Raw genomic sequence first — 72,089 nt, forward strand, 5'->3', positions numbered from 1 at the left:
CCCCCTACAGCTACCGCCACCGCTCCGCCCGGCACTCCCCACCGCCACTGCTTCTCCCGCAGGCTCTGCTCCGCCCAGCGAGCTCCACTTTGTCCAAGATCACCACCTCCGCCCAGCCCGACCACCACCACCGCTGCCCTCCAGCCACCTCCTCCTACCTTCTCCACTCTCTAGTCTCTTTTGAGAGGGGGTTGGTTTTTTGGGTCTATCTTGCACATCTGGAGTCAGATTTTGGAAAACGAATAGGCGTCGAAAAGCTAGTTCCAAGATGAACGTCGTGTAGTTGGATTTTTTTCTCGTATCTACTATTTAACTATATTTTTTCTAGTCAAAGTCAGGCTTCTTTTCTGCACTTCCCGGGCTGTAGAATGGGCAAACATACTCCATTTTTCAAAAATGAATAGGCGTTGGAAAGCTCTCAGCATGCTCTATTCAGATTTGTGATATTTTTTCTCAGAATTTTCATTAAGTGCAGGTGGAGGTGCAGGTTCATATTTTTCTTCTCATGGTCGATCTTTCAATTGAGTTGTTGACTTCACACAACTATCACACCTAGAAGCCCCGCATCATGAGGCTCCTCAGGGCACGAGGGTTGTGGTCTTGTTTGGATGAGGTTCAGCCAGTATTGCAGTGTGCTTATGAGCTTCTTCAGCACAGGAACAAGATGGATGAGGCTATGGGTTTGCTCTCCTTGCATGTCTCCGACAGTCTTCTATTTCACCTTGATGAGTTGCTCACTCCTCGAGCTATGTGGTTGAAGTTTGAGTCTCTCTTCGGGAGGGTCAATGAGATTCATGCAATACATATTGAGGTAGAGTTGGTTTCTTTGTCACCTGATTCCTTTCCCACCATTGAAGATTTCTTGAACAAGTTCAAGACTACCCGATTTGTTCTTCAGGGATGTGGCAAGATCAAGACCGACACAGAGTGCATTCATTTGATTCTTTCGAAGCTTCGGGGTCATTTTCAGTTTTTTGCCTATGCTTTCTACTCCACCATGGATGGCTTGGGTGCTCATTTCACCATGCCTACCTTTGATGTCTTTTGTGAGTGTTTGTCTCATGAGCAGTCTCATCTTTCTCAGCTGGATATGCTTTCAGGATCCAAGAACAAAGCATTGGTTGCTCAATCCTCTAAGGAGAAACAAAAGCAAAAACCGAAGCCGAAGAAGCCTTCTGCAGGTAGTGAGAATCCCTCCAAGTCTGCTCACAAGTCTGAATCTAAACTACCATTTCCTCCCAAGCATGGGAAATCTTCGCAGTCTGGTGAGTCTTCCTCCAAGACTAAGAAGAAATCAGGAGATACTTGTAGTTTTTGTGGCAAGGAAGGACATCCTATTTCTTGGTGTTGGAAACGTTTAGAGGCTTTAAAGGAAGCCATGCAACAGCATCACATCTCCTCACTTTAGGCATCTTCTCCTTCCACAGGGAAAGGTCATGCTCTCACTGCTTAAGCTTCGACCTATGGGTCCACATGGATACTTGATTCTGGTGCTTCTCACCATATGACTCACACTTAGCAGTTGGTTACTTCTCTTGCCTCTTGTGGTACTTCACAGATTGTAGTAGGTGACTCAGTTCAGCTTTCAATCTTGGGTTTAGGTTCTGTCTCATTGGATGGGGGTACTCTGCAAGATGTTCTGGTTGTTCCTGACATCTCGACTAACCTCCTGTCCATTTATCAGATTTGCCACTCTGGCTCTGGTAAGACAATTGAGTTCTCACCACATGATGTGGTTATTCAGGACCTCCATGACTCTGATTTGGTTGTGGCTACTGGGAGTGTGGATACTGCATCTCATCTGTACATATTTGATGGATTTGAGCCCTCTGTGGGTATTGGTTTGTCTCTTATAGCACATGCAGATTTAGTGAGTAAGCTTTGGCATGAGCATTTGGGCCATGTCAATTACAGATATCTACAGCAAATGAGTACACAGGCACTTGTTCTTGGGCTCCCACATATTTCCTGCACTGATGGTGTTTGTCATGGTTGTGTGCTTGGCAAGCATCACACAGATCCCTTTCCGAAGGGAAGAGCCCCTCGTGCTTTGGCACCCTTGGAGTTGATTCACAATGATCTCATGTCATTTCCCACTCCTTTTTCTAGGGCCAAGTATGTGCTCACTTTTATTGATGACTTCTCCAGACGCACATGGGTGTACTTTCTTAAGTACAAGTCTGATGTCTTTGATTCATTTCAAATCTTCAAGACATTTGTTGAGAAGCAGTCAAGATGTTCTATTCAGCAGATACGTACAGATAATGGGGGGGAGTATGTGAATCAGGCTTTCAGAGATTTTTGCATTGAGCATGGTTTGCAACATCAGTTTACTGTTCCCTGCACCCCTCAACAGAATGGTGTCGCTGAGCGCAAGAACAAAACCTTATGGGAGATGGCAAATTGTATGATCCAGTCTAGGTCCATGGATTCGTCTTTTTGGGCTGAAGCCGTCAATTATGCCAACTATATTCAGAATCGGATGCCTCACAAGGCTATTCGACATATGACTCCTGAGGAGGCTTGGTCTCATAACAAGCCTGATGTTTCTTTTTTCTGAGTGTTTGGCAGTGAGGCATGGGCTTTTATTCTTGATGCTCAAAGGAAAGCCATGGAGCAGAAGAGCTAACCACTCATTTTTGTTGGCTACTGTGAGGATGTTAAGGCGTACAGGTTGTTTGATCCTAATTCTAGAGAGGTCTTGTTTTGATGGGATGTTCAGTTTGATGAGCACTTTCCCACAGTGGATACCCTGACTCCAGTGTCTACTCCTCTACCTACTCCTTCCACTGCATCTCTTCAGGATATTTTTGAGGATGATTTTGATGATGGTGTTGATGATCCACCATCCCCACCTCCACCTACTCCACCTTAGATGCCCAAGTGGGCTCGCTTTACTATTGAGGCGGCAGGTCCTCTGACCGGTGATCCTTTAGATACTCGTCGAACTCATTCTCATACTGTGGGTTCTAGTCTTTTGATTCATGCTATTTTAAATGATCCTCAGAAGTTTTCAGAGGCTATCAGTCATGCTGAGTGGGATTGTGCTATGGAGGAGGAGTATTCTTCTTTGATGAGGAATCATACTTGGGATCTATGTCCTCTTCCCAAGGGCAGAAAGATGGTTAGGTGTCGTTGGTTGTATCGCACCAAGTATGTTGCTAATGGTTCCATTGATAAGTACAAAGCACGTCTTGTTGCGAAGGGTTTCTCACGGGTTGAGGGTATTGATTACTCCGAGACCTTTGCCCCTGTCGCCAAGATGAACTCCATTTGCTTTGTACTATCTCTTGCAACTTCTCAGGGTTGGCCTATTTTTTAGATGGATGTGAAGAGTGCCTTCTTGCATGGGGATCTACAGGAGGAAATCTACATGGAGCAGCCTCAGGGATTTGTGCAGGATAGTTCTTTGGTTTGCAAACTTCGGCATTCATTGTATGGTCTCAAACAGGCCCCTCGGGCTTGGTATGAGAAGATGGATTCTTTCTTGCTCTCCACTGGGTTCACCCGTAGTCATTCTAATCACAAAGTGTACATTTAGCTTCTTGAGAGTGAGATCCTGATTCTTGTACTATATGTTGATGATCTCCTCATCACTGGTAGCTCATCCTCTATGATTCAGCATACTCAGCAAGCCTTGATGGATCAGTTTGAGATGACAGATCTTGGTCTTCTGCACTATTTCCTTGGTCTTCAGATGATTCAGTCTTCTGATGGGATCTACATTTACCAGTAGAAGTATGCTCTTGACATGCTTCGGCACTTCGACATGCTTGATTGCAAGCCTGCTCCCACTCCATTTCAGTCAGGGGTTGTTTTGACCACCGCTTGCCCCACTCCTTTAGTAGATTCTACACTTTATAAGCAGTTGGTTGGCAATTTGTTGTACCTGACTCACACTCATCCTGATGTTTCCTTTGCGGTTGGCCTTGCCTCTCGATTCTCCCATGATCCTCATGAGATTCATTGGCAAGCAGCCAAACATATTCTGCGGTACATTCAAGGCTCTAGTTCTCATGGCATTCACTATACATCAGGGGACCCTCATATTGTTGGCTACACTGACTCAGATTGGGCTGGTGATGTCACTGATCGGAAGTCTACTTCTAGCTTTGTTTTCTGTCTTGGCTCTGGTCATATCACATGGTCTTGCAAGAAGCAGACTACTCATGCATCATCATCTATAGAGGCTGAGTACCAAGCTGCTATGCTCGCCAGTCAGGAGATCTTATGGCTTTGACAGTTGATGACTGAGTTAGGTTTTCCTCCTGATAGTCACACTGTTCTTTGGTGTGACAATCAGAGTGCTATTCATATTTCTCGCAACCCGGTAGAGCATCAGCGGATGAAGCACATTGAGCTTCACATGCATTTCATCCGCCAGTTGATTCAGGATGGTTTTCTCATTCTGGAGTACATTCCCACTGCCGAGCAGGTTGCAGACATCTTCACGAAACCTTTTGCATCGCCACGCTATCTTTAGTTGTGCTCTATGCTTGGGGTGAAGGAAGTTGTCCTTAGGGGGTCTTTATGAGGCCTTCCTTCCTTCTTCTTCTTTCAACATGTTCTTTTATCTCTTTTTGGAGAGGAGTTTTTCCCACTAGGTTTTCTCCTTTTCTTTGTTTCATAGAGATTTCATTGTATTTGGGTACCTGATCGGGCCTTGTTGTCGGGACCCATCTTTCCTGCTTTTAGTAGTTGTTCTAGGCTTTAGCTTCTCCCTAATCCTAGTTAAAGGGGGGGTGTTAGAGTAATTGGGTATTTACTTGATTAATTAAACAACATTTGTTTAATTCTTTAAGTTCCCTATTATCTTTTTACACTTAAGCTAACATTAGGTGCACAATAATTAATTCTTTTATTGATTATTACCTAGGTTTTCCCTTTTAGGGTTTCTTGACCTATTAGAGGTTATTTTTCTTTTCTTTGTATCATTATGACACTACACATTTTTGGTGAATATTGAACTCTCCTCTTTTGAGCATATTTTCCTTTGTTTTTTGCTCTGCAGATTGTTCTTGCTTCATTGCTTCTCCTTGTGACAAATTGTTTTAGCTTGTAGAAGATCTTTAGGATCCTGTGGTGTTGTGTTTCTCAACTCCAATATCGCCATCTCCACAAAACCAAACAAGAAGAATTACATATAATGCAAAATTAAAAAACCCAAATCCACATAGTAAACAAAAATCTTTAAAATAGTAAAAAATTAAATATTGCGTCAACTCATTTTTGTGATTGTAATTGTGACCCATAAAATCTAGATTCATAAAATACATTTGCAACCTACAATGGTTGTTAACTTTTGATGGCTAATGGTAGTTAATTTGTTTGTGACTTGGATAATGGTGAACTAATGATAGTTGTTAAGTACCCACTTAATTGAAACACAAAAGGTAACTATGATAAGCCATGTAGTGTAATGGTGGGATAGATAGAGAAGTCTAGTGGATGACAAAGTCAATTTAGTATAATATAATAATTGAGCCCCACCTTCCTATATGTTAGTTAAGAGGGACCAAGAAGGAGATACAATAACCAAACTCTGAATTGCATAAAATCTAGAGGAAATCAATCAAAAAGTGCATAAGAACAACATTCAAAATTAAATTATAAATAAGATTTAAAATGAAATATATAGTCCATGATTTCTTGGTTTGTTGTTAAGTTGAATGATTCTAAATGAGTTTACAAAAGATTAAGTCTTGTTAAAGGTTTGACACCATAAAGATGAGGCCAATTGGATACCTATTAGACTTATCTTGAATACTTTAATGCTAAAAGTTTCTTATGGATTGTTGGTTTTTATATCTTTAAATTGCACTGAATCTTTTTTGTTTTTGTATTCATTAATCTAACAAGACCACTACACAAATATGTGTTGCCATAATAGTTCTTAGACCACATTCTCCTTTTATTAATACATGTTTCCAATCTTCAATTAATTGTAGGACCATTTAAAACTTTTAGAGACACTCCTATTACTTAATTTACATGTATTTTCCTTTCTGATTAAAGTGATTACTTCATTTGACATTAGGACCTACAGTTTGTTAATCACTATAAACTTTACATTGTAAAATAATTTTTTTCTCTAATTCAATTGTCCTAGCTATATAAAAGGCATATAGCCTCTCCCCCATTTTCTTTGTGTCTTTTCTATGTATTTTGCTTTGCAAATTCCCAAATGGATTGTGAATATCTTTAGTCTCTAAATGATATTTTTCCTTAAATAAAGCTTTTGATAGTGACCACATAAATTGATTAAACTCATCTTGCATAATCATAAAATTTATCCATAATACATATCTTTATATCTTTCTTGATTTAGGCAAGCATTCTAGTTAATTTCATTTATTACTTTGCTTCATTTAAATCTTTTTTCTCATGTTCACAATTTTGTTTTGTAACCTTAAGCCATCTATTTCTCTCCATCCACTCATTTTTTAAACATCCTACAAGACGAGACAAACCATAGTAGTTACCTTTTACATATGTTGAATGCCTCTTAAATAATACACATTAATGCATACCTTCGAAATCTTGCATTTATATTCCTTCTCTTATGGGTTCTTTACTTCGGAGTTTCTTCAAAGATTGAAGAATTCTTTTTGGTTATGAGAATGTTTTCTTTTGTAAGAGGTTGTTGATTGGATTGCACTATTATTTTTTCTCTTTTCTAGTCAAGAAAGGCTTTGGGCTATCGCATAATTCTAATTCTGTTGTAGAGTCTTTAAGCACTATATCTATTATCCTTTCTATCAATTTTTTTGAGAAAATACATAATCCACAATATTTGTTCCATTTCGAGTTTTACATATATTTTCTAGAATTTTTTTCACATACTTAACCATTACAAATAATAAAATCATATATACCACATAAAGTCAAAAATTCATCACCAAAATAGTCAATGGCCCTTATATCCTCTAAATACCTATCTCCTAATAGTTTTCCTCTTATCCTAGCCACAAAAAGATTGTTATCTTTCTTACCACTTAACATTTGAGTTTGATCATTTCTTTTTATTGAATTGAAATCCCTTAGAAGAATAGCCTCTAGCCTGAGAGTACAACAATATGTTTTTCTTTAGAGTTGTGTATGGGTCCTTACCATCCATTCTAAAGTTAGACAAAATAACAAATTGCAATGTTAATACATCTTCCATTTTCAATTAGTTAAATTCAAATTTTGCATCTAGTTCATTATCAGTTGTTCAAATAGTGTGCATCTATATTGTACTACCATTAGAATCTAGGTTGCATTTATTGCAAAAGTTATAGATGCATTGCCTTACAATGTACACATGACAATATTAGAAAGCTATAGATCACAATCATGTCAAGTGAACTTTATCAAACAAATGACTCATTTCAAGCATTATATAAACCATAAATTGCAAACAAGATATCAATTTCTCATCCATACAAACTTCAAAAATAACATTTGTATATGACTACATTGCCTATAATCTTTGTAATATCATATTTGAAGTCTTGTAAGCCCTCGGTTTTAGAGGTAAAGATGATAGAGAAGAGAAACAATCATGTTCATTTTTTAATGGTCTTGTTAGTGCCAAACCTAATTATATACAATCTCTAATTGAAAAAATTTGTCAAATGTATGACCCAAAAATAAGTAAGAAGTTATTAATAAAACCATATGGTTACTCTAATCACGCATTGTTTACTATGGCGAAACAACCTAAAATTAAAGGTTTAATAAAATAATGCTTACGCAATTTAATAAAAAACAACACTATTTTTTTGGGGTAAAAATGTGGCAATGTAATCACCATTCATAACTTGATCTATTTGTTAAAAATGTAGGCCCTAATTTCAATTACTTGTTATTTGGCAAAAATCACTATAACAATAATCTATGCTAGAAGTGCTCTACTGAGACCATTAAAATTCCCATCCAAGTAATTGTGATAACTTAAATCTCTTTTCATGGGTTCTTCCCATAGTGTCTTGGTAAAGTGGTGGTGGTGTTGTTGTGGCGGTGTTGTTGTTGTGGAAACCAAGGTTCAAGCCCCCGTTGGGACTTTGTGATCATGGGTTTGTGCCTTCACTGATCCACGGTGCTCATAGGTTTGAGCCTGAGCTATGATAAATGGGAATGAGGTCCCCCATTTGTGACCTCATTGATTTATAGCTCCAATTCAAAAGCGTTTCATGTGGGGTCAGAGGGTGTGTCATGTCAGCATCACCAGCCACATTTAAAATTTAACCAAACACTTCTTTTAAAAAAACTTAAATCTCTTTTCCTTGTACATATACTCCTAATTCTCCCATGTTTTACTCATGCCACAAGTAGGGTCAAGACTACTTCCAAACAAGACTAGCTCCTCTTTCAATAGAAAACCATTTACACTTTCTAAAGACTATGAGGCCTTCCAACATACTAGACTATTTATCATAACTACGAAAAAGGCCATCGATGATATGCTTCAAGAACATGGTTTATGAGATCATATTGAAGAGAGGTCATTGCATATAACTTTTTCATATTGTTGGAATATTAAGGTTTACTTATTATAATAATGTCACCTTAATGACTTCATAATTTTTTTAATTATTGTTGTTGTTAAATAATTAGTTCCCATAGATAGTTTGAGGTAGCTTTAGGAGGTTAAAAAAACATGATGATTTATAAACATTTGCACAATTCATTATAAAATATCTATGAATTTAATAATATTATTATTATTCTACATATATTATTGTTGTCGTTATGAGTTTGATCTCTAGCAATGTTTTCACTACCGTTTTCTAACACATCTACTCTAAATTGATAGATCACCATCTCCACAAAACCAAACAAGCAAAATTACATATGATGCAAAATTAAAATATCCAAATCCACATAGTAAACATAAATATTTGAAATAATAGATAATTAAATATTATTTCTACTAATTTTAATGATTGAATTATAGATTGTCATGTGAAAAACTTTGACAAATGATAGATTGCATTTTTTTTAGATTACCATAAATTCATGATTTAAATGAGCCAAAAAATATAGTTTCAAATGAATTTGGATCCATAAAATATAGTTGTGACCTATAATAGTTGTTAAACTTTTCATGACTAATGGTTTGATTTGTGCATAATGGCTAATGGCATACTGATGATAGTTGTTAAGTTCCCACCTAGTTGACATGCAAAAGGTGACCATGATAAGCCATGCAATGTGATGGTGTGATAAACAAAGAAGTCTAGTGGATGACAATGGCCGTTTAATATAATATAATAATTGAGCCTCACCTTCTTATATGTTGGTTAAGAGGGACCAAGTGGGAGGGACTATAACCAAGCTTTGAATGGCATTAAATCTAGAGGATATTGATTAGAAAGATTATGTGTATAAGAACAACATTCAAAATTAAATTATAAATAATATTTAAAATGAAATATACAATCAATAGATTCTTGACCTATTGGTAAGTTGAATGATTCTAAATGATTGTACCAAAACTTAAACCTTGTTAACATCATAAAGATGAGATTAGGACTGATGGACTGGATACCTATTAGACTTTACTTGATAAATTTATTGCTAAAAAATTATTATGGATTCTTGTTGCTATAGGATTCTTGTTGATTTTTAAATCTTTGAATTGTTGAATCTTTGTTTGTTTGACTCATTGTTACCATAATAGTTCTTACACCGCATTCTCCTTTTATTCTCCTTTTATGAATACTTGTTTCCTATCTTCAATTAATTGTAAGACCAATTCAGATTTTTAGTAATATTCCTATTCCTTAATTTACATGCATTTTCCTTTATAATTAAAGAGATTACTCCTTTTGACATTAGGGCTTGCATAATCTTGAAATCATTAAACTACTTGGGTCATCTTTGTTAGCATACTCTTCGACTTTGTTAATTGCTATAAACTTTATATTGTTAAATAAAGTGTTTCTCTAATTCAATTGTCCTAGTTGTATAAAAGGCATATATCCTCTCCCCCATTTTCTTATTCTCTTTTCTATATATTTTGATTTGTGAATTCACAATTGGATTGTGAAAATTATTACTCTCCAAATGATATTTATCCTTAAATAAGCATTTTGATAGTGATCACATAAATTGTTTAAACTCATTGTATAATCGTAAACTTTATCCATGATAAATGTCTTTATATCTTTCCTTTATTTAGGCATGCATTCTAGTTAATTTCATTTATTACTTTGCTCCATCCAAATCTTTCTTCTCATGTTCCCAATTTTTTGGGGGCAACCTTAATCCATCTATTTCTCTGTATCCACTCATTTTGTTAAACATCCTAGGAGACAAGACAAACCATACAACTACCTTTTGAATGCCTCTTAAATAATACCCATTAATACATACCTTTGGAAACCTTTTGGAAGCAACGAAAATTGCCTTCCAACTCCACTACTCTTTCTTAGTATTCGCCTTTGACAATGTTCTTTGGGCCCTGAAATAAACCATATTCAAACTCGGTTTATATCGTTAATTAGAATTTGAAAAAACAAATTAGATCCGATTAAATGATTTATTAAATCTGCCTAACTGCAAAACATGATTCCTTCTTATTATTGAAATCGAAAAATTAAATAGAAAATACCAAACAAAACAACTATATAACTTGGTTTTTATATTCATCAAATGATACATATTTATGCAAACTATGAGACAACTACCTGCCTATAAATCTACTAAACAGATTGACAACTAGCTGAGAAAAGGAGGACAACAAATTGAAGGTGTTTGAAATCAAATTGAACACCTCAGCTGTTATTAACACCTATTGCAAACACGTCTAGTTTTATTATCCAATTCCATTATATCCCAACACCCCCTCTTAATGCTACAACATCAAACTAACTAACGACATCAGACTAACAAACACATTATGTAGAAGCTATTCTTTGAAAACAATTCGCATATCAGTAAGACATCTTCGACAAGCTACTCCCCACCTGCATCAAGCCACTCCCTAACTACAGGTATGGTCACATAGCTGTCATTCAAGTTCCCAACATCATTGGACACTATTTGCACATGAAATGTCTCATCACCCTCGTAAGGATATAATGTTGAACTTCTAGATTTTGGATCCTCCTCTAAACTATTGGACACCAATCCTCAAATGTATGTTTCATAACCCCAATGAAATATAGTTTCTTCGATCCACAAGCATCTCGAATTTTTTGAGCATCTAACTATTCTCTATGCATCCTTCCTGTCTTCAAAGCATTGGCCTCTTCAAAATAGAACAAGTTCTTCATCTTCAATGATGTCATCATCACTAAGAATATCCGGTGGTTTCTCAACGACAGCAATGTTTAATAATTCTTTAACTTTGCCTTTGAGTATACTGCAAGCTCAAGCTGAGAATCTTCTCCTGAATCTCTTGTAATTGCTCTCTTTTCTTCAACTAAGAGCACTGAAATCACATCTTCTAAAGTCTGTCAAGACATCTGTCTGAGAGTAAATATAACATTACTATATTTTAAAGGCAAACTATTTAACAAGATAGCTTTAGCATTGCCTTTATCAACCACAACACCAACCTCTGCTAGCTGTTTAAAGAGAGATCTCAAATTGCTTATGTTGTTAGACATGGTAATTTCATCAAACATCTTGAATTTAAATAATTGCAACTTCAAAGAAAACTTTGCATTTGTTTCTTTTGCTCCAAACAACTTATTTAGTTCATCCCAAATTTCTTTAGATGATTTTTCGAAATCAACAAGATGTGGTCTGAATCTGAAAGAGAAAGGCCTATAATGGACTTTGCTTTGTCATCTCCGTTTTCCCAATCAATCTTCCTTTTAGCATTTGTAGATACTACTTTGGTGCCATTCATTATACCCCTAAACTTTTGTTCATCAATTGCATTTGTATTTTCACCTTCTAGGTGTGAAAATTATGACCATTATATTTTTCTAGGTACATCCATTCTCAGATACTTCTGATGAAAAACAACAAAATACCTTTGTTAATGTTTCGTAGCAGAAAGATTTGCAGTAGCAGTAGATTTACACCCTCACAAACTGGCAGCAGCTTCTTCTCTAAATTTGTGTCGTTCTTCTTACAGTTCTTCACATGGCAGAAAAGTTCTCACTCGAGTCAGGTATCCTTACATCAATCTGTGCTCTTGCTGCAGCCTTCTCCTTAGTAGAACAAACATGGAGCTTACCACTGTTAAAATTCCATCCACACTAAAACAATATAGAAACAACTTAACAAAACAAGGAGAAGACAGAGTAGACCATAGGCTCTGATACCTAATCAGAAAATTAAACGGAAAATACCAAACAGAACAGCTAGAACAGCTAAAATAACTCGGTTATTGTATTCATCAAATGATACATTTTTATGCAAACCGTGAGACAACTACCTGCCTCTAAATCTGCTAAACGGATTTACAACAAAGTGATGCAGATTGACAGCTAACTGAAAAAAGGAGGACAGCAAACTGAAGGTGTTTGAAATCAAATTGAACACCTCAGTTGTTATTGACACCTATTGCAAACACGTATAGTTTTATTATCTAGTTGGAGCATTATATTCCGACAGTGGCGGCACCTCAATGATCAAAATGTTCTAAAATTCAGGATTTTGATCGGGGTCCCAAGTCCCATTTGGACTCAGCCGAGTGTTGAGGAAATTACAGTAGTACTGTCTCTTTTTCAGTTTTTTCATCAGCCCTGTGAGTTGGCATACTACTAAGGAGATTGTCAAACAGCTTTTAGAGAGTAATAGCTTATACTAGTGTATCAATTATTTGGGGGTCATCAAATCCTTTCATATACTAACAATGATATTTCTGAGATGCATTCACAGGGTTAGCTTTGGGGCAACTTATTTACAAGTTGTTAAAGGAAAAAAGAGCTCAAATTTAAGCATTAGTTCAAAACGATATAGCTGTGTTAAATTTGGGAACACTATTGTTTTAAATCCATGACCAATCTTTCAGGTTTATACTTGTTAAAGGAATAAGATTTAGAAAAAATTTAAAAACACAAATCCATGATCAACTATCCATAAAAAGAGAGAAGGATGGCAGCTATAATTTATTCATGATATATAGTGGTTTTGATGTAAATGAAAAAGTTCAAGCAATCAAGTAGGATTCTTTTTGAACTAAGAAGATGACATATTGTTTTCCAAAAGTTCTCTGCGATTTTTTCCCAAATAGCAGTTAGAGTAAATAGTCCAAAACAAAATGCAAGGACCGCACACACTTTCCTGAACACAAATGATCATTAGTGATATCGATATACTAATATATACACTTTCAATTTGAGGTCGTGTTGTACGCAGTCACATATGGTAGGATAAGAGCTGTCTGTAAATTCTTAGATTATTGTTGAACATTTTGGATTCAACAATAAAAGAGTAGAAGCCACTGCCTAATAAAATGATATGATCCATTACTTTATTATAAAAAAAGGTTGTGTTTTTTGCAGTGAGTTGAATTAAGTTGTGTTTTATCAGGAAATATGCATCAATGAATTTGACTAAAGCTTTCCGTTGAATCCTGATAAAACATTCCATGACATTATTTAATTAGTTAATTAACTGATTGAATAGTTAATTCATGAATCTAAGTTCTAACAACTAACCATGACTAAGTTTGTGGACAATTGCCTCTCAGGTGTGGCTGAGTTTAAAACCATCATACCTATTCAAATTCTTCAGCCTCCTCTAAATCTTTGTCCAACCTCCCCAAGTCTTGCCGTTCCAACAGCCAATCAAAGCTGGAACCTTATTGTCCTTGATGCGGATTATGTGATTAGTTATATGCATCCATTAGAAGCAACTGCTTTACATTACCACATTGTAGGTCACGGACATGCTCTTTAGTTCTTGTTTGAAACATGCGGTATTAGTCATTCAAGAATTTCTGGATAGCTCTTAGCCTACAGTATATACACTACATCAAGTGTTTTTCCCCAAGCAATTGATTGGTAGATCATTTCTCATCATATCAAGATTCAAGAGTAACAATCAATGCACAAAATATTTCTTGAAAATTAGCAGCAAGAAAAAAAATGAATTTGCCACCAATCACTGTAACACATCACTAAGGAAATATTATTTAGATAATCCCAGTTATTCATAATTTCACATAACACAATTTTAGGTTGGATCATCTGGCTCTTGAAAGTTTTTTGAATATCTATGTTATGCAAAAGGAATGCATAGATAGTTCTTCTATCATCTTTGAATATCAACTAGTTTGAAAGTTCACCAGGAATTGGATCCATTTCAAAAAAATACAACATCAAATTTCTTTAAGAACATAAGCTTAAAGCATGAGTTCCAATACTTGTAATTCACTTCAAACACAAATGTCATGTCTTTCAAGTCCTAAAAGAAACCCATTTGTGCTCTAGTAGTGGTTATAACTTATAATATTGAAATACAAACAGGAAGAATAATAAAAGGGGTGAGAGGCCAATTAGAGCAAGGTCTGGTATTGTCAAGTGGGACCCTAGAGGTCTTAGCTTATCTCTTGTTTGTTAAGTTTGGCAGCTTGGCTGCAGTTGCACCTCACTCCTTTTTGTCTTGTTGAGTAGTTTGGTTTGTCTCATTGCTCACAGTACATGTTTCATCTACCTTATTTCTTTGTTGTTGTACAAGGGTTCAGACCCTTAAAATCCCACTTATCAATATCAAAAACAAATAAGGGGTGAGTTTGAGCGCTCTGAATTCACTTTAAAGATTATTGACATAACTAATGCTTTGGGCCATGCACTTTCCATCGGACTGGACTATTTTCCCAATAAGAAAATGCAACTTAAATACATTAAATAAAAATTCCCTGTACTCATTTTTCCATTTTTTGCAATTTTATTTTGCTGATAACATAATTTCACCATTACTTTTCATTATAAGAACACCAGCATGATAATTCCAATCCTCTGAGTACTATGACAATCGTCCAGCCCATGTTGGAGGTAAGCAGCACATCAACTGAACATATGGTAGGTATGTAACCTTTGGATAAAATCTCCTTGACTTGTCTATAGGATATCAAGACTTAAACTAGAAAAAAGCATAATTCTAAGGTCTATTATGCTAGTTTGTTTGTATAATAGTCAACCATGGTATTCTAAAGGTAGCTGAAGCATAACATTTTTTTACATACCACAATTTTTGATGACGAGATTAATACTCTTGTTTCCAAATATTTTTACTGTTCACATTAAACGGGTTCAAGTTCATAAGAAATTGTTTCATCTCTTGCTTTATGAGGGGTGGTTAAAGTTGAAAATCTTAAAAGTTGTGATTTAATGAATACATTGTATAACTCAGCTGAAAGAGGAAAAATTGTATAGAAAATTGATAGCTAGTCAGTACGATGGGCTGATATCTATCTATCCATACTCAGAGATGAGTCCAAAAGGGCATTTCAGACAGCCAATATATCGTTTCAGGAAAACCATTGATTTTGTTTTATATATAATTTCTGCATCCATTCAATAAGCCCTTCATGCCAACATTCTCTTGTAAGAATACCATACAACATTTGATCCTTTGGACCTGTAATTACATTTCTCATAAATAGTGTTAGCTTTGCTAATGCATAAAGAACAATAGATAAATCTGAAAAAATGGCAGCAATATTATGAATCTCATAAGGTTATTACAAGCCCTAGTATCGGTAAACAAATTTGTCACTGCATCTTTGATGTCATTCACCCAATGAGCAGCAACAAATATTCTAACAATTGGAGAAATTGTTATAAATTAACAACTTCCTCTATGTTTGAGAGGGGTGGTTGTTGAACACCCAGCAAAACTGAGAGTGGGGGGTGAATCAATCTGGAACTTGAAAAACAGTTGTTAATTAACTTATTCAATATCAACACTTTAACCATCAACACATCAAACAAAAACACATGAACACTAGATATACGTGGAAAACCCAAACAGGGGAAAACCACATTGAGATTCTAACTCACAATATGAATAACAATGTTTACAACATTTTAGGCTTGTAGCCAAGGAGCACCAACACCTAAAGGACTTGCAGAACTAAGGTGCACTACCTTAGCCAAATACGAAAGGACTTGTGCAGCTGAAGAACACTTCTTTAGGACAAGATACAAACTGCTGAAGGACTCACTGTCAATCAGCAACGAATGAAATAGCTGAACTGAAAATGAGAAAGATTCTCCTAATCATGAAATTGTCCTTGAACAGTAATCAAGCGACCAATAACATGGCAAAAATCTCTGACAATCTCCATTGTCACAACACTCTGTCTGACAGAATATATCAGCTTCAAAGCTCTTTCCACACTAATTTTCGCATCACCACACACTCAAATCTGCTTGGAAATCATTTGCATACACTTCTCACACAATTCACTTCTCATCCATACTCAATTCATCCTTCCGCACATCTAATATATGAGATACAACATTGAAATCCTAAACAAGGGTCGGCTAAGACAATATTACATAGAATAAACCACCCAGACCAAAAGTACTTATATTGGTCCACTCTAGGAGAAAGAGGGAACCAAAACATAGCATAACACATCATCCCATGAACAATTCGACAATCTACACATGCTAACACATTCCAAAAGACGTTACAAAACATAACATGTAGATAAAATCAATCAGTCGGCCATATAGTCACTTCCAATGCAAAATACTCCATGCGGATCTCCACAAACCAAAGTGAGACCCAAATAATCACCTCAACACATCTTCCAGCACATATCCGGACCAAAAGAACTTGATCCACTAAATCGCAATGCAATTAACATCATATCCGGAGGGCACCAAAAACATTCTGAACCACACTAAATATAGGATGACATAACCAACAACAAAAGAGTATCTGGACCAAACTCTATCCAGTTAACCAAGGTCTAACAAAGCATATCCAAACTAATAACCATCCGGATAACCAAGTTTGACATCAATGATAACCATACAAATTCATGCTTCTAACAATCTCCCCCTTTGTCATTGATGGCAACACCAATATGTTAGAATCAGAGATCACTGAGAGGGGAGGATGAATCAGTGATCTGCCAGAAATCAAATCCACAAACTTATTCTTTATCCACCAGTTAGAAATGCATAACAGAAAAGAACATAAACATGCAACAAATAAACCACAAATCCACAACACTGAAATTTTTACATGGAAACCCGGAAAGGGAAAAACCACGGTGGGGCTGTGTTGACGTGTATTTTGTACACTATCAAACACAGAATAAAATACCCAAGGGTACCTTATCCTCTCTTGAGTAAAGTCTCCGAATGCTGAAGATATCGCGAAAAGGATCAATCGGGATGACTTCAAGGTTCTTGTATGTAGGGTCTCTACGTGTGGATAAGCTCTCTGTGGTATGATGTGATTTGCTGGAATCACAAGGGGACTTACATTTGATGATTGAACCTCTGATTTGCTTTGAATATTGCTGGAACACAGAATTTCACTAGCTTTGATTTGAAAAAAAGGGAAAAAAGACGAGGGCGAGGAGAGGATCTAATCCTAATACTAAGAATGTAGGAGCAATGAATGATCTTTGATGAAATTCTAACTAAGTCTTGTTTTGACATCGCAGGACCATCTCCACAAGGCTAGTGCAATCTTCGAAGGAAAGCTTTATGATGTTCCAATCATCACTGCAGGCACAGACACCATCACGCTGATGCATATCAATGAAGAAGCGATAATTGAAGTTAGGCTTAAGCTGAACGATTCCAATTGACTACGCAAGGCAAGTCTGCAATCAACAAACTGCTAGTAGTATGGATATACGAATTTCACCATCAATCAAGCACATTTCTTCCACTCATCTAATAACATGAAATCAAATATGAGAAGTATAAAGACCATGCAAATTGTCGAATCGACCCATAAATTTCACCATTTCTTCAATGAAGTTACAAGTCTTTTACAACAACATCTTGGCAACAATCTTTGCCTTCTCTCTCTACTCTACTCTAATTACTATTCTATCAACTAGCTAACTACTCTCTATTTGTCTTCTAACCGCTTTCTAACTCCTTCCTATTCTATTACCTTTACAAATGAAATGCCAGGGCTTATATAGTGCCCACAATACAATTCGATGGCTGAGATCAATTCGAGATCAATGGCCAAGATTCAACAATGAAAACCCTAATTAGGGTTTGTTACAACCATTACATAACATTTAATGCTTGACCAATGATAAAATTGTATTGCTTGGACACATGTCCTCTCTGGAAAATTCCACCAATGAATAGCCGGGGTAGGTACATCGGAGTTTGTGCCACCTTCCATGAGTTAGGTACATTGAATCTGGACATGCTGAGGTGGACCACACTGACTAGATGAGCGATGACTAGGATGCCACCTCGTCTGACACTTGTAACTTGGTAAATATTCAACTTGATGTTGTTGAGAAGCTAGCTTTAATTAATTCTTCTGGAACTATCTGCTTCTTCAACGAACCCTTTGCTTTGACTTCTTGTGTCCTTGATTTGCAGGATGATGATGTACCTCGCCTTGGAACGCTGGATTGGAAGAGGTCGCCCTTATCCTGATGATGCTGGATCGAAGAAAGCCATCTTTGTCGATGCTAGACTGGAGGAGGTCACCCTTGTCCTTGCTTGATCTTCTTGGAGGAGATCGTCCTTGATCTGGCTTGATTTTCCTTGAGGAGAACCTTCCGACTTGTAGATCCTTCGAGCTTGGGAGTCGCCATCTTGATACCTACACAACATTTCACAATTAATAATATGTTTTGCAACGTGGAAATATAGACTAGAAAGAGGATTTAAGTTTTAAATTAGGAAACCTCATGATAAATCTTTGAATTATCATTTCCTAAATTTAACTAAGCCACTTGAAATTCAAAATTCAAAATTCAAAATTGAGACTAGGAGAATCTCGCCATACCTCCACTTGAGAACTAAATCTAAGAAAAGATGCAAAATTAAGCAAGTTTGCTAGGCAAAATGTGGATCGAAGTCTTCAAAATGTGCTTCTTCTATCAACTTCACCACCTCTAGCCTTCAACGCCTTGAGGAAAATTCGCTCCACCTCTAGCCTTCAACAAAAATCGCTCCTTCCTAGACCAAATTTCGCACCTTGTTGCTCTTCTCCAAATCGCACTTGAGTGAATGAGTGAATGATGGGTTAACATCGCTCAAGATACCCCCACTATATAGGTGCTTACCATTGCAATTTCCCATAGGCCGACTTGGAAAATAGGCCAAAAATAAAAATTTAATAAAAGAAGAGGCCGACTTTATTAAAATGTTAAAATAAACCCCAAGCGCACTCCTTTTTATTTAATTTTAATAATAATTAATTTAAAATGCCTTTGCAATTAAAGTTTCGATTTTTTGAAAGGCTAAATTAATTATTAAATGCCTTATGCGAACTTATTAAATGCCCATTTAATTAAATATCTCACATTTTAGCAAATTTGGCATTTAATGTAATTCAAAAAATTATTGACGCCTAGGCATAGGAGATATAAGGGACATCTATCAACATCGCTCTGGTCCCTGGGAGAGGGACAGGAGCGCCCATGTATTTTGGTCCTCCATCCTTCATTTTTTACGTTTGAAACTTCATTCTTGATGTTCGAAATGGCGTTTCCTTCTGGAACCTTAAGTTCAATTCATGTGATCCTTGGAAGGGGCGAACCTTGGAACATTTTCGCCTTGGTCCCTTGGAGAGGGACAGGAGCGATTTTCTACTTTTGCCCTTGATCTTTATCTTCTAGATCACCAATTCACGTTGCAGGGCAATCAATGATCTTCCTCGTTCGCTCTAACTCGTTTCTTCAATACCAAATGAGCTCCTTCAAGGATATTCGCCCTGGTCCTTCAGTGAAGGACAGGAGCGATCTTTAGTCCATGGCACAAATCCTTAATCATCTTTAGGGCGCAAAACTTTGTTCCTTAATCCATCTCGAGTCCTTTAAATGAAAATGGCACTTCAAAATGTTAGGTAATCAGGCAAATATGATGATTTCGCTCTGGTCCCTTGGAGAGGGACAGGAGCGCTCTACCTTTTATTTTTGGACTTCATTTCCCAAATCGCCAACTCATGATGTAAGATAGGCAATGATCATCATCTCTTGTTCTATGCATGTTTTGCTTGTTTTCTCAAGTCAAAATTGACCACCTTAGGATTTTCGCCCTGGTCCTCCAGTGAAGGACAGGAGCGATTTTGCATCTGTGCTTAAGTTAGTCAATTTTTTTAAGGTTGGTTCCTTGTTCATTGCCCTTCGAAAGACATTTTGACTTTTGTACAACCTTGCTTTGGCGTGGCTTTGGAAGGGAATGATTGTTTTTATGAAAATCGCCTTGGTCCTTGAGTGAAGGACAAGAGCGCCATTTAGTTCTTGGTACAAACCCTTGATTGTGTCAACTTCCAATTGCCTTCAAGGTGAAAAACGTCATTGCTTACTCCATCTCGAATGTTGGAAATGAAATTGGCATTTTAAAATTAGGCATAGTTGAATATTTCGCTCTGGTCCCTTGGAGAGGGACAGGAGCGCTTTGGCCATTATTCGTCCAGTTGTGTGGTCTTTGCAACTTTGTTTTCCCTTGAAGCTTTTCGAATATCATCTTCATATTGTGCCTTGGCCTGGATTCGACCACAGTTGGAAGGGAAACCTTGATAATACATTTTTCGCCCTGGTCCCTGGGTGAGGGACAGGAGCGCCTTGGCCAAAATAGGCTCCACTTGTGTTTTGCAAACTTTCGAAATTATCTTCAATGGAGCTATTATGCCTTCCTTTACTCATCTCAAACATAAAACTTGCTTCACCCTTGCTAAAAACTTGTCTTTTGAGAAAATCGCTCTGGTCCCTTGGAGAGGGACAGGAGCGCCCTGGCCTTTATGAGCTCATTTATGCCTTGTTAACTTTTCAAAACCATCTTCAATGGGTTGATTACGTCCTCCTTCATGCCTTTGATGTCTTAATTTGTCCAAACAAGGTTAGGAATGACTCCACTAAGCTTTTTCGCTCTGGACCCTTGGTGAGGGACATGAGCGATTCGCCTTGGACCCTTGGAGAGGGATAGGAGCGCTTTTCGCTCTGGATCCTCAGTGAAGGACAGGAGCGAAAATTGACTTTTTGAACTCTCTATCAGGATAATTTTTATGGAATATAACATTTAAGTATAAGAAACTTATACTTTAAGTTATATTCCATATATACTTTCAGGATGTTTGAGAGTGGTTTCAGACCTCCAGGAGTTATATAGCAAAATCTAGTTTTTGGAGGTTTTTCAGTTTCCAGACTTAGTCAAATTTCAGGATCAGGACATTCCAAACTTAGCCAAATTTCAGGATCAGGACTTCAGACTTAGCCAAATTTCAGGACATTCCAGATTTAGCCAAATTTCAGGATCAAGACATCACTCAAGCCGGACTTGCTATCCATGTGATCCCCTTGGCGACACTCAAAATGCAAAGGCTAATCGACAAAACCCTAAAAAACCTAAAAAGACAAACCCTAAAAAGCAAAAAAAGCAAGGGTCCCCATTTGTAATGGGGCGATGTGTGAAAACGTCACAACAGCCTGGAACCCACAATATTCATATACTATGGCCAGGAGTACATAAATATTACATAGATGGGGAATGAACTTGCATTCAGGCTCACTGCCTAGAGCTCACTGCTCAAATACAATGACCCGGAAGGCTACAACCTTCAAAGAAGTCTCACGGACTTACAATTTGATTACAATGAGATAATACTGTAAAATGAACTCTGAGATAGCATCTAACAATGCAAGAATGAGTTCCGGTTAAGCACTAGATCTCTGGCGGTACTCACTCTGCAAATACTCTGTTACTGTCTCAGTTAGCTACCGGATTATCTGTAAACCAAATGTGCACGTGAAACTGCACTCAAACGCACCAAAACAGATCACCTCAATAGTATTATACTGAAAACCAATCGCCAAATCAATCTTATATATCCGGTCTTAATATAAAAGTAATCTCCTTCAAGTCAACTTCAAGAAGTGTAACGTGTAGTCACATGTCGGCTTCAATCTCGAACAGAACATAGCACCGGACCAAAAGATTATAATCACACGCTTCCTAAGGATCTTCCCATTCACCGAGATCACAAAATCAATCACCAAAAACACCGCAATCAACGAAAGTCATTCCAAACCAAAATAATACTGAGATGCCCTATTGTACCGGTTAGCTGTCTATTGGTTAACATCAGCTTTCGGATACGGTGAGTCACGATCACCAGATCGAATCACCAAGAAGAGTTTCCATCAATAACAACCCTAGACCAATAAGAAACTACCAGAAGTCATTGGATGAGTGTCAGTTGCCAACAATCTAGTCAGAGACATGGAAAGGACATGCGAGGTTTAGTATTTGAGAAAGGTGAAGCCTCCGGATCTGGACAAGGAAATGCAAAGCCTGATAGGAAGAAAAGCAAGAATCCTCCGGTAAGACAACCTAATGCTCATAAATTCAATGGTAGATATTTTACTTGCAATATGTTTGGTCATATGGAAAGTCAATGTAGAAGTAGGATGAAAAATGGAATGATGAACAGTAACAATATGATGAACAATATGAATAATGTTCCTACCTTTACCGGTGAATGTTTCATATGCAATAACTTTGGACACAAGTTAAATATGTGTAGAGCAGTAATGATTAACATTCAGAACAAAAGATGCTATGCTCGTGGAATGTTTGGGCAAATCTCTAATCAGTGCAGGACAAAACCAAATTAGATGAACTTCAGACCTATGCAGAATAATGTTGTTTGTAGAGCATGCAACAAAACCAGTCACATTGCAAAGTACTACAGAAGCAAAAACAATGTTTCGGTGGACAAGAACAAATCAGATGAAAAGGGAAAGACGAAGGTAGATGAGATCAGAGATCAACATAAGAAGATGTGGGTAAAGAAGGATGAATCTAAGATAGATAATGGATTTGTACCTGAACCTGGTGCAGAATCTTCATCCGGTAACTAAGGCTTTTGGCCTTAGGGGGAGGCAAACTCATACAAATCTTGCAGTACCCCTTGATGAGATCTGTAGTCAATGGATTACAGATGGCAGGAATTGAATTTCAGTTGATATTCGGGATTCAGATGGTTGATTTCGGCATCTGGTAGTTAAATAGGGCATCCGGTTGGATATCTTGAGTACAGCAAGATGCTATGGCAATATATTCAACTTCAACAGTAGATAATGATATGGATTATTGTTTCTTACTCATCCATGAAACCAATTTGTCTCCCAAAAAAAATGCTCCACCACTTGTACTTTTCCCGTTATCAATACTTTCGACCCAATCAACATCTGTATATGCCTTCAACATGAAATCTCCATCTCTTTTGTACCATAGGCGAAAATCTTGAGTTCCTTTCAAATACCTAAAGATCCTTTTCACTATTTGATCATGAGTCTGCTTTGGATTAGCTTGAAATCTTGCAACCAAACATATAGTTTGCATAATATGTGGTCTAGAAGCGGTAAGATACAATAGTCCTCCAATCATAGATCTATACTTCTTTTGATCAATATCCAAAGATGTATCATCTTTGCCTAACTTGTATCCAACAGCTAAAGGGGTAAAGATGTATCATCTTTGCCTAACTTGTATCCAACAGCTAAAGGGGTAGTAACAGGTTTACAATTCTCCATATCAAACTTTTTCAACATCTCTTTAACATACTTAGCTTGTGAAATAAAAATTTCATCACCCAACTGAGTAACTTGAAGCCCAAATCAAAAAGATATTACTTCAAACATAGACATCTCAAATTCTTTTTTGCATTTCTTCTGCAAACTCTTTGCAAAAACTATCACTTCCTCCAAAGATAATATCATCAACATAGACAACAACAATCAAAAAAGATTGTCAGCAGTACCTTTATTGAAATTCTGTTGTAACAAATATTTATCCAGTCTTGCATACCATGCTCTAGGTGCTTGTTTAAGTCCATACAATGCCTTCTTTAATCTGCAAACCATGTTTGTATTTTCTGACAGTCTGAATCCATATGGTTGTTCAATGTACACTTCTTCTTCCATCTCTCCATAAAAAAACATTGACTTAACATCCATTTGATATACTCTAAAGTTCCAATAGGCAAAAAATGCAAGAAACAATCTGATAGCTTCCATTCTAGCAACAAGAGCAAAATTTTCTTCAAAGTCAATACCTTCTACCTAAGAGTAGCCTTTACATACCAATCTTACCTTGTTCCTTGTCACTTGTCTTTGTTCATTCAGTTTGTTCCAGAACACCCACTTTGTTCCTATCACATTCTTACCCACCAGTCTAGGTACCAATTCCCAAGTCCAACTCTTTTGTATCTAATTCAGTTCTTCTTCCATAGCTTTAACCCAACTTTCTTCTTTGCTTGCTTCCTCATATGATTTAGGTTCATAAGTGAAAGAAAAAAGCAATTATTTTGCTCATTTACCTCTATAACACTTCTTGTCTGAACTCCTTTATTCTTGTCTCCAATTATCTGATCATCTGAATGATTCTTCTGCACATACTTTGGGGTCTTAATCATTTTTCCACCTCTTTTCTATCTTCTTCTTCTTCTTCTTCTTCTAGTTTCTCCCTGTTGATGTGTTTTTTACGCACATGCAAACACAGAATAAAATACCCAAAAGTATCTTATCCTCTCTTGAACAAAATCTCTCAAATGTTGAAGATTAGCTTAAGGATCACTTGAGAAGACTCCAAGGTTCATGAATGTAGGGTCACAACGTGTGGATAAGCTCCGTTGGTTGATGTGATTATGTTGGAATCACAAGGGGACTTACATTAGAATGCCTGAATGCTTGATTTGTTGGAACTTAGATCATCTGATGTTGCAATATGGTGATGCTTTTGATCCTAAACTAGCTAGAGTTTTGAAAAAAAAGGCAAAAGATGAGGGGTTGAGAGAGTCTATTCTAATCCTAAGAATGTAGGAAGTTGAATGAATGATTAGATGGAATCCTACTGAGCAAGGTCTCACCATCAACTTGAACAATTTGACACAAGCTCAGTGCAATCTTCTAAGGATATTTCAAAGATATTCGAATCAATACCACAAACATCGATCACCATTCAAGTTAATGCATAAGCAATGAATGTAGAACGATTTGAAGTTAAGCTCGTATCATTCCAGTTGACCACACAAGGCATGCTTACAATCAGTAAGAGGCTAGTGGTATGGACTAGGCGAATTCCACATGAATACATTGAACAAATTCCTCCATTCAATCTAATTTATTTATCATCTAACATGAAGATCCAACAAGAAACCATGGACATTGTAAAGAAACAACACACTTCACCATAACTTCAATGAAAATCGAGTTCATTTGCAACTTAGGCAACAATTTCTGCCTTCTCCTCCTACTCTACTCTAATTGCTATTCTTTTCTTCAAAACCATATATTCTTCTATTGCTATTAACTATTACCTAACTATTCTAGTGCTATTAACTATTAACCAACTATTAACCTTTACAAATGAAGAGTCTGAGCTTTTATTGAGAGCTCATTTACAATGAATGGCCAGGATTGAATATCCATCAATGGCCAAGATTTTACAATGAAACCCTAATTAGGGTTTGTTACAACAAACTCTTCTTAGCCAAAGAGAGAATTACATTCAGAGAGTGTGGACCAATAAATATTGAGGGTAGTTACATTGGAGTTTGTGCCTTCATATATGAGCTTGATTCATTGAACTTGGACGTGTTGATGTGGACCTCTCTGATTGGTGGAGGTGGTGACTGGGACGATGACTAGGATTCCACCTTTATCTTGCACTTCGTAGACTTGATTTGATTCATCATCATGAAGGTATGTTGAGAGATATCTCTTGATACTCAACATTATTCAGTTGCTCAATGTGATGATGATGATGAGAAGCAAACTTTGATTAACTCTTCTAAAACTATCTGCTTCTTTAATCGTGCTCGATGTAGGTCTTGTGATGACTTTGGTTGATCCTCCTTCGTTTTCGACATACTTGATGAATGATGCAACTTGTTGAATGTAGCTCTTCGTCATACTGACTTCAATTCTTGGATTCCTGAAGGGAATTCATGATTGTAAAACATCCTTCCATCACATAGGTTACCCTTCCTTTATGCTCTAGTGCCTTGAGGTAGTTGGATGATTTCTCCTTTGCACTCTTGCGATCTTTCCATGTCAATGTGATAGAATGAGAACCTTGAAGATTGCTCGCTCTATTGCTTACAGCTACTGAATATTTGAAGTCTTTCAACCTAGTAGCATTTTGAGTCTTCTTCATGCAATTGAGGTGGTGAGAGGCATTAAACACATTGAGATCTTCTCCTCCTTGATGTTCTTGTGTTTGCTGATGAAGCTTCTTGAAGAGGTTCTCCCTGTATCTTGCTTCATCTCCTGCAAAACAAACAAGCAAGTATCAAATACACTTGATATATAGGTTTTGTTAAGGATATAGCTTCATTTAGATTGAAGCAAGTAATATATAACGACATTGAACGAAGGGTCATGTCCCTATAGGGTCATGACTCTACGTGGCATAAGCCACGTAGAAGTCATGCCCCTACGTGGACATGACGCTTCATCCTTTTATTTATAGACATTGACACTTGCTGTGAACTAAAACCAATAACCGTGGCAGTTTCACGAACCAGCAAGCTGTCGATATTATCATAGAAGATTAATAGTTAGAGTTATATATATATATATATATATATACACATCGGAGGTAAAACATATTCATTGCAGTGATCTTATTAAAGTCTATCCTCACTACATATTACTAGATTATTGTATTCTCTATCTTTGATCTAAATTCCTTAACATGGTATCAGAGCCACGTTGGTTAAGAAATAATAAAATAGTGACACCTTTTTTCTAAAAAAAATTCAGACTTGCACTCAGAATCAAAGGAAAAACAATCATGGTGATGTTCTTGTGTTTGGTGATGAAGCTTCTTGAAGAGGTTCTCCTTGTATCTGCTTCATCTCCTGCAAAACAAACACGCAAGTATCAAATACACTTGATATATAGGTTTAATAAGAGCATATAAAGAGAATTCGCCCTCATAAAGCAACACTTGAAGTTATTTTAGAGCTCTTTGGAGAGGAGTTCTTTTTAGTTTATTCCATGTTCATTAAGTTGCCCTCGAATTGCCTTTGAATTTACTTTCATTCTTGAAATTCACTTTTGCAGCTTAGAACATGAAGTTCACTCCCCTCTGTCCATTCATGAAGTTCACTCTTGCATGTTGAGTTCTCTTGTCTTTCTCAACTCATGAAATTCGCTCCAATCTTCTAAGTCATGAAGTTCACCTTTGTAGAAATTCGCTCCAAATCCTCAACTACTGAAGTTCGCTCCAAACTTCTTTTACCTTGCTCATTCACTTGTCTTTCTTAACTCCTGAAGTTTGTTTGAATTAGATTCTCTCCATATCCTCAAAACATGAAGTTCATCATTGTATGAAATTCGCTCCTTTTCTTTGATTCATGAAGTATACTTGCATGAACTTCACTCTCAACCTCTAACTCATGAAGTTTATTTTGTATAAAGTTTGCTCCAAAAGGTGAAATCATGAAGTAAGAATTTCGCTCCAAACTTGCAACTCATGAAGTTCATGTTCTTAAATTTGCTTCATTGCTTTATTCCCAACTTCACTCATGAAGGCTTGAAGATGTAATTCGCTCCAACCTCCTTATTCATGAATTTCGCTCGAAACTTGCAACTCATGAAGTTGGAAATTTCGCTCCAAGAAGGCAACTCATGGAGTTGGAAAATTTCGCTCCAAGAAGGCAACCCATTAAGTTGGAAATTTTCGCTCCAAGAAGGCAACCCATTAAGTTGGAAATTTTGTCTTATTTCTATCACATTGCTTGCTAAGCTTGCTTCCAAACATAAAGTTTGCTCCAAAAGGTGAAGCCATGAATTTCGCTCCAAAACATGAAGTCATGAAGTTCGCTCCAAGACAGCAAGTCATGAAGTTCGCTCCAAGGCAGCAAGTCATGAAGTTCGCTTGGCATTGAATCCATTCAAGACGATCATCCTTCATTTCTCATTTGACTTCGCTCATGTAGGCTGATTGTGTATGCTCATTGATGAAATTCGCTCCAAGGAGGCAAGTCATGAAGTTCGCTCCAAGAATGCTTAAACATGAAGTAAGTGGTTCCTTCATCTCCTTATCTTTCCATTTCGCTCATGAAGCCTTGAAGGTGAAATTTGTTCCAATACCCCAACTCAAGAAGTTAGAAAAGTGGTTGATCTTGTTATATGCTTCTTGATTCAAGTTTAAGGTCTTGTATTAGTTTTGGGTCATTAAAACCCTTGAAGGTTTTATGGTTTGTGATAGATGCTCTGCATCACTATTCCACTTGCATCACAATCCACTTGAAATACTTTATTGAAATCCGGTAAAGCCAACACGGGCTGCTCAGTCACTTTCTTCTTCAACAGTTCAAAACTTTTGTTTGCTTCGGTGGTCCACTTGAATTCCTTCTGATCTCCTCTCATGGTCTCAGTCATAGGGTTACAAACTGAACTAAAATTTCTAATAAACTTCCGGTAAAAACTAGCCAATCCATGAAATGATCTTACCTCTCCAATGCTTTCTGGTGTAGGCCATTGAACAATTGCTTTCACTTACTTAGGGTCCATCTTCAAACCATCCTTAGATATCACAAGTCCCAAATAGACTAACTCATCCTTCATGAAAGTACACTTCTTAATATTGATCAGCAACTTCTCCTCTCAACCTCTGCAAAACTTGTCTTAACTGCAACAAATGCTCCTCTTTTGTCTTACTGAAAATCAGAATGTCATCCAAATACACAATAACAAACTTACCCAAGAATTTCTTCAATACCTCATTCATCAGCCTCATGAAAGTACTCGGTGCATTAGTCTATCCAAAAGGCATCACCAACCATTCATACACTCTTTCATTTGTCTTAAATGTTGTCTTCCACTCATCACCTTCTCTGATCCCGATCTGATGATATCCATTCTTCAAATCTATCTTTGTAAAGTATTTTGCTCCACTCAAACAGTCCATTATGTCATCCATCCTAGGCAAAGGAAACCGGTATTTCACTATGATCTTGTTTATTGCTCTGGAATCGGTACACATTCTCCACTCTCCATTCTTCTTAGGTGCTAATACTGTTGGTAGTGCACAAGGGCTCAGACTCTCCCTGATCAAACCTTTCTTCAACATCTCCTGAACTTGTCTATTCAGTTCTTCATTCTCTGTCGGTGTCAAGCAGTGTGCAACTTTGTTAGGCAAACTAGCTCTGAGAACCAAGTCCATGCAATGACTAATACTTCTCACAGGTGGCAATCCATTAGGTACATTATCTGAAATGATGTCTTCATATTCTGTCAGCAAATCTTTTATCTCTTCTAGTTGTTCTCCTTCCGGTTCTAGTTTCTCAGTCTTCTTAGGAATTAAGGCAAAACACACATTCTCATGTCTCAATCCATCCATGAATCTACTAAACAGATTCTAACATTCGTACAAAATTCAATCTTCAAAGGTTCCTCCAAAGGCAACAAGGTTTGCTTCATCCCATTGGCCACAATAGTGTATGTATTCTTCCTCCCATCATGCACTGCCTGTCTATCAAACTGCCAAGGTCTACCCAACAAAAGATGACAAATATCTATAGGCATAATATCACACAAGACTTCATCATGATAATTCCCAATTTTCAATTTCACCAAACATTGCTCACTTACTAACAACTTGTGTTCATCCTGAATCCATGCTATCTGATAAGGCTTAGGGTGTTTCAATCTCTCCAATTTTAACTTATTCACCATTTCTTCTGAAACAAGATTATCTAAACTGCCACCATCAATAACAACTTTACAACACTTAATGGATACCTTACATCTGGTCTTGAACAAATTCTTCCTCTGCAAGGGCTCTTCATCTCCTCCGGTATGACACAAAGCTCTCCTCATCACCAACAGTTCTCCATCTTCCGGTTTATTGTTTGATCCGGTGGGGTTTTCTTCCACCACTGCTGCTCTTCCAGTATTCTCAATCTTCTTACACTCGAATGCACGATGTCCTTCTCCTCCACACTTAAAGCAGGTTCCTCTAAATGTTCTCTTGTCTTGTCTCCCAGAATTCTCATTCCGGTAACCATCCAGTTCTCTCCTCTGATAGAAATTTCTATCATCCTTCCAGTATGAATTACCTTCTTTGTTCATTTCCTTGTCCTTGTTCTGATTTGTACTGGTACCTCTACCTCCGGTATATCCTCTTCCTCCTTGAAATCTTCCTCCGGTAAACCTTCCATCTCTGCCTCTCTACCTCTGCTCATGTCTTTTATTTAACTTCTCTTCCGCCTTTAGGGCATACTGGTAAGCCTCTTCAACACTCTCCAATTTGATCAAACTGAGTTCATCTTGTATAGACATTTGCAATCCATTCAAATATCTTACAACTTGTTCAACTTCATCATCAACATGTCTAGATCTGATATTCAACTTGTAAAATGCTTCAGTGTACTCCTTCACACTAGATTCCTTCTGTCTCAAATTCTGCAACTTCCAAAACAAATTCACTTGATAATTAGCTGGCATAAACTTCGATTTCAACTTAGCAATCATCTGATCCCATGTCTTAATCTTCTCTTTACCTCTTCTCTGTCTATCGACTTGCAAATGCTCCCACCAAAGAGATGCATGACCTTTCTACTGGGTACAGGCATATTTCACCTTCCTCTCTTCTACAATGTTTTCAAAATCGAAATACTTCTCCATCTCCGAGATCCAATCCATCAATTCATCTGAATCTAACTTTCCATCATATTCTGGTGGGGTAAAATGAGGTTTAGTATTCGCCCTACTCAAAACCCTCAAAAACCTTTCCTCATCCGAATCAACCGCCGGTAGGTTTGCTTGTTTTGCCGAGGTTTCTTCTCCTTCATCTTCACCTATATCTTTGTTATGTCGGCCTCTTCTCTAGGCTATCTCCACAGCTTCCAATCGGGCTTCTATACCTCACAACATCTCCATCACAGCAAAGTCTCCATTCCTAGCTCCTCTTCGCACCATCGTTCACGCTAGTCCTCTGTAGTTGTAGGTCGGATCCGGAACGAAACTTCGCTCTGATACCACTTGAAGCAGTCACCGGTGAGGAGGGACCTCAAAGAGATCAATCCGGACCGGTCAGTAAGAGTAAACACAACGGGAACACAAAGATATGATGGAGGCAATGCAGAACAGATTTGTTGTGCGTATCACACACACACCCCGTCAATGACAGGGGACCCCCACTGCTCGCGGAGAGGAAGAGAAGAAGCCCCGGGTTTGGTGGACAAATCGGGCAAATTTCAAAATTCGCGTAAAGGAGGATATCTGCTAAACACCAAGAGCAACGAGGTCTTGCAAAAACCCCTTCTTGGTCGAAAATCGTGAGTCATGATGGAAAGGCGTTAAAATCAACTTTGCAAAATCGCCTTCTAGCCCGAAAATGCCATAATTGAAAGGTGTTATTTCTAAAAGTTTGCAAATAGTCATTCTAGCCTGAAAATGGGCAAGCAAGTAAAATCGTGAAACAAGTCTAAAAGGGGCGTCACTTTATTGAAATTTCAAAAGGTCTCTTCACCCCGAAAATGCAAGTAATGAGGCATGGCGTCATTTTTCTAAACTTGCAAAAGGTCTCTAAACCCCGAAAATACTAATAGGAAAAAGGGCGTTAATTTTTAACACTTTTCAAAAGGTCTCTTCACCCCAAAAATGGACAAAAGGAGAATCATGGAATAAGGAAAGGCGTTATAAAGTTTGCAAAAAGGGCTTTTAGCCCGAAAATGGAGAATAAGAAAAGAGCATTAAAACTTAAACTTTACAAAGCTCCCCTTTAGCCCGAAAATATGAAGTATCGCGTGATGAGATAAGACAAAACTTTTCGAAAGGCTTCCTAAGCCCGAAATCGCGGAGGGGGAAGAAAGTTAGTGAAAAGCGTTGAACTTCAAACTTTTCAAATACCCTCCTCAGGCCGAAAATCAATAGGCTAAAATCGCAAAGTTCAAATCATGGCCTCATAGCCCGAAAATGAAGAGACTCTAATAAGTTTTAAAACTTGCAAAATAGTCAAATAACCCGAAAACAATAGAGGAGAGTCATTCCAAGTCAAAATCGGCCTATAAGGCCAAAATGACAATTCGAAATCTTGCAAAAGGCCTCTATGACCCGAAAATTGAGTGGGCAAACATCGTGATTTTAAATAAAACTTGAATTTCACCTGTTGAATTCGAAATTGCCAGAAGGGAGGTTAAAACTTAAAAGGTAAATCTTGCAAAACCTCCAATATTCCCGAAATTCCAGGACTTAGGTGATTAAAGGTAAAATCACATGAAATTTCACAAGGATGGCGTTAAAATGAAAGCCAAAAACTCTCATTTTGGTTCAGAGGGCCGAACTTTGCCAGGTAAAAGGAGAAAGTATTTTAAAGGCGTTCGCAATTTGGCTAAAGAGTCGAGTTTTGCCAAGGGGTCAACCAAGTGAGAACTCGCGCATTTTAATCCTGAAGCCCTAATGAATTCAAAAGAGGTGGCCTTAACTCGAAACGAAATCTTTCAACTTGCCTAAAGGTCATGAATTCCTAGAGGAGAAAGCGAAAACACTCAAAAGATACATCTCACAAAGAGCTTCTCAAGCCGGGCATCATAAATAAAATTTAATATTTGTTAAATTAAATTATTTAATTTTTCAAATTGATTTATTAAAGTGAAATCAATTGATTGTTCGCAGGACGTCATCAGAAGGAACCAGGAGAAAGCCTAAAACGACAAAGCCAGGCATTGAAAGCCGAAGAAGAAGATGCAGGAACACGTTGCAGGAGCGCGAGAGCAACCAAGCATTGGGAAGCGTGTCGCTGAACAAAGTTGAAGTCCACCACCAGGACCAAAGACCGAAGAACACTCCGAATGTGGCAAGTCTATGCATTCTTGAGAAATACACAACTGGATTTAATTCCGGAACATCAGTTTTTGAAAACTGAAACTATTTTATTGTAAAACTGCCTATGGGCCCCACTCAGATATTTTGAAAGAAAGGGGAAACAAGTCAATTGTGGACAATTATGTCCAACTGCCGAATAGACTCAAATTAATGCCAAACAGTTGTGGGTAGTTGGGATAGTGGTTGGAGGATGACTAAGAGTTTAATGGGCATGGGTTAAGGCTGCCAGCTTCTAGTAGGTAGATCAGAGCCCTGGAATGCAGTCCATCCTAGCTTCTGATTCATATTGTAAAAATCTATAAAAGGCAGAGGCCTTTCTTTTGTAAAGGGTTAGAATTTTTGGTGGTTAGACAGTTAGAAGGTTAGATTGTTAAAGAGTTAGATTTTGGAAGTTAGAATAGGTTAGATCTTAGCAGTAGCATAAAGATGCTACAGAAATTGTTGTAATAGGCAGCTGAAATCAATATATAGACATTGATTTGGTGTTTATCATCTTGTTTTCATCCTGTTTGCATGGTTTCTTTCAGCATTTTAGATAGATCTTTATGTTTTGGGTGTGCAGGTATTTGATAGATTCAGGCTCATATCATTGAGGATATACTGATTGTGTATCCTTTTGTATGCTTAACCTAGGCCTTTGAATTGTGCTTAGTTCAATTGCAGGTGTCCGTCTGAGCTACGCCAGAATTGAGTGCTTAGCCGTGTGTTTGCAGTCTAAAAATCTTCCAAGTCCCCTTGAAGATTGTACCATTCCTGCAAGGTTGTGAGCTATTTTGGCCAAGCAGGGATTGGTTATGTTGAATCTGTCTACCCGCATACCAGTCTTGTTAATTTTAGGTCTCCTAAACCCTTCCCTTTTGATTTTATTACACAGTTCGAGAATCGCAGCAAACCAGCTAGTTGCAAAATCGTAAGTTCCCTTGTGTTTCCAGCAAAACACATCAACTACTAAGCTATCCTGCAGTCAAGACTTGACAACCGAAACATTGAGGTCATCCCCATTGATCCAGTGAAACAGCATTAGGGATTTCCTTATCTCAAGAGAGGATAGGATACTCGGTGAGATCATTCTATTCTGCGTTGGTCGGATGGAGTCGTAGCAATACGATTTTAGACACGTCAACAAGATTGTTTTATTACAAGAAAATTGATTACAACCAACCAGTAACAACCGGGTTACAGCATACCGGCTCATAGGCCTGGTAGAACATACAGAATAGGTCACAACCGGGACCTTGAATCGTGAGATCTATTTTCTATGCACAGTCTAGCTACTTGATTCCCTGATTGATTACATTCTAATGTGTAATAATTACAATTATATATATCGATCCAAAGGATCCAGTCGGCCCAAAAAGGATCAAAACCCGAAGAAAAAGACCTAACGTGTAAAATAACAAGGTCGGCCTCCACCAAGAGATTCCTCCAAAAAATCCAAAGGATGAAACCTAGATCGCGGGAAAAAGGGTTGGCCACACGCCAAGGAACATCGAATCAACGCCCAAGGCTCCGCAAGCTTCGGAAGGGGTTCCGGTAGATCACCAAAATAGGTCCAGGCAACTGGTAACAAGAATTGACAACCAGTAATAGAAAACTGTCAAGGAAACCGATAGCGATATCTTGCCGGAAAATGATCCAAATGCGATGCGGTCTGGAAGCAAGAAAGATGATCAAGTCTTCAAGTAGAATCCAACTCCACGGGATCTAATGAGCCAAAACCAGGACACACGGAAAGAAAAGCTGGAACTGCAAACAGAAAGCAAAACATAAAGAAAATGTTTTGGGTTGATGCAAGATTGCTATGAACCGGGGATGCTCCTGCATCAGATGGGCTATGAGTAGTGAATTACTTGCTAAAAGTCTATCAAAATCCAATTTGTATCAATCCTACAATCATTGCTATTAGACCACATTACTTTGATGCGTTCAATCAAACAATTCACATGCCTTGTCTATGCTTCCACATTTTGTATACACACCAATCAAATCATTTCTCACCATAATTTCTACCAAATATTCCCCCTTCCATTATGCTTTGATGGATGCCCAAATGTTGTTCCAAAGCTCTTGTCTTGATAGGCTTCCAAGGTGGTGATGAGGGTTGTGAAATTCGGCTTTACCCCTGTCAATGGCATTTGCTTGAAAGCTCTTAACACCTATTCAAGAAATCCATTGCATGCATATCCTTTAATTATGGTGTTTTGAGATTACATTTCTTTGATTCATTATGTAAACTGCTTTGCAACCTGTATATGTTACTTCAAAGTTTTGATTTTCTTTCAAGCGCTGAATGATACGTTGCAGCCTACATATATTGCTTCAAAGTTGGAATGGTTTTTTAACAAATCTCTTTGTGTGTCAGAGGTTTGAGGAGTTCTTGAATAATTGAACTCCTTGAAAAGTTCAAAGAATTGAAAAGCATTTTAAAGATTTGGAGGTTCAAAGAATTGAAAAGCTCTAACAAAAGTGTGTTTTGGGCTTTTTATGAGTTCTTGAACTTGTAAAAGTGCCAATAAGAATACTGTAAAGGGTTTAGTGGGTTCTTGAACCTATGAACTGTCCAATATGTTCAAGTGAACACAAAAGCTCTAAAAAATAATTTATTTTGACCATATCGATGACTTAAAGTAATTGAAAAGCTCTAACAAAAGTGTGGTTTGGTCTTTTTATGAGTTCTTCGACTTGTAAAAGTACCGAATAAAAATAATGCCAAGGGTTTAGTAGGCTCTTGAAAGTTGAACCTATGAACTCTCCAATATGTTCAAGCAAACACAAAAGATCTAACAAATAGTGTATTTTGACCATTTCGACAACTTAAAGTGTTGAACTCCTCAATGAGTTCAATTATTTTTAAAATGTCCAAATTTGTGACGCAAAAACTTTTCTAAGTGTCTTATAGGCTTGGGGAAGTTCATGAACTATGCAAATTGCCAACATGTTTGTGTAAAACTAGTAAAAAATTCAAATGAATCCATAAACATATTTTGAATGAGGATAATTCCATAACTTATGATTGGAAAAGTATTTTTGCTTGAAATTTAACCACATTCCATATAATAACTCCATAAAGCCCCCTATAAATTTGTTTTGCTCCAACCTCTTTGAGTCTCCTATTTTAATTATTTCTATAACTTGCCAAAAAAAATAATTTTAATTCGTTATCTTCCAAGCGGAAGGAATTTTTCCCTTAAAATTTGCCATATTGTGTTCAACAAAGTCTTCAATGTCCCTATGATATGATTTTGTTCCACTCAAATGGATCTTCCAATTTAATTGTTTTGGCTAGTCTAGGCTAAATTTTGTAACTTCTTCTAGGGTTTTGACTGAAGAGATGGTTGATTTTTCTGCTATGTTCCACGGGGACGCATCACTTGTATTTTTGCCTCGTACCCGTACCAGGAACGAAACAGGGACGCGGGGACAAGAATTTGTCGTTTCCTAGGCGTCCCCTTTTTGGCAAATTCGTCGGGGACGTTTCAGGGATGGCTGCTAGGAAGCAAGGGACGGCAGGGGACGGCAGGGGACAGCTAGCTGTCCCTGGGACAACTGGTCGTCCCCTACAGCCTGGAAAATTTTTAAGTCCAAAATAAAATAAAATAAACACATTTTTAATTTAGGGGGATGTGATGTGACCGTCTATTGGCTTGAGACTCTACTCTTCACTGTGTAATGACAGTGGATGTAACCCTTTTTCTTTATCCCTGCCATGAAGACCGTCTTCTACTGTGTTCTTGAGCATTACGATTGCATTTATTTCATTAAGAACATGGCACAAACAAATACATTATCCCAATCTTCAAGACTACATTTTTCATTGTCATTGGTCATTGTAAGTGCTGAAGATAGAATTTTGGTCTCTGATATATAGGTCTATATCAAGGACTACTCTTCTTTTGATATTTTTGGGAGTGTTGCCTTGTATTTTGAATGTTCACTTTGTGGTATACTTTGCTCTATAGCCATTTCCAAACATGCTTTTCCAGATGAATTGTCTTTCTATTAATGACCTCTGTCTCAGACCTAGGGCTTGTTGTTTGTAACTAGGTAAAAATGGGTTCAAATTACCTTAAGGCAATATCCGAACCCATATAGGACTGGGTCCTATCCTAAAGGGGTAAGTGCCCCCAAGTTGAGCCCAGCCCTATATCTCCACACCACAATAAATAAATTGGCGCCAAAAGAGGGAGGCCAACTTGGATTTAATAAAGGCTAAGGACTCATATAAATAAAGGTTAAATTGCAAATGCAAATACAATTCAGTTATCCATGAAATCAGCGATTTAGCTCTACAAACAAGAGGTGCGAAATCACCAAAGAAGGTTGTGCGAATTTGTCCAAGGATTGGGCGAACTTATTCAAGAGGATATAGGGCATTTTGGTGCAGTCTTGAAGCATGCAAAAAGGGCAGATCTGATATATAAAGATTAGATTCAGAAAAGCAAGCTAAGTATTGTATTGTGCAATAAGAGTGAATACATAATCTGACCTATGGGTCTTTAATGCTAGGTTTTTCCTCCTTGGAGGTTTTCCCAGGGTATTTGTGTTTGTCTCTTGGTTCCTTGTTTCATTCTTGAATTTACTTGATTATAGTTTACTAAATTACAAATTTGATTAATAAACTAGGGCATGATTAAATGTTACAAATCTGATTACTGATCTAGGGCACGAATTTAACATGGTATCAGAGCTAACGTTATACTAACCCTCAAATTTCAATAAGCTCTTACCTTCAGGTTGTTGTTCGTCTTTTATTAAGATAATGACAGGGGTGAAGTTAGAGGGCATCATCGGGTCCTCATCAAGGAGTCATTCTTTAATTCATTAAAGATTGTGGAGATTTGAGTGAAGAATCAAAGAAGGAAGTAACTGATATTTCTCCTTTCAGATTTTCAAATCTCTGGAATGCAAAGTGTATACTGTGGAGTTATTACCTTATTTAGACCTTCAAAGTTGTTGATTTTCAGAATTGGTCTAAACCCTAGATTGGTATATATTTCATGATTCTTAACCCTTGATGTGATTCGATCCAATTTTAATAATGATTAAATCTTTGATGGTATGGTAGATTTATTTTGCTACTAGACATGCAACTACTATTTTGTATTGCTAACAAAATCAGTTGTATTCCCACCAATCTTCAAACCCTAGCTGACTGTGCTAAGGCACATCAAGAGGAGATTGCGAATTATGGCCTTTTGAAGATAGACTGCAAAGATAGTTTATTCTGGGGAAGCTTTCGGTTCCAGTCTGTGTTATCTAAACATCAACAGGTGTATTTTTCTTAATTCTTTATTTATTAACTTTGTGATGAGAGACTTTAAGATAATTGAAGATTAAGTATTCCTGTTGAATAACTTTGTCAATTTGTTTATATGGGGTTTCTTTGTCAAGTCGTAATAATAAGGGTTTCATTATCAATATTTGCTTGTTATGGGTTTGTGCTTACTTAGTTTTGTAAAAACCCCTGTTGGGTTGTGTGAAAGGAAAATGATATTCTCTTTGAATTAACCCGTGTTGGGCCAATCATGTTTTGAGGTTCCCTGTGTCAGGTGTTTATCCTTGTAGGTGTACAAGCATGTTTGTGCCTGTGTTATCCCAAGTTACCATCCTTATATCATCCCTGTTGCATTCAAGCTCATGTCATTAAATGTTGTGACAAATGCAGTTTTATTATGTGTCAGTTATCTGTTAAAATAACTGCATGACAGGTTGCTTTCAGTTAATTGGTTATGATGATGCTCTTTCCTACATAGTAGAAGTTAGAATGCATTGTTGTAAATAGCATATGTAGGAAGAGTGAAAGATGATCAAGTCAGTGGTCTCCTTCTGTGATTAGCATTGAGATCTCTTCAGGATGAGGTAAGCATTTTACTCATTAACTTCTTCTACTTCCACCAAAGCTGAATATAATTAGTATCTTGTTCAGCAAAGTATGAAGATTCTGTTCTACTTGATATTTATCAATCATATGTATGTAGTCATACTATATCTTGTGATTGGGTTTCTAAGAAATCTCAATTTCAGTTGTTCAGTTTGAAAGATGATTTGGCTTATGTATTTTGCTTGCTTGAATAAGTATATAAGGATCCTTTTAGGCATGGTTATTTGGATGGGAACTAGGTTGTATCTCAGCCTCTCGAGGTTAAAGATGAAGGTTTTCTGAAAATTCACCTTGCAAAAGGTGAAAGTAAGAGAAAAGCAAGTAGCATCTTCAGTGTTATATTATTTCTCGTTCCTTTATTGATTCTTATTTGATTAAGGATTAAGAGGGAGTCCTATCTTCAATAAAGACTTAGTATTTAAAGAATTGACAATCATTTGTTAAGTCTAGGGTTTTGTAAAGTTCTAACTTCCTTTCTTAAAGTATTTTGGTTTTTGATGTGATGATTTAACTCTATTCTCATCATTGGAATATAAGGAATAATTAGCACAAGGATCTAAATTTATTGTCTTCTAGGATTAGAAATATGTCAAGGATCTAACCAAATTATTCCAAGTCAAGTATACTTTTGATATTTAGAATATGGATTGTAAACCTTTATGAAAAATAACATAAAGATTGAGGATGTTTGTAGCAAAGTCTGATTTTGCAGATTCATCTGAAGACAAGCAGCTGATTGGTGGATGCCTCAGCTAATTCATGATCAAGGTTGAAGCATGTTGTTGCTGCCAAGCATATCTTGTTGCATTTTGAAAATCTCAAATGATTGTGAGCAGAAGACTGTAATCACCTCAAAAGGCTAACTCAAATTCTGAAGTGTCTCAGATAAGGGAAGTCACTTCAATCTCTTGTTGTAACTTGGATACCCTATGATCTCTTAGGACTACAGCAAAACAGTCCTCAGTCACATTGAGTACTGCTGAAGCTGAATTCATTGGAGCATGAACTGTATCAAGGAAATTGTGTGGTTTTTCAAATTCTTGTTGAATGCTTTCTTATAATTATTTATTATCAGAGTCATATAGAGATACCTGAAAATTCAGTGTCTTATGGCAGGATAATCTTGTGTTGCAAATGTTCTCACCAAGTCTTTTGAAGCTTGAGTACTTCAAAAGATAGACTTGGAGCTGTGAAGAACACCGCCTTGATTGAGAAGGAGTCTCAACCTCAGTGATGCATTGTGTTTCATCAACCACCCTCTGCGGCTAATGTAAGGTGGTAGTGTAATCTTCTCAGGGTTCTCAGGGAGAAGAGTAATTGTTACCATCCTCTATGGGCAATGTAAGATGGTAGAAAAGATGGATTTTCATCCTATGCTTGTGTGCTGGATGGAAAGTGTACTAGATAGAAGATTATGTTTATTCATTCTTTGCTTGTGTGCAAAATGGAGGACTATGGCTTATGTAACTTCATTCTATGCTTGTGAGCAAGATGAGAGATTATGATTTTCTGATGTTACATTCTTCTTTAGGAGAAGATTGAGGTAAAGGTAATGCATTCTTCTCTGGGAGAAGATTAAGGAGAATACTCGTGTGCAAATAAAGTCGGTGCTGCAATCTTCTCTGAGAGAAGATTGAAATGGAAACTCTTCATCATTCTTAGCAGGCAATGAATGGTGTATATGCGTGATAGATATCATGAAAAGAGTCCATGATGTGCATATATATACTTGTGTTTGTATTCATGTCTTGCAGGTGTACATGATAAAGTTTTGGATTCATCCTCTATAGGCAAGGCAAGATGAATATTATAAAAGGATCCATGATGAGTTACCATTATGTGATTTGGTTACTTATTACTTATGGTTACTGGCTACCTGTTGTGATCCTCTCTAAGGAGTGCTGGCTGAGTTCAGATTACAAATTGCACAATGAATGTATTAGGAAAAGTACTTCGGGTATCTGCTTCAACTTGGGCTCTGCAGTGATCTCTTGGGCATGTAGAAAGCAATGTTCCGTAGCATTGAACACTGCAGAAGCTGAGTACATTGCAGCATCTGTTGCATCCAGAGAAGCAGTGTGGCTTCGCAAACTCCTCGTTGGATTATTTGGTCAAGCTAGTGGTCCTACCACCATTCATTGTGATAATCAAAGCTGTATAAAGATGTCAGTAAATCCTGTGTTCCATGACCGGTCCAAACATGTGGAAACACACTATCACTTCATTCGGGATACGGTGCAAAGAGGCGCCATTCAACTAAAGTACATCAGCACGGATGAACAGGTTGCGGACATCCTTACCAAACCCTTATCCAGAGTGAAGTTCGAATACTTCACAGACAGACTTGGTATTGTGGAAAACGGAACTCTGATTGAGAGGGACCTCCAATCTCAATGACTCTATCTGCAGCACTTTGATCATTCTTTGCTTGTGTGCAAGAATGAATTGTGTCCAATCTATGCTTGTGTGCTAGATGGAAAATTGTAATTATGTAAAGACCCACTTGTGTATTACACTTTCTATGCTTGTGTGCTAGAACCATCCTATGCTTGTATGCTAGGTGGAAGATGTAATTCTATGCTTGTGTGCTAGATCCATTCTATGCTTGTGTGCTAGATGAAACTCTAAAGGTTCAGATTATGTATTCTCTTCTTCCCTAGTTAAGAGGGAGTGTTGTTTGTAACTAGGTAAAAATGGGTTCGGATTGCCTTAAGGCAACATCCGAACCCATATAGGCCTGGGTCCTATCCTAAAGGGGTAACGTGCCCCCAAGTTGAGCCCAACCCTATACCTCCACGCCACAATAAATAAATTGGCGACAAAAGAGGGAGGCCGACTTGGATTTAATAAAGGCTAAGGACTCATATAAATAAAGGTTAAATTGCAAATGCAAATACAATTCAGTTATCCATGAAATCAGTGAATTAGCTCTGCAAAGAAGAGGTGCGAAATCACCAAAGAAGGTTGTGCGAATTTGTCCAAGGATTGGGCGAAATTATTCAAGAGGATTTAGGGCATTTTGGTGCAGTCTTGAAACATGCAAAAAGGGCAGATCTGATATATAAAGATCAGATTCAGAAAAGCAAGCTAAGTATTGTATTTGTGCAATAAGAGTGAATACATAATCTGACCTGTGGGTCTTTAATGCTGGGTTTTTCCTCCTTGGAGGTTTTCCCAGTGTATTTGTGTTTGTCTCTTGGTTCCTTGTTTCATTCTTGAATTTACTTGATTATAGTTTACTAAATTACAAAGCTGATTAATAAACTAGGGCATGATTAAATGTTACAAATCTGATTACTGATCTAGGGAACGAATTTAACAAGGCTTATGACAATGACCTTGATCTTTGTAAAACTGCCAATGATCTCTTTTCCTTATGACAATAACTGTATTTATCTTCTCACCATTACCTAGCATCTCTAAAATATATCATTTATGCACTCACGTGCTGTTTATGCACCTTTGTGTATTATCCTCTGTGGCTTGTAACCTGAGAATGCTCTTTTCAGCTTGCATGGGGCTGAGTCTCTTGTGGATTGAAGACTCCATATTTTTGTAACCTTTCTCTTGTCCCAAACTCATTATGCCCTAAGGCTGGATACTGATGCCCCTCTATTTTAATTATTTTTGTAACCTTGGCCTAGATACCATGAAACAACAAAGAATTCTTCACACATGGAGACTCAATCATGGATTATTAACAATCCAAGGTACACAGATCTGAGCACAATGAACAAAGCATAACCATGAAACAAAAGAGCAGCAATCACATGCATTGTTTGGACAAGACACTTTCCATGGCAAATTTTCTCTTGAATAGTGATCAAATAATATCAGTTTATGTCTATTATGGATGTTTATGACACATGTTTGTTCGCAATGATTGATAAAAGCATTTGAATTTTGGTAAAATGTTTGTCAATTCTCTTGTGAAATCTTAATTCAAGTCTAATGTAATGTAATGTGTTAATGTCTATGATGAATGATTTACCATTGTTATGATATGCATATTTGAAATTTTTCTATATTTGTAAAAAAAAACCCTATTTTTTTAACAGCCGTCCCCTGCTGTCCCCCCAAAAATGACCCAAAAGTACCCCTATACCGGAAACATGGCTTGCCGTCCCCGTCCCCGAAACTCCGTGGAACATAGTTTTTCTGTGTACATTTAAAACTAGTGCACAAATTTTTCCAATAAGCTATCAAGCCCCCACCTTGACAATAAATGCTCACAAAAGAAAATTGTCTTTTTAAAGACTTCACAATTTTCTTATGTTCTAAAACGGACCCAAACATCAATCTGACCCCGCATTGATACCAGGATGGGTGTCAATAATCAGGAAGACATTTATTTAGAAGAATCCACAATTTTCTGCAGTATTCTTCATAAGAAGAAATGGGTATCAATAATCAGGAAAACATCCACAATTTTCTGCAGTATCCAGTCGTAAACATCTTCATAAGCCGCAATGGGAAGACAATGACCTCATTGCAGAAAAGGATAGCATTTTGAATTACATCAGTGCACAATATTAATAAAACAGCAATAAGATTAAGGGAATCTAGCAATACGAATAGGGGATATGTTTATGTTGATGCATATGCTATTAATTATTGGTAAGGTGCAATCACACCCAAACAGCAGCCGCTTGTTAGTGAGGAGGTATAGGTGTTAAGGGGTGAGCTCATTTAGATAACAAACAGCACTTTAGAGGCAACAGTCATTATTATAGAGGACACTATGGAAAAGACATGATGTTTTATGGAGCCTAATCAGACTCAAAGGTTAAATTTTCCCCACTTTTATCGGTGTAGTTTTCCCCCAAATTATTCAATGGGGATTTGGGGGCAGCACCCCCAAGACGGGGTCAAGGGGCAGCACCCCTGGCACGCTCCCTGTCGCGGTATAGGGAAAGGTTGAGAGGCAGCACCCCCGAAAGCTCAAATGACTTTTATTATTTTATAAAGGCATCGGGAGTTATTTTTCTATTGGCTGACATATACTAACCATATTTTTTGTAACCGACATAAGTCTTGATAAAATGGCTAAGGATTAGGGTTTTCCGTTGAGATTTTTGTAGCATTTTGCAGCGGTATTGAGTTGCAAGAGATTGCTAGTTGTAATCGGTTCGATTTGCTAGATAATAATATTGGATTCTATGTTTGGTGGATGTAGCCCGAGTTTGGGTGAACCACGTTAAAAATTGTCTCTTCAATGTTATTATTTCTATGTTTTTCATTCCTCTATTTAATCTATTTTGCATTTAATTGATATTTTCAGCATGCAATTCCTAACACATGACTCTCCAAGGTCGATGGAGAGATATATACTGTAGATCAGCCCACTCTCGGAAGGCGTCAATCGATCAAGGAAGAACACAAGCAGTCGCAGAATTAATACAAATAGTCAGCAAACTTGTATATCTCCAAGTATTTGGTACAATGCATAAGGAATATAATTCTGAAATGAATATCTTGTCTTACACATAATAATATATAATGATAAGAAATTAAATTAACATATATATATATATATATATATTTCTATCTTTGCTATTTTGATATTGTGCATAATAAATTATAGTGAAGATTCCTTAATACTTTATCCGACCAACCATTTCATTATGGAGTGGAGAATGAAACACATGATAAGGAATGCAAGTAGCACTGAATTCCATCAAGTATGCCAACCCCAAGTGGGGCCAAGAGGTTGAATGGCGGGTGTCCGGGTGTCATTTCATGCTCTTGGTCTTGATGGAAAGGGATTGGCTCGAGGTGCCTTATGTGATCGTCCAAGGTACTCCATAAGGGGTTTTTAGGGGAAGTCTTATTGAATCCCACATACACATTAGACCTTAAATCAAGAAATCAAGGTTGGCAAGTTACATTTATTTAATATACTTCATATCGCAGTTGATAATTTTAGGGCAAGGTTTAGGGCAATCCCGAAAGGGGACATTACAATGGCATCAAAGCCTTGATCCTACGAGCCTGAAGGGTCAAGATAAATCAATGGGTGCATTATAGTCAATGGGAAAGGATCTATTAACCCAATCCGAAAAATATGACAATGACTAAATGACAGTGGCAAGACAATACGAGATATTGTCGAACATGACAATAAATGTATTTGTGTGTATGCTTCGTGTCTACATATATTTATATGTATGCTTTGTGTTTTTATGTGTATGCTCCGTGTTTGGTTCATACCTGATATGTTTTCAACATGTCTAGTCCAGTGTGTCTATGATTACTTTATGCTTAACAATTATGAAAATGCTCAATATAAGATTTCTATTTTGTATTACCATTTCACCCTAGATAGCTATACTGCATATGGTCTATCATCAATCAAAAGAGACTCCTTGATTGGTCTAGAATATGAGAATAACAAAATTGGACCAAAAGGATATAAATTCACTTTAAAAAAGAACATTAAATATAAGGTTATAGATGTGTGTCATGTTTCTAATCCTCATATTGATATATGTTAAGATCACTCTTTGTGCAAACATTGGGTCAACCAAATTAAATAAGGAATACAAATCTCCAAGGGTTGGTTTGGGACCTTCATGATTCAATTCATAGAAACCTCAATTGCTTGAGGACAAGCAATCTTGGGAAAGGCAAACTATCATTCCCCCGCCTTGACAATGAATGTTCACAAAAGAAAATTGTCTTTTTAAAGAGTTCAGAATTTTCTTATCTTCTAAAACAGACCTAGACATCAATCTGACCCCGCATTGATACCAAGATAGGTATCAATAATCAAGAAAACATCTATTCAAAAGACTCCACATTTTTTTGCATCCAATCATAAACATCTTCATAAGCTGCAATGGCAAGACAACGACCTTATAGCAGAAAAGGCTAGCATTTTGAATTACATCGGTGCATAAACTTAATAAAGGCAGCAATAAGATTAAGGGAATGTAGCAATAAGAATAAGGGATATGTTTATGTTGATGCATATGCTATTAATTATTGGTAAGGTGTGATTACACCCAAACAGCAGCTGGTTTTTAGTAAGGAGGTACAATCATTATTAAAGAGGACACTATGAAAAGGACATGACTCTCCAAGTCCAATGGAGAGATATATAGTGCAGATCAGACCACTCCCAGAAGGCATAAATTGATCAAGTTAGAACACAAGCATTTGCGAAATTAATACAAATAGTTAGCAGACTTATATATCTCCAAGTATTTGGTACGATGTTGTAGCATAATAAATTGTATCCCTATACAATTTTGTCCTCACCTAGCCCTCACCTTGGCGCTCCAGCCTCCGGTGCTCAATGCCTTCTTTGATGTTAATCATACCCTCTTGAAATCTGCATTTTCAACTCATGATATTGCCTCTGTCCCATTCTGAAAATTGATTGACAAGACCAAGATGCCCTGAGGGCCCTAGTCTTGGCTCAAGACCAAGGCACCCTGACCACCCTAATTCTCCCAATCTAGACCCAAAATAGGACCTCACAACGGTCACTTGATGTGGGCAGGAAATATGGCTCCGTGTCATCCTACTTTGAGAATTTTAACATTTAATGCACGGTTAGGTATAAAAGGAAGCCTAGCCCCCTCATTTGGTAACTAGGAAATCATAAGTGAGCTCTCAATTGCACTCTAGCAAAATCAATTCAAGTCTATATTAGCAAGCGTTTAAGTATTCATCAAGCATTGAAGAAGCAAGTCAAGTCAAGATCAAGCATTCATGTTCAAGCATCCATGATCAACCATCTATGAAGACATTCTACATTACATCCTAAACCTTTGCATGAGGATTCAAGCAAACTTCATCAATGTATCAAGTTCAAGCATTTTTCGATCAAATATTGCCTTTCCCTCAAAAGGAAAGCATTCTATTTCAGTTCAATTCCATTTCAATTATCAATTCAATTCAAGGTTAATTCCTAAACCAGAGTTTCACCTAAGGCAAACCCCCATCAACCAAACTTATTTCCTTCTTTCTGTGAGTAGGAAATTGTCTCAGGAGCTACAAGCAAGGAATCTGACAGAGTGGATGATTGAAGGCACAAAAAGCAGAGGACCGGGATGACTAGCTCCCCTTGATCCTAGGAATTTCTGATGAACTTTTAACAATGGATTTTGTGTGTCATCCTAATCTGGAAAACATTCAGTCTATCTGCCCCCAATATTTGGTGGATCGGGCAACCTACTCCCCTCAGTCCTGACAATTCAACCCAAACATTTTGTCATAGATTCAGATCTATTTTCCCTCCTCAAATCTAGGTTTACAGCTCTGAATGATATCTGGAACATTCTGTTACTATTATTTTATGTCAATTTCTCATTGTTTGTCCTAGATCTAGCGTTGCGACTTAACCCTAATTATAATTCAATTTCAACTCTAACAAGGGAAGAATTAACCTAATCTGAATTCAGTCCTTTTAGAATCGGATCAATCAAGTTCAATTCTCTTCCCTTAATGTAAAGTGGTCAAGCAAAATTAGTGGCTTTATCAACCCAAATGGTGAAACCCTAATGTCCAACACCAAATAGATGCATAAGGAATAGAATTCTGATCTAAATATCTTGTCTTACAAATAATAATATATAATGATAAGAAATTAACAAAGTGTTATTAATATATATTTATATATTTCTCTCTTTGCTATTATGATATTGTGCATAATAAATTATACTGAAGATTCCTTAATGCTTTATCCAATCAACTCTCTCACTATGGAGGGGAGAATGAAACACATGATAAGGAATGCAAGTAGCACCGAGTTCCATTAGGTATGCCAACCCCAGGTGGGGCCAGGAGGCCAAATGGCGGGTGTCATTTCATGCTCTTGAGCTTGATGGAAAGGGATAGGCTCAATGCACCTTATGTGATCTCCCAAAGTACTCCATAATGAAGAGGGGTTGTTAGGGGAAGCTTTATTGAATCCCACATACATATTAGACCTTAAATCAAGGCATCAAAGTTTGCAAGTTACATTTCTTTAATATACTTCATATCGCTTTTCGTGATTTTAGGGCAAGAGAGCAATCCCAAAAGGGGACATTACATAAACTTGCTTGAATTTAATCAAGTGCAATATTTTTTTGTGATGGGCAGGCAACAATGATAACTTGGTGCAGAAAACATGTGACATCAACATCTTGTACAAAAACAAATTGATGACTTCTATTTGACAAACAATTTGATATTTAAGGGTGATGACGAACATTTGCAACCATGGGCAACTGACTCAAATGAGTTATTGTAATAGAGGGACTCAAAACACGGTGACACTAACCAATTTGATGCAAAAAAAATTTAAAATTGGGTAAAGTCAAATATGTGGCCAACAATTGGCTCTAATTGGTGACAAAGACCTTACAAATGCAACAAAAACCCAAAACCATATAATATGAGGGAGCTGTCACTCTCAAACGTAGAGGAAAGTTGGTAATCTATACCTTCTCCAACTATTGGAACATTTGTCGCTACTCATTGGGCGAGTCACATCAAAGATGCAATGACATTCATTTACCAACACTTAGGCATAAGAAACAAACATCAAGAACTATGATTCTGCAGTATTTTTTCTACAATCTACATAAACTTCGAAACCAATATTTCAATATACACATTGGATCAGTATTGCATTATCAAAAATATAAAAAAATTGAAGCATCAAAAATTAATTCCAATGCACAAAATAAATTGAATATCAGGGTTTCCCCAAAAATGGAGAAATCCATTCATCATTTATACATAACAAAATAACTCAATAAGAGTTCAGAAATTCATTTATGGCACTCTATGTACATCAATCGCACCTCTAAAGATAATCCTAGCAAGGCAAGCATCGATGGGTCATATGAGAGGCTAATATTTCAATAAGGTTTTTATTAGAGAGTTGGCATTGGCATAGTGCAGCTGAAAGAATGGTAATTTAGCAAGGAATGTGAGTTCTCTTAAGCCATCCATAAGATTCCTCATGATGTGGGTTGACCCTCAAGTCATAGAGAAACTTAACAGAGCATTTACCATGCAATAGGATAGCTATGACTACATCAAATACTGATAGTCATCGAATATTTGACTTACCAAGGTTGTTAAGGTGCTTCTTGTTCATATCAGGACAAACAACAACCTGGTAGATAAGTTCGCAAAAGTGGTTGTTTCCAAACAATGAGAGCATCTTATTGTGTGAAATTTTAATCAGCTTAGCCAATAGATGGAGCCTATTGATATTATTTTTAAGCCTTATAATAATAATTATAATAATCTCTCAGCTTTTGTGTGTGGAGTGTGGAATATCTCATCCTGCCAATCCTTCCTCCTGATACCCAGCCTCAAATGTTTCTCTGGGGGTAGAAATTTTCAGTTATAGGGCCTACCTATGTCCCTAGCCCCTTGTAAACTTTGCAAAATGCATTTGCATTGTTCGAGTATGATCTCCCTATTAATTTTTTATTGAGTGATTCCTCCAAGACCAATGATCTCACTATTAATTTTTGACATTTATGTGTGCAATTTACCTCAAACCTGTGTATCCATTAGCCAGCATGATCCACCTTGCTTCTTTTGTTTCTCCTCAGCTCTCACGTGTCAGAACTATATTTCATCCTTCATTCAGTCTTTATGTGTTCTTCCTACTCTGCCTATTTGTAAATGGCTGTAGCTACTCATGACAAACCCTTTGAAAGAAAACCTAAAGTGATAGTAATAAAATGAAAATGAAATGGGTTAAATCTTTCATTGCTATGGACACAAGCGATGGTTGTGCTAGAGAGGAGTGACAGTGCTACTCTCGCACTTTCTGCACAACAGAAGATGCTTTGCCAAAGGTCTTGGTATGGACACAACATGTGCACTATGATTCTGGTGATTTTAAAGTTTGATGTGAATCAATCTGAAATGCTTTCCTGGACCTAGAGACATCGATCCCTCTAAATAACATATAAAATGTGGTTAAGTCTGACTTTCACAAGACCAGAATGGTAGAATTGAGGCACTAAAGAAGACAAGTCAGACCTTGAAACAACATGGACAATTGTCACCCTTGACAAAGAAAACAGACTAAGAGAAATGCTTGTACAAAGATATACAACTGACGCTAAAACTTTACTAACCAGAGGTATCCGTACATTCAAGTGCTTGAGGATAAAGAATACTCTAGCTACCTGTAAAACTTTATCCACCAAATATGTCTACAGGCTGTAGTACTGTTTAATCATAAATTGTTATAGGCCTTAGTCAAAACAGGGTCAATGAGGAGCCCAATGTAATGAGTTATATCCTCTTATTTGGGAAACAACAGACGCTCTAAACCTAATATACACAAGTAGCTTATTGACAACTAGAACAACTTTGCAGAAGATCTCCCAAGTCCCAACCATTACTTCTCACAGATACATATGGCATCGGGAAATTTTGATTTTACAGATTGCTTGGGTTGGAGAAACATAAAAACTTGGTAAGGGAAAATACATCGGGATTACTCATATCAGAAAGAAATGAGGAATAATTTCTAATAAAAATAATTTAATGTGACGAAACATCTCATCAATCGGCATCCCTAACAAACTTAGAAATGATAAATACCCAGCACTTATGTTGTAGCAAATAATTTAAAATCCCCTTGATCATTAAACTAGAACTTGGGATCTTTCTGGCCAAGAATCGTACACAAATAGACAACCAATTAAACATAAAACTAAAAAGAGATCAAATTGCTGTAAACTCACAAAATTAATATCACCTCCCTATATCAACAGTGTAACCACATTGAATTGTATAGTGGAAAATATCTATCTTCAGGCTTTTAGGAAATCTAACATTTTACGAACGTACCCATGTTTCTTTAACAGATTTAAAGCTCTAAAAATTTCCTCTCAGAGGGTTTCTGTTCTCAAATTAAACTACATTTATAGTGAACATTTTACTGTTGATAAGGTTTTGAAGGACCCTACCATCCCTTGTTAGTGCAGAAATTTGAAAACCAACCCAGCCACACAAAAGGAAAATTCATATTTGTGATATCCATTTGATCAATTCATTCAAGAATGAAAATCAAGTAAGTAATGCTCGGTCAAGAAAAGTTCATTATACAAAACTGAGAAGCATCAAGACAGTACGCAGATGAGAAAATTTGCACCTCAGTTTCAGATACTATTGCAATATGTCTGGTATCAAAATGAATAAGCTCATCTATCTGAGCATCAGGCCTAGAAGCATCAACCACTGCCAATAATATGATTCCCTGACCATTATCCAAATTCAAAAAGAAATCTGATGCACGGAAATCCCTCCAAAACTATCATCACTTCAAAATTAAATAGATGTGCACAGTGTGAGCCAATGCCGTATAAACAGTCCACTGAAATATGGAATGTTGAAAACCTTAGACAAGATAAGCATTCACACCTGACCACGAATACAACCTTTCGAAATGCCTTGGGAAATTCCAAATCAGTGTGTCATAGAGGCGTGGATAAAATGGTCAGCTTCCATGGAATGTATTGAGTCTTGATACCCTATCCCTATACAAAAATTTGAGTCACTTGGTAAGGATCATCTGGTTGCTGGGTTTCGCCGGACAATACATCATTTGTGAGTAACAACTTTAGGACATCGATCTCTCTAGTATAAACAACTAAACCACAGTTGCCCACTAGTCTGCGATACATTCCAAGGATGTCAAACAAGTAAAATGAAACTCAATCTGCAACCGTTGATACGGATGGATCCTTCCCAAGAGGCCCATTTTTATATCAATCTCTAACTCTCTTAATGTAAGAGCTGCCCAAAATCCCTTGATAAACTCTTTGCAAGATTCCCTTCCTTTACAAATCAGTTTTCCTTTAACATTATTGCTCTCTACAATCTCAATTGAACCTGTATTTCCCAGCATTTTAGCACTTTCATGTTGCAGCTCATTCTCATTATATTTTGAAATTTCTGTCGATGCAGATTGACTTGTGGTACTACTCTTTTCTTCTTCTCCCATCTGATATACAGTTGTGTTCTTATCAAACTTCAAAATATAGGCTTGCTTGCATCCCTCAAACAATCTTTCTCCCAATGTATCAATTATATAGCATACTCCTTTTTCGACCTTGAGAAGAAAAAAATGGTCATTCCAGGTAACAATATAAATCTGTGGTCCATCAGTCCCTTCTTCTCTAGCATAAGTTCCGTTAATAATTTCTTCCCAAATTTTGTCAAAAGACGTAGACTCTTGCAGAAATTCAAAGGAATCTCCTATTTTTTCAGGCTGAAAGAAAGCCACAAAAGACTTGTCTGGTGCAAGAGAAAGGGAACATACATTTGCCTCTAACACAGTCTCAAGATCAAAATGCCCGTCCGGAAATCTTTGTTTGTAAGCCTGAATTTGACAAAGGTTCCTCCACTGTAAGGATCCTTTTTGTATCAAAGCATCAAACAGAGGTTTAGTTAGCATTGAATTTCTGTTATTGTGCAACCAGTCAGCAATGACAGCCACCAAAGCAGAACAGGCGCTCTCCCCTGCAGCCCTTTCGCTTCTCTGATCAAATGAAGCAAAAAGGACTTGGGTAGACAGCTTCATCTGCCCATCTCTACTCACCAGATCTATCTGTTCCCACCTGTCTCTGCCTGGTGTCAAACGGTCGTTAGAACATGTTCCTTTTTTTAAATTCTCATGCCCTGCATTCAATGCCACAGACCCTATAGGAGAAGACTCCAATTTGTCATATTTTTGCTTCCTCCTCATGGCAGGGTTGTAATCAGGATCCTTCTCTTCCTCATCCATGACCCTTGAATTCCTCTTCTTCTTGGGAGGCTCGTCCTCCGACGAATCAGAAATATCTTCTTCCTCATCATCAGACCTGCATTTTTCCTTATTCTCCTGCTGCTGTCTGGTAACAATGGTCAATGACCGTTTACACTCGGTGATAGTAGAAATGTCCCTATGCTTCTTAGCATTGCCCCACTCGAACCCTGCTCTTCTGTTCTTGCATGATTTTTGTTGGGCATGAGAAAAGTGCTTTTGGCACAGAGTGCGTCCTGGCAATGCAGAGTAACTGCACCTCCATTGTTTCCCATCCGACCGCTTGCACCTCACCTGAACCTCCATCTCCTCGTGTACCTCTTGTAATTCTGCATCTTCTTCACCCTTGGCCTCCTTGGTAATCACGGCTTCCAAAATGTCATCAGATGGCTGAATCTTATCCATTTTACAACATTTGGCCTGGGGACTCGCCTCCCTTACTTCCTTCTCTTTATCCGCACCCATCCATTTGTCAAAATCCTCAAATACTCGTTTGAGCATCCCTTTTCCTGCTCTATTATCCAATTGAGTTGTAATGATGCAGTGTGGTCTTCTCTGGCTATCTTCCAAGATGTTATCACCTCCTGTAATCTTATCTTTTTCGCCGACACCAGTAAGCATTATTTCCGAATGAGGCTTTATCTCCCCCAAATTTTCCTTGACTTCCATCCGCATGTCCATCATTCCCTCTTTCTTTCCGAGATTCATGAGACCACCTTGGCATTGAGAAATCTTATCTTTCTTACATGAATTCATGCGACCAACTCCACATTGGGAAATTTTATCGTTCTTATTGCAATTCACATGACCAAATTCAGATTGCGAGTTCTTATCTTTCTTAGTGAGACCAGCTTGGCACTGGGAAATCTTCTCATTCTTACCAAGACTCATGGAACCAACTTCACATTGCAAGACCTCATCTTTCTTACTGACACCAGCTTGGCATTGGGAAATATTATCCTTCTTGCTGACACCCATGAGACCAACTTCCGATAAGGGTTTCATCTCCCCCAATTTCCCCTTAACAGCCATCCCAACATCCACCAATCTGCCAGTGTCCTTACTGTCGGAAACACTGCAGTCTTGGGAATTTATGTTGTTTTCATCAACAGAGAGCGTGTGCTTGTCTCTATCGAGCTCACCCACCAAGCGAGTCATGCCCAACTTCGCCAACTCTTCAATCAGCTTATCCATCCTATTAGACTTAGCAGCCAAACTATCCTTTTCCAATTGGGTCTTCTCCAATTCCTCAGCCATTTTACCCAGCTGACCCTTCATTTTATTCAATTCAGTCTGCTTGAGGATCAACACCCTTTTCAACTTGTCCCTCTCTGTCCTGAACTCTTCTTCCATCTTGACACACTTACCAGCCAACCTATCCTTTTCCAATTGGGTCTTCTCCAATTCCTCGGCCATTTTACCCAGCTGACCCTTCATTTTATTCAATTCAGTCTGCTTAAGGATCAACACCCTTTTCAACTTGCCCCTCTCTGTCCTGAACTCTTCTTCCATCTTGACACACTTGTTCTTCCACCCCTGCAACTCATCCCTCAGACTCTTCATCTCTCTCAGACATGTCATCTCCTTCCCATCTGCCAACGCACAATCCCCATTCTGACTGTTGCTCATTCCAGTTTCAGATTCAGACTTCTCCTCCAAATCTTTATTGCTCTTCATCCACCTACTATTACTCAGCCATGGATTACTTGACATCTTCCCAACAGCTTCAATTTACTACAAGAAACAAAAACAAAGTCTACTATCGCTGCATGTAGTGTTACATAGGAAGCTGTTGATGTTTTTTTCATAGATTTTGTTGATTTTCCCTGCATGGACTCTCAGCTGTCAGAAACATACACTAACCTGCGAAATTTGGGAGGTGTGGCAATGGATGCGTGGCATTGAGATTAAGAAAAGCACGATGCAAATTACTATTTTATTTTTAGAAAACGCTTGCTAAAAATTCTCCAGACGGTGGAAATTAGAATAATGATTAGATGTGCATGATGCCTTCTATGCCAAATCAAGGAGGAGCTGAAAAGTGTTGCCTTGGGCGAGCAAATTTAGTAAAATGGCCGGCATTGAATCTTGAAACATCACCCCTCTATGTTATCAGATTAAGGACTTTTAAGCTTCCCTAGAAAAGCACGGGATGATCAATAATTGCGTAGGGGCATGGTGTTTCCTAGCTTTTCTTTTAATAGCTGCATAAAATTTTACATGTCCTTCGTTTCGTAAAGGGAAAACTCATATTCACACACAAGATATTGCAGGAAGATGGCCTATCTTGGAGTTACACAACTATGGTCAATCTTGGAGTTTTCACCTCTCTTTCAAATCAATTTGGTGATAGATGACCTATCTTGGAGTTACACGGGAGTTTTGACCTCTCTTTCAAATCCAAAAGATTTCAAAAGTTATAGTATATCATATAAGAGAGATAAGTTATAGTATATCATATAAGAGAGATAAATAAAAAGACAAGGAGGTATGGACTAAGGTGGACTAAGGGTTAAGTAAGGAAAAAGGAGGTATTAGTAAAGAAATAGGAGGTGTGGGTTATGGGTTAATAACGATAAGAGTTAATAAGGAAATCGAAGGTATGAATTAAGGGTTAGTAAGGCATACACTTTTAATAATATTTTTACATTTTTTAGTTTTAATGATTAATAGTATTCATAACTTGTTTATTGTTATTGTTAGATGATAAGATTACTACAATATATGAGATCTTAATAATTTCTTTATGAATATGATCTTTTAAACTATTTGGTTGGTTTTTGCACAACTCAAACAATTGTTAAAATGATTTGAAATGGTGACAAGAATATATGAAGTCTTTGTTCCCTTTTAGTCATTTAGTTGGTCATTTAGGAAGGTAATGTTGATTGCATCAAAGACAAACAAAAGTTTTCTCAAACTATATGAAATTATAAGTAATTTATTTAGCATTATTATGAGTCATATTAATGGAGGCATTAATGTGTGTATATATATACAATCAACCAAAAAATCGAGCTTCAATCCTTCGCACAGTCATATTAATGGAGGCATTAATGTGTGTATATATATACAATCAACCAAAAAATCGAGCTTCAATCCTTCGCACATTAATTGATCTCTACACATAGCAAAAGGATAATCATCGTGATGATTAAAAGATTCTCTATTTATTTTAATTAGACTTTCAAATTTACTAACAACAATGACATGTTTCCCATACATATATCTCCTCCCTAATATATTTTTATATGTAAATCTTTTAAGCTTCTCTTGTTCTCATTATTGAACACACTACAAGATTAAGGGGGGGATGAATCAGTCCAGACATTCAAATTGTAGGAACCCGCTTGTCCTAACTTTACAAAAACTAACAGAATCGATTCCCAAGTAAATTTCCATTTACATAAATGCAAGATTTTGGTTATCTATTATGCATTTAACCATACGAATAACAATTGCCATTAATATGACTGCATTCATAGAAAAGAATGATATAAAGTAAGATCGATAAGTTATGAATAAGAAATAACAACTTAGATAAATGCGTACAAGTTAAAATAAAGATAACCACATGTTAAAGTATATGAAAAACTATAAAATACGACAAGCATCTAATCCAAGCATCGCGCTTTCGAAGAAACTCAATAAAGAGAAACGCTTATGTAATTGTTCATGTGTATAATAAATGCGAACTTAAAGTATGCATCAAAATTAAACAAAAAGAAGACTAAGCATGAAAACACACATACCACAAATCATACATAATTAGGACACATGTTAGTGGTTAGTGGTTAGTAGTTTTCCTTACTTTTGAACTAGTTACATCTTCTTGGCGACTTCCTATCACATTTTTTATAGTAGGCCTTATAGACCCCTTTTACATATCTTACACAACTTGATTATGAGACCACATTGGTCTATTACAAGAAATTGTTAATATATCATATAATATTACATAAGATATTACAATGATATACATAATATCATGTCTCTAGATGTAGTATCTTCCTTGCCATCGAACTCACCTCCATTTGCAATATGGAAGATAGACAAATAACCCAGGTGATTTATCTGCCCAACCAATTGAAGCTTGCGCTTCCCGGTGTTCATGACAAGCTCCCATCCCTCATGATGGAGTGTCCTAGCAAGTCGGCATCAACTTTTGGGAATGGACCTATGCGCGCATGTAGCATCTAACAACAATGTGTTGAACTTATCTACATGTGATATGGCAAGGAGAAAAATAATAACTTGGCCAAGTTTAAACCCTTTTGGGGTAGGTGTAAACACCCTTCCCCGTTTGACCCATAATCAAGCACCCTATCCATTATAAATCCCTCATAGACAAAGATAAAAATTACCCCTCCGAGGTATTTATGTTTTTCTTTAAATTTATAATTAATGTTTATTTGTATCATGTTTGTTAATCCTCTTATAATTATACTCATTTATAGGATTTAGATTCCATTCAATTGAAAAACACCTTTTATATATATATATATTCGATTGAATGATTGCTTAGAAGTATATTATTACTAAAATAATAAGATATTATTGAAATATACATATAAACCCAGCCAATTGGTTTGTTTTTTGTAGAAACTAGTCCTATTGACCAAATAAATAATGGTGGCAGGAGGAATGAATTAAAAACGACCAAGGCAATAATTTGTGTTTTCATTTAAAAGCAATATTTTACGAGCAGAATTATAGATATGTTATAGTGTATAAATAAAGGGGTCGATTTGGTCTTATAACCACACAAATCTAGATTTGAGTATCAAACGAGAGATATTGACTAAGTCAACTTCGAGTCTAAGCTTGTAATGAAATTCAAATAGATTGACTCAAGCGTTGGAAAGAAAATGAGGATGAGAAGTGGGCGAGCTGCTCTTATAGAAGTCGACCTTGTTTCCAAACTAGTCTTGCCTGCAAATCAGCATGAGCCAAAACAGCTCAAGGAAAAGAATTGGCAAACAAGTTGAAAAACAAAACATATATTGCAATTCGCCCGTGCAAAGGAAATGGGAAAGGTGCAATTTGCACTCTTTGTAAAACATGTCAGTAACACTCACTTTTAGAAAAAGAACAATCAAATCGACTTGCAGAAGATTTAAGAAAATGAGAAGGGGGGATAATCTGAATGAAACCACATTTACCTTGCAATGCATAGATCGATTCAACAAGAAGATATACCCTGCAATCCAATGTAGATGGGGGAAAGAGATAGGGGCTCTTTGCAGAGAAAACGCCCTACCAGCAAACCGTTTTGGAAAAAAACCTGGTTGGTTGGATGTTTGTAGAAAGGAGAGGGTTGATTTGCACAACAAGATTGAGTACATGATAGCAAGAATAATCTTTAAAACCTACTATTAATGATTAGTGCAGATCGATACAAAGAGAAAAGAATTTGGACACTAAATAGCAAATTAGAAAAACAAATTCACCTTGCAAACCAACATAGGAGGAAAAATGGAGATGAGCGTTGGAAACCTGATCCAAATTGACCTTCCCCACAAGAATTTGATTCTTGCAGATCCACGTGAAAGAATAGGGGCATGGGCGGTCTGGCAACCAAGAGAGGCATGGAGGAAGGCGTAGCCTCACTGCAGATCATCCTCCAAGACACTAATCTCCTTTCAAACAAAAAACTACTTGTAGATTTCCCAAATAATACCCCTCGATTTACTTGCTGAGAGAGTATAAGAGAAAAGGGGGGGCGATATAGATTAGATGGACTGGCATAATGATGCCCCTCCAAATAGGCATGGTCTTCCCTAGATCAACCTCAAAACACCTTGCAAACTCAAAGCATAGAGAGAATGGAAAAGACAAGATTTGATGACTAATTTGGACATGAAAATAAGATAGTTGAGCTTCCATTTTATAATTGATTCGGCTAAGAATTGATCCAAATTTCATGGATCTTGATTTGGAGAAACTTCAAGAACAAGGGGGTTGAAGTGAGGAAAACTAGATTTGATTAGTCAGTTAAGAAATCCAAATGGAGAGATGACAAAGAGTCACTGTTAGTTAACAGGAAGAAACAATTAGTTCGACTCTACTCTCCAAAAAGTCACATGTTTTATTTAAATTTTAATATTAAGTCATTAAATTAATATTTTAAAATTCATTTGCTTAAAATCTCTTATTTAACATTTAAATTTAATATTTTTGTTGGCTTGATGATGAGTTTTGTATTGGATGACTTTATGTGTTGTCATTGATGACACATATACACACACACATATGTTCATATTGTCATAGTCATCTTAGTTAAGTCAAACTGGTACTACTCCTAAGTCTTCATATTGCAAACTGATATCATAAGTATAGAGTTGTCTAACCGATATATGTAGACAACCAGTATATGAAGTAAAGACAATTGGTTTTGGTCAATTCTACTGACACCAGTTTTGAGATACAGTGGAGAGCGACAAGGAGGCGAATGGAGACAATCGGTTTATGAGTTGGAAGCGGTTAACACTCAACCGATATTGGTGTTCCAACCGGTTTCATAGATTGTGTGATGAGTTATCACCGGTCGTGATGAGTTGTCTCTAATCGACATTTTTGGCGATGATTTGTGATGTGTTATGGAATATTGTCCAAATTCACTGAACCTAGAAAATTGTGTTGAGGTTCTTGAGCCGACATGAAATCTAGTGTCTATACAAAGATATTGTGATGAGTTATTTATATATGTAAGTTACAAGTGATGTTATGAGTTAGAGTTGATGTGATATATTGAAGGAGTTGCAGAGTATGTCAATGATGTAGTATTGAGTGAGTAGAAAAGTATCTATACAAGCAAGATGTGTTATTTCTAGATCATACCACCTATTGTTTTCTAATCACTACAATAGTTAAATCCCCTAACCGAGTAAGCTCTAACAAGCTTCATTGTAGAAATCCTCTAACAAGGTGATTCATTAACTTGGATCTAAATCCTCCACTGGGGTTACCTTTAACCAGGTATAGCTCCTAATAGGGCTTTGGGATCTTTAACAAGATTCGCTCCTAACAAAGCACTTTGTAGACCTTAACCAGTCAGTTACCTATTTCTGCAGATAGTTAACTTGTGAGTCCCATCTCACCATGGTTTTTCCTAGTTGGGTTTTCCACGTATAAAGACTTGTGTTATGGTGAATTTTTTACTTGTTGTGAATGCTTTTATAACACTTTGGATTGCATGCAAAGTCTTAATTAAACTCGTTAATTGTTTTTGCCGGTATGGGTTTAAAGTGTTATTCTTTTTGCTATCACTGATTCACCCCCCCCTATCAATGCTTTATAAGTCTATCAATTGGTATCAGAGCTTAACTTCCTTAAAGCTTAAATGTTTGGAAGGAAACTCTAAAGCCATTATGGGGGATATGAGCTATAGAGAGATTGCTAGAGTACTTGATGCAACCAGGGAAGAGCTTGAAACCCTGAGAGGTAGATTCAAAGCTTCACAAGTAAAGAGGAGAGAACTGGCTGAGCAATTATTGGAGATCTCTCACAACAGCTCTTCAGATGAGGCCAACATTGATGCAGTGGTCGAAGAAGTGGAGAAATTGAATGGTAAAAAACTTAACCTGAAAAGAGAACTTGAAGTTCTTACAATCTGTATGAGCCAAGAACTTGAAGAAAGGAGGGCAACTAAAGACCTAATCAAAGAGAAAGGTCATGAGATTTCTAAGATCAAGCAGGAGAATGCAGCTTTGCATGAACACTGGCATGAGGAGAAGGGAGAAAAAGAAGCCTTATAGTTAGACCTTGAGATGGCAATGTCTCTTAGAGAGACTCTTACAAAGCATAGCGAAGATCTTACTGTAGACACTCAAAATTGTCATGTCTAATTAAATAAATTTTATTTATTTAATTATCTAAGTCTAATTCTTCTATTAATTAAATAAATCTTTATTTATTTAATTAATTCATTTATCCTCTTCTAGCCTTATTTCTAATTTAAATAAATACATTTATTTATTTAAATTATCCCTTTCCTAAATTAAATAAATATTTTATTTATTTAATTGTCCTACTTCTTCTATTAATTAAATAAATCTTTATTTATTTAATTAATTCATTATCTTTTTCTACACATGACACATGTCATTCATCTCTTATTTCCTACACTACCTACCCCTTTCATTATTTTGGTATTTCTTATACCTACCCCCTAATCCTAGCCGACCTCTCTTTTTACACCTCTCAATCTTAACCCTCCATTTCATATTGTGTCTTCTATTTAAGGAGATGCTTTCTTCATTGTCAAACCCTAATCACTCATGCTAATGATCTTTCATGCAACTTGCTACACTACGATCCTACTTGCAACCACATTCCGTTCTTTGTTGAGCTCTTGTGCATATAAAAATCTGAGAGCAAATATATTAAGCAAGATCAATGGAGATAGGAAGAATGGAGATCAAAACCCTATTGGACATGTGATGGTATAATCTTTGTGATTTTGAGTTATTTTGCATTGTCTTAGGTTATCTTCATATGTTATGGTGGATCTTTGTTCATTGTTAGGCTAGGGTTTCGTGGTTGAATCCATTTTAGTCTTTCAATATTGTTGTTATTTGTTATCCATTTTCACCATATACATTTTGGCACGCCCGGTGGGACACTTGTCCCTTTGCATTTAACATTTTTGTTGCAGATTTTGCATTTTTGAAGTTGCAGATCGGACGATTTCAACGACATTTTAGGTTTTTTTCCGCGTCTGCGAGTGTTCGGATCGCGTTTTTGTGTTTCAGAAGCGTCTGTGATATCGTGAATCGCGCCTGTGTTTTTGCCAGATTTTTATTTTTGCAGGTTTCTGGAATCGCGTCTGAGAATTTTAATCGCGTCTGTGACTGATCTTATCGCGTCTGCGTTCGGGAGTCGCGTATGTGACTTTTAATCGCGTCTGTGAACTACAGAACCGCGTCTGTGTAGTTCAGACGCGTCTGTGTCTGGTATAAAGGCGTCTGTGCTTTCTGTTTTGCAAATTTTTCAAGTTTCTTTGATTCGGGTTTTCGGATTTTGTACTTAGGGTTTCAGATCTGGTTTATTTTCGGCTAACCTTTGCAGATCTAGCTAACCTGGTTTGTGCAGCTTGCTTTGGAGGCAAATACGTTTTTGTTGAAGGCCCCTTTTCACAAAGTCTTTTTGGGTTTTCTAAAATTTACCTAACTTGTGTGCTTGCAGGAAGGGGTTATCATTTGAAACAACCCAAACTACTAACAATTTTGTTGCAGGGCCTTAGCTAGGGTTTTGTAATTTTTATTGTGTGCCTTGTTTTCATAGCTTAGCAAACACTTCAATTGGTGCACTAAAATTGAATCATTGTCTTTTGTGTCTTGAGCAATAGGCTCTTTTTGTTTACTCTTTAGAGGGCCTGTCTTCCCGTGTGGTCATTAGGACTACTAGTGAGAAGAGAACGACCCAAGTGGTAGCGAGGAAAACCCACCTCATCCAAACCACTATAATCAAATGTATTCATGGTGAAAACTATGAATAACGTGTGTTGATTAGTTCATACCGACACTATGTCTCCCCATAAACCCGTTTGATCAAATTTATTTGATCATTTGTAGGGCGTAACCCCTACCGGCTGGGAGCCTTCTGTATTTACAGAGCTGAAAGTGCCGCATGTATGGCCACACGAGCGGATGCCCTTACTAGCACCATTTTGTTTTAGAGGCCCAAATCCTTCTAGTTGTTGGGGCAGGAGGTCGGACCTCTGGTAGCGGCCCACACACATACGGTTCTTAGTAGAGATACAAAGTTCGCCATGGGGAGTTTTCATGGGGACTGATGCTTGGCTGACCCGAGAAGTGAGTGCCAAGGGTGGAGCCAGTGAGGTCAAGCATCTAAGTATCCGCTCTGAATAGCGTAGCCTCGGGAGTAAAACCCCATGTGGGATCAACAACTATTGTCTTGGCCAGCCATAAGAATTGTGCTTGACTTATGATAAACATTCAAACACTCAAAAACAAAACAGCAAAACATTGTGTCTTTTGTGTCTTCAAGTGTATGCAAAAAACTTTTTACATCAAACAACACACTTTTTGGAGTCTAAACAGTCTGCAAACATTGAGTTCTCATCAACATTGTGTCCTCTTGTCACGAAAAACAGTCGAACAATCATATTTGGTCACAGCAAAACAAATTCACAGATAGGAAAGATTGCACTAAGGTTACAGAAACGCGTCTGTGTCTGTTCAAACCGCGTCTGTGTCAGATAAACGCGTCTGTGAAGGGCAGAATAGCGTCTGTGTTTTTATCAGCGTCTGTGTCGAACAGAGACACGTCTGTGTCTGGGAATTGCGTCTGTGAAGTATACAGGCGCGTCTGTGTCCACAATTGCAAAAAAAAAAAACTGTTACAGTCCTAGCAAACATCAACAGGAAAATCTCAGAATCACGTCTGTGTTTAACAGAATAGCGTCTGTGTCAGGAAACCGCGTCTGTGAAGGATACAGTCGCGTCTGTGTTTAAAATTGCAAGAAAATTTCAGAGTCCATCAAACAAAAGAAATCAGTTTCGGAATACTTGAGCTTCCTAGGTTGTCTCTTCAGGTTTAATCTAGCATTCAGCCTGTTCTAAGGTCTTACACAGTCCATCATTGCTTCATACCTCATTTTACATTCATACTTGTCTAAACTTGAGTCAAAAGGTCACTTGCTTGTCCTCATCATACGTGGTCAACACACTACATACTACTACACTTTGCTAAGTGGTCCCTCATCAAGGTTTCTTACCTTTGGGTCTCATTTGGTCTTACTTAGAGTCAAGGTCAGCTTACCTCATCAAGAGAAACTATCCTCTCTTTGGAAGTCACACCTACTCTACTACTTACATACTTGGTCTTACACTTTGGACATTGCAAGTACACCTCAAGATTCATTTACACTCCATACAACTCTTGGTCTTCCATACTCTTGTCATTTTCGTCTAGTTTCTCACATATTGGTCTAACACCTAGTTCATGGTTGAAACCCGCCTTCAAAAATCTAAGAGAATAGCTAAAGAAGCTCAAGAATCCGTAAACATGAGTTCTTATGAGTATGACAATGATGTATTCTACAATCCTGAGCACACTACATTACCAGACATGAATGTTTATAGACACAATCCAAATGTGGAAAGCGCAAACACTATACACAACGCTACACACAATGATACCGTGGACAATTCTTCAATACTATCAGCAGACATACAAGAATCTATAATGGATCCTCAATTCAATAGATTGGTTGAAGAGATAATGAGGAGAGATCGTCAATACTTTCTAAACATGATGGCACAAAGTGGAGCCAAAATACCGCATGATTTTGACTTATCTCAACTTATGGAAAGTAGACCTTCACAACAAACTCAACATAACATGGATCAAAGGAGACCAAATAGTGGAGGACCAAATAATATGATGCCGGAGTCACCATCAGTTTTGCTTCAAAAACCAGCAATCCCACATACACAAGCTCAAATATATGATACTTACACTCAAAGACCATCATGGAGGCCTTATGCTCAAACACATGCTCAAGATATGGGTCAATTAAGACAAGTGGATACACAAGGACATCCTCAAAATTTTGACACAAGGAGACCTCATGTCAAAATTGGGGGCAACCCAATGGAAAATGAAAGGCCTATTGAATATGGTTTATATACACAAAATAGATATGGGGTTCCCCAACAAGAAGTTATGCCAAGTGCTCCATATATGTCGCAACAATATAGACCTCCATATGGACATGTCTACGATCAGTATCATCCATATATGCAACAAGTTCCTCCTCAAATGGGTGTTTCAAACATGGGGTATGCTGCAAGAAATCAATCCCCACCCAAAAATAATTTGGAGCAACAAATAAGAGATTTACAAAAGAAAATGGAGGACATGAGTACATCAAAACCAACATATACTATGAGAGATATATGCCCTTATCCCTTCGATAAGAGCATTCCAATGCCTCTGTTTCCTCCACACTTTGTAACGCCAAAATTTGACAAATATAGAGGGAGAGGAGACCCCAAGGCACATATAAGACAATTCTTCACAGCTTGCATTGAGGTAGCCGCAGAAGAAACATACTTAATGAGGTTGTTCCCACAGAGCTTAGGAGATCAAGCGATGGAATGGTTTTCTCAATTACCTCCCGGTATTAAGTCATGGGGCGACTTGGCAGAGGCATTCATTCAACATTTCTCTTACAACATTGAAACAGATGTCTCAGTTACTACCTTGTGCAATACGAAACAAAAGGAAGGAGAATCTTTTGCGTCATTTTTACAAAGATGGAGAAACTTAGCTAGTAGATGCTCTTGTGAAATCCCGCAAAAACAAATGGTGGAGATGTTCACACAAAACGTTAATAAAGCTATTGGCTATGATCTCAGAAAAGCTTGTTTGTCTACATTCAAGGATGTCATTGAAAAGGGCCTAGCAACAGAAAAGGTCTTAATTGAACAAGGAGTTATCAAGCTATTCAAAGAAAACAAAGAGGACTTCAAAGGAAAGGACAAACCAAAATTTTGGAACAAGAACAAGAACACGGTTAATGATGGTGTTGTTGATGCCAACACAGTGAGACCAAAGTTTGTCTTTTCTGGTTCAAATTCTACCAACAATCAAGTGAACAATCAAACAGCTGCTAAACCACGAAGGAAGTATACTCCATTGGGAGAACCACTTGAATCAGTATTCAAAAAGCTTGTAGCAAACAAAGTGATCACGGTCCCAGATTTTCCTCCATATGAACCAAAGGTAAAACCGAATTGGTGGAATGATGATGAGTATTGTGAATTTCATAAGAGCAAGGGTCGTAAGACAAGTAATTGCCATCGATTGAAAAACATTGTACAAGATCTCATTGACAGAGGAGATATTGAGATTGAGGGACATTCATCTAACCAAGAGCATGAGGTGTTTAAGGAACCATTCCCAAAACATGACAAGGGAAAAGGCAAAGTCACAGATGATCAAGCCAATTACACTAGAGCATCTTACAATTATGATTCCACTATTAATCACATCTCAATGGACAATCATATTTCTACCATTACTATCAAAAACAAAAATCCTGAGAATCCTTCTCAAAGACCCAAAATTGTCCTAAAAGGTGTGGGATCTTCGTCCGCATCTACCTCTGAATGTCATGTTACAACCCGTCGAGGTAAGATCACATTGCCAGGTGCCTCTACTAAGAATACCAATCTTTCATCAACCAAACCTGAGTACGACCTTGTAGAACAACTAGGGAAGACACCCGCGCTCATCTCTATTCTTGAACTCTTACGTATATCTCCTGCACATAAAGCTATCCTTGATAAAACCTTGAGAGATACTGCTGTCCCTACTGATCTGAACGTGGACCAGTTTCAAGCCATGGTGGGATATTTATCCGTTCCACAATCCCTCACATTCACAGAAGCCGATGACGCCTCCATAAGTCAGCCTCATAATGCACCTCTACACATTGAAGCCTTCATACATAAACACCGAATAAAACGAGTCCTGATAGATGGAGGAGCAGGTCTTAATATTTGTACATTGAGCACCATCAGACAATTGGGATATTCTGACAAAGTTGTGAATGCTACAAACCAAATCACTATTAAGGCTTATGATGATGAAGAGCGTTCGTCCAAGGGCACGGTCATCTTACCACTAAGAATAGGGCCAGTCACAAAGGACGTGGTTTGTCAAGTCCTGGATCTAGACCTCACGTATAACATATTGCTAGGACGTCTGTGGATTCATGAAATGAGGGCAGTCCCATCAACATACCACCAATGCATTAAGTTTCCTCATAATGGAGTCGAGGTAACGGTCAATGGTGATCCAAATCCATTCATATATTGCAATAACTTGAGATCACATACTGAGACTATCATTCCCAGCAATCGTGAGGCTACTCCTTCTTCAGCATATATTGATCCTGAGTCATTAAAGCCCTCGACATCCAAACAAGGTGAACTTAGAGCCAAGTTTCAAGACAAAGGCATGGGAGAATACACTCTGAATCAAACAATGTTCTTACGACAAGTCATGAACTCCCCCAAGGAATATGGGAGGCCACATCCTAATAAGCAAATCTCCATCATGCTACTCAAATGGGATCCTACCGTCTTTCAAAAATGGGGCGAACTAGAGGAAGAAAATTTATATAAAATGCTATATAAGGACGCTGAAGAGGATACACATGATCAAATTATAATACCCTGTGAAGACTATGGCAAAGGTTTCAAAATTCTGCAAAGATTCGGGTATGATGGAAAAAGTCCTCTCGGACTACGCAAAGAAGGTGTCATGGAGCCTTTACAACCTGAGCTAACTACAAGAAGGGAACGCTCCAAGGGGCTTGGTTTTCTAAATCCCAAGATTCAAAATAAAAGAACAAAACAGATATGGCGAGTCAAAGTGGCTGAAGTTCAACAAGAAGATGACTATTCTACAGATTCCAACGAATGGGAATGGGGTTCAGACAAATCCTCCAGCGACTATGAGCTCAACGAGACATTTAGAGAGCCAGAGGAACCTACAGAGGAGGAGGAATTTTACAAAAAATTCAGAGTTGGCCAAGAACCGACCCATAAGGATCCCGCACAATCGTCGTTTCAAGGCCCTAGGTCAAGATCACATAGGATGAGGACACCTGTCCCTGAGGGTGCTACTAGTGATGATAATTTGGACTCACTCACGATCAAAAATGATGAGGAGAGTGCCATTGACGACCTCGATGACTATCTGGACATACCTGAATATAACCACATCTTCACTATTAGCCTTGCGGACTCTAAAAACACTAAAGACCTTCCCCTCGTTCACCCCCAACTCATTGACTGGGATCAGGATGGACCAGCACAGCTTGATACATTTCAAAATGACGAAGCTATTGTCGATTATCTTGGCATTCGCGATGATCTTCCTCTTGGAGACCATAAAGCAGGATATGCCATAGAGCTTAATAACATGGCATACTTTGGTGAGGGTGTCGGGCCTTCTAGTCGCAAAAATGTGAAAATAAAAACAAAACAAGGGTCTTATGGCGAAAACCACACTGTGGCGCTATCTGACTCTAAAAAAGTAAAAAGAAAGGACGTATCTGAGGGTGAAAACCTCTCTGAGGCGCCCGAAGATGGAAGGCTTGACATTCTCCCAGCATCATACGAGGAAAAATAATCCATGTTGGTAGAGGAGACTATAAAGACAAACATTGGTACAGCAGAGGTTCCACACAACATATTTTTGGCTCAATCATTGACAGAGGCCGAGAAAGCAAGATTCATAAGCTTCTTTAAGGAACGACAAGTCAACTTCGCATGGTCTTATGCTGATATGTCTGGACTAGACCCCGACTTAGTAATGCATCATTTAACAGTCAAACCGGGGGCAAAACCAGTAAAGCAGAAATTGAGGAAAATGCATCCACAAGTGGCATTATTGGTCAAGGCAGAGCTGGAGAAATTACTGGATGTCGGATTCATACGCCCAATTGATTATCCCAAATGGATTTCCAACTTAGTACCTGTCAGCAAACCGGATCACAGCATCCGAATATGTACAGACTTCAGAGATATCAACAAGGCTTGTCCAAAGGACGATTTCCCATTACCAAACATTGATTTAATTGTTGATCTCGCAGCAGGCCATGAGATGTTATGCTTAATGGACGGATTTTCTGGATATAATCAAATCAGGATAGCACCCGAAGATCAACATAAAACATCATTTACTTGTCCATGGGGAACCTTCTGCTGGAATGTCATGCCCTTTGGGCTGAAAAATGCAGGTGCCACGTATCAACGAGCTATGACTACTATCTTCCATGATCTCATGCACATAACCGTGGAAGATTATGTTGACGATCTTTTGGTTAAATCAATAGACAGAGACACACACTTGGACGTACTTTCAGTTGCTTTTGATCGGTTGGAAAAGTACAAGGTAAGATTAAACCCAAAGAAATGTGTCTTTGGAGTAACCTTCGGGAAGCTCCTAGGATTCATTGTGTCTAAAAGAGGAATAGAGGCTGATCCAGCAAAGGTCAAGGCTATTTTGGACATGCCGCCACCCAAGAATATCAGTCAACTTCGGTCTTTACAAGGGAGACTCCAGTCCATATGAAGATTCATAACACAACTTGCAGATAAGTGCAATCCTTTCCAGCACCTGCTACACAAAAACATCAAGTTCAAATGGGATGAGAACTGTCAACAGGCTTTTCAGGCGCTTAAAGACTATCTTTTGAACCCACCAGTTTTGATGCCACCAATCCCAGATCAACCATTGCTACTTTACATATCAGCTACTCCAACAGCACTGGGGGCACTTTTAGCACAGCAAATACCTGACGGCAAGGAAAAAGCGGTCTACTATATCAGTCACACATTGGTGGGATATGAGCTGAACTACACACCAATTGAGTGTGCATGTCTCGCTGTGGTCTTTGCTTCACAAAAATTACGACATTATATGCTCACTCACAAGACTAAGTTGATTGCCAGAATTGATCCACTAAAATATCTTCTCAACAAAGCTACACTTACTGGGTGAATGGCCAAGTGGGTAATGATTTTGAGTGAATTCGACATTGAATACGTGGACAGAAAAGCTATAAAAGGACAAGCAATTGCAGATCAATTGGCAGATGCTCCCATGATAGATGATGTTCCTCTACAGTCAGAATTTCCAAATGAGTCCATTCTAACGATATCACCTGCTAAGCCATGGCAACTATACTTTGACGGCTCATACACACAGCATGGGGTAGGAGCGGGTATACTCTTTATAACTCCCCAAGGTGATTCTATACCAAAGTCATACCGCTTATCATTTCCTTGCACCAACAATATAGCGGAATACGAGGCATTAACAACTGGGCTAAGAATTGCAGTTCAGTGGAAGATCCAAGAGCTTCGTGTTTTTGGCGATTCTCAACTTGTCATCCGTCAAGTAACTGATGATTATCAAACAAAAGATGAAAAGCTAATGCCTTATAAACAACTGGTAGATGATCTGAAACAACACTTTGCAAAGATAGAGTTTGAGCAGATACCAAGAGAACAGAATCGCGCTGCTGATGCCATGGCTACAATTGCTTCGCTCATTGATCTACCGCAAAATGAGACTCGCTATGAGTTCCTGGTTGACAACCTGCTGATTCCGTCATATGAGATCACTCCTACGGAAATGATATGTGTTGTTGGTCCTGAATCCCAGTTATATGGTTCCATATTCACATACCTTCGCGACAATATCTTACCTCTCGATCTATCGAACAACCAACGCCGCACTTTCATTCGCCAATCCTCCCGATACGTTATCCTAGCTGATATCCTATACTGACAAGGTCTAGATGGCACCCTCCTTAGATGTTTAGAGAGTGACGAAGCTCAGATTGCATTACGAGAAGTGCACGAAGGGATATGTGGTCCGCATACTAGTGGTCCTACCTTGGCCAAGAAACTCATCAGGACTGGATATTACTGGCCTACTATGGAAAAAGATGCATATCAGTTTGTCAAAAAGTGTAAGCAGTGTCAAATTCATGGAGACCTTATACATGCACCAGCACAGGAACTACAACCACTTGCATCTCCTTGGCCCTTTTGTCAATGGGGACTCGATCTCATAGGCAAGATTCACCCTCCTTCTTCCAATGGACATAAATTCATTATCACAACTACAGAGTATTTCACAAAGTGGATTGAAGCCGTGCCTCTCACACAAGTTACTGGGAAACAAATTGCTACTTTCATTCTGAACTACATCATTTGCCGATACGGGATCCCTACTTCCATTATTACCGATAACGGGCGTCCTTTCAAGAATCAGGATGTTCGTGAACTCTGTGAGCGCTTCCATATCTCTCATCGTTTCTCCACACCATACTACCCCCAAGGTAACGGCCAAGCTAAGGCGTCTAACAAAACAATTCTTAAAATCCTTAAAAAGACAGTCGACGACGCTGGCCGTAACTGGCATGTCCAACTCAATCCTGCACTTTGGGCCTACCGCACAAGTGTCCGCACACCTACAGGAGCTACACCCTACTCACTTGTTTACGGCTCTGAAACCATCTTTCCTATTGAGGTCGAGTTACCTTCTTTACGGGTCTCCTTGAGAAACATAATCAACGATGAAGACTACAGGGTCTCTCGCTTACAAGAACTAGAACTGCTGGAGGAACGACGACACACTGCTTTTAATCATCTCAAGGCTTACCAACAACGAATGAGTCGCAGTTACAATCACAAGGTCAAGCCTCGCACATTTGAGGTAGGTGACTTAGTCCTCAGAGAGAACCCCAAGAATCAGCAAGACAGAGATAAGAAGGGCAAATTTGAACCCAACTGGCTTGGTCCTTACATCATCACCGCAGTATATGGATCTGGGGCATATCAGCTCTCAACTACAGAAGGTGAACCCTTGGAGGATCCTATCAACAGCATGCACCTTCGCAGGTTCTACACATAAGCTCTTTTGGAATATCCTAATTCAAAAATACAAAAAAATCAAAAAATTGCAAAAATACAAAAAAATTATAAAACAAAAAAATTGTTACATGGTGAAAACCTGGCAAACAGGCGCCTTGTGACAACAAAAAAATTGAAAAATCCAAAAAAGTAAAGAGAAATAATTTCGTCCAACGGTGAAAACCACTTTGGTGGCGCCCTGGGCAAGTACCATGGTGAAAACTGGGTCACCAGCGCCATGCGTAGAGAGACTTTGCTCCTCCCTCTTTCAGGATTCACTTTCATCCTTTCACTTTGCACACACTCACAACCTATTCGTTCACAATAAACTTACCCATTCCCATCATGGCTTGTTATTGATCTACCTAAGATTAGTTAGCCATTCATAATAAACATCCCTTTCCATCCATAATAAATCAGATCCTATCTGTGACTACGGCCAATTCCTACGTCTAGTGATGGGTGTGGAACTGAGAACATCACATGTTTCGAGGAGTACAGTTTCTTCCAGTTTCCTTCAAGTCTATCCGCGCACAATCCGCAATAAAGCAACATTTGCATCACAGATCCGCAATAAAGTTCCATCTTCTCCGCAATAAAATATCAGTTTCATGGATTCAGTCAGTTTCAGATAAGACACAGCAGCAACAATGGGCTTCAACAAAATCAAATCTTTCAACAGACTCAGACAACATATGGTTCAATGCTATCTATCCTTTTTGTGAAAGTAAACATTGTGACCACAATCAAATAAGACTTAAACAAGTGACAAGAGACACTAAACTTGAGGACTACAGTGGATGTTGGTGTCGAGTCTTGGTTTTCTTTTGATTTTATCTTTTTGGTGACATGTCTTTTAGCTTTTCCAGGATGTCTTTGACTAGAGATTCTATCTCCAGGATGTCTTTGACTAGAAAGGCGAGGATGGGGTATCGTCACCTATTTGCATTTGCTGTCTGTGGATTGTCTCTTAGTAATGCTATGACTTGTCCAAGGATATGAGGACACTGT

At 37.7% G+C, this 72,089-nt stretch overlaps 1 protein-coding gene across 8 annotated transcripts; it reads right to left on the bottom strand.

Annotated features, from left to right (window-relative positions):
- Positions 1–10,050: 10,050 nt before the first annotated feature.
- On the bottom strand, positions 10,051–58,449 carry LOC131066220 (uncharacterized). Of its 8 annotated transcripts, none has more exons than XR_009111635.2 (3): positions 58,062–58,449; positions 11,970–12,143; positions 10,051–10,447 (listed from the first exon to the last, which is right to left on the bottom strand). XR_009111635.2 is itself a non-coding variant. In XM_058000933.2 (2 exons), the coding sequence occupies exon 1, from the start codon at positions 54,322–54,324 to the stop codon at positions 51,475–51,477; it is 2,850 nt and encodes a 949-aa protein (XP_057856916.2). In that variant the 5' UTR covers positions 54,325–58,055; the 3' UTR covers positions 10,080–10,447; positions 50,959–51,474. The 8 variants fall into 8 exon arrangements, 1 of the variants encoding a protein (XP_057856916.2); XR_009111636.2 differs by having other exon boundaries at positions 11,970–12,149; XR_009111639.2 differs by lacking the exon at positions 10,051–10,447 and adding an exon at positions 10,642–11,441.
- Between the last annotated feature and the right edge of the window lie 13,640 nt (positions 58,450–72,089).

The sequence above is a fragment of the Cryptomeria japonica genome, chromosome 5, assembly GCF_030272615.1.
Source record: "Cryptomeria japonica chromosome 5, Sugi_1.0, whole genome shotgun sequence".
NCBI lineage: Eukaryota > Viridiplantae > Streptophyta > Pinopsida > Cupressales > Cupressaceae > Cryptomeria > Cryptomeria japonica.

Bases quoted from the DNA above. Each gene is read 5' to 3' on its own strand.
- LOC131066220 (XM_058000933.2), bottom strand. From the start codon at position 54,324: ATGTCAAGTAATCCATGGCTGAGTAATAGTAGGTGGATGAAGAGCAAT.